General features: G+C 39.3%; 2 protein-coding genes and 1 pseudogene across 2 annotated transcripts; 1 reads left to right on the top strand and 2 right to left on the bottom strand.

Moving 5' to 3' along the window:
- The window catches only part of LOC128263709 (monocarboxylate transporter 14-like), an 18,095-nt pseudogene extending 16,912 nt beyond the window's left edge, over positions 1-1,183 (bottom strand).
- A 15,314-nt stretch (positions 1,184-16,497) lies between these two features.
- On the bottom strand, positions 16,498-41,298 carry LOC128263708 (monocarboxylate transporter 13-like). Its single transcript, XM_052998803.1, has 5 exons — positions 41,183-41,298; positions 39,616-39,704; positions 18,254-18,478; positions 18,059-18,185; positions 16,498-18,004 (listed from the first exon to the last, which is right to left on the bottom strand). Exons 1-5 carry the CDS (start codon positions 41,296-41,298, stop codon positions 16,498-16,500), a joined length of 2,064 nt encoding a protein of 687 aa, XP_052854763.1.
- Positions 41,299-62,151: 20,853 nt separating this feature from the next.
- LOC128263717 (uncharacterized) lies at positions 62,152-68,573 on the top strand. The gene is made up of 2 exons (XM_052998808.1): positions 62,152-62,281; positions 67,601-68,573. The coding sequence occupies exon 2, from the start codon at positions 67,677-67,679 to the stop codon at positions 68,337-68,339; it is 663 nt and encodes a 220-aa protein (XP_052854768.1). The 5' UTR covers positions 62,152-62,281; positions 67,601-67,676; the 3' UTR covers positions 68,340-68,573.
- Positions 68,574-72,089: the final 3,516 nt, after the last annotated feature.

The raw sequence follows: 72,089 nt of genomic DNA, 5'->3' as shown, positions 1-72,089 counted from the left end.
TTTAGATCTATCCGTTCAGTTGCTGACACTAGCCTGCTTTAAACTGACCTGAACCTCGTTAGTGCGTGGTGTGTCAATAATTTGCACCCAAAAAACTTTATTTAAATGCTATTTCGTCATGTTTAGTAATCTGACTTTTGATATTTTAAGTCCCTATTCATTGTACTAACAGCTTTTGCCACACCAATGTGAGTCTTTAGACCTCGGAGTCTTGTTTGATTGTAAATATAGTTTTTTTGAGCACCTTAACTATATTATACCCAAAGTCTATGCTATGTTTGGGTTTGTTAGGCGATATAGTATGCATATTGACCCTTATACTAAACTTACACTCTATTCAGCATTTGTGCGCTCCAAATTAGATTATGCCTCTTTCATTTGGAATCCTACGGCCACTTCGCAAGTTAATAGAATTAAGCGCATTCAAAAAAATGTCTCAAATTTGCTTTTTCCGCACTTAATTTTGCTGACATTTTGGCATCTAACTCTAGCAGATGTCGTCTTGTTCATCTCTCTAGCCTTGAAGACCGTAGGAAAATACAAGCCTCACTTATCCTGGATGACCTTTTGCTGGCAGCCTTGATTGCCCTGTGTTGCTTTCCAAAATAGACTTTTGTGTGCCATGCAGGTCTTTACGTTCTCACGAACCACTTTTTATTAAGCATTGTAGGGCTAAATATGCCCTTTATGAGCCTATTTGTCGGGCTCTTCGACTATATAATGCTTTACCACCTAGCATGCTGTTCGACTTCAGTTCCAACAAGCAATTAGTGCGTTATCCTTAAGTTGAATATTTTTTGACTTGTATTGTTTAGTTTTAAGATATATATTGATGTAGCCAGTAAACATTGTTTTGTCGAATAAATCAATAAATAAATGAATATATAAAGATTATTGACTGATATATAAAACTGTAAAATGATATATAAGAATATATAAATGGATTAATAAAATATAAAATTGCCCTGCCTAGCTTACGCTAGGCTACCCCCTTAAGTTGGTCGCCGTCCTCGGTGGTTACCAATTCGTCGATGGCCTTCTGCAATTTGAAAGTGGTTCGCTTCCGACTCCAGCGTTGTTGCAATGGGATCAAGCCGCACAATGTAAGGCTAACCGCGACTCCTATGGCGAACCAAATCTTCGGAGATCCCCCGGCCGACACGTCGTCTCTAAGCTCCTGCATAAGGCGTTCGTTCGTTCATCCGCTGCAGTAGCGGTAGGCTTAGTATATGGTCGTGCCCTGTCATATTGAGTAGGGGTGAGGCCGCGATTCCCGGACTATTATTAACCGTGTTTTTGAGGTTAAGGTAGACAGAGTCGTTTATGATCGCTTTCCTCTCAAAAGTGATGCGATGGGCCCCTTTTATTATTACCATAGTGGGCCCGTCGTCAATGGTAACCCTCGTCCGTTCTTCGTTGACGATTATTACCCCGCCATCAACGAATATAAGGGGTTCCAGGTTGCTAGGACGAGTGCGGCAGGCAGTCGCCCCGCCTGCGTGCAGTTGACGGGCGCAGGTGTCGTGGGTGGCCCCTTGCAGAAAGTGGCCAAGTTGGTGGAGGCGCAATCGGAGACCGCTAGGAACCCGTTCTCACATTCCGATACTGTGTTGTCCAACAACAATTTTGGATTTCGGAGATTAGCATTATATTTCTGGCGAGGAGTGTTTCAAACAAATGACCTGAGTCAACAAGCCGTGTTTTTTTTCCTTGAGGATCCTATTGACTGCGTCTGTAAGTAAGTTAATGTGATCTTGTGTTTCTGTGTTAATTACAACCTGTCTATTGTTAGTCTCAACAAGCGATGCCTGATTGGTATTAATTCTACTAAGATCATCCGCGTTGGGCGTACCCATCACGACCTTAAGGACTGAGCCCAAAAAATCATCACATGCCATCCTGTGGTGTATCCTGAGTTCATCCGAAATATTCTGGGCAGGTTCGATGTCGACTTCCAGCAGCCTTCTCATGTGGGATTCTGCTGCTAACCAAGCCATACTGTTCCCATACTAAAACACTCCCGTCTTACACCGGGATGTATTTCGCATGCGAGAAGTCGGTGATCCGCGCACTTGCGGTGGCCAGCAGTACGATGGATAAATTAAAGCGAGTATTGAGACGTAACATATTTTGCCACTTTCTTCCCGCAGCACATTATCGATGGCTCTTTGGAAAATACGACCTGCGTTTTTAAGGCCGGAAGTTAGTCTGCAAAATTCGTACTTCCCTCCATTAACTGAGAACGAAGTTTTTTCTCGGTCTTTTTCCGCCAGGTATATTTGATGATACCCTGATTTCAAATCTAGGGTAGTAAAGAATTTGGCTTTCCTCAAGTTCGCTAGAATCATGGGTATACTTGGCATGGAATAGCTCATTCGCTCATTCAGCTTCCTAAAGTCGATTACTAATCGCTTCTTTCTGATGCCATTATCGTCAGTCCCTTTTTTGTCAAACACTCATGTAAGGCTGTTGTATGGGGATCTGGGCGACCTAATTATACCATTATTCAGCAGTTACTTGATTTCTTTGTTAACAAAGTCTGCTGCCCAAATAGGATAGGGGTATAATTTGGAGTAGACGGGTTCGTCACTCATAGTTTGAATAGTAGCGATGATCGAGGTGTTAAAGGTTAGTGCCTCGTTAGAGGTCGAAAACACCCTTATTCTTTTCAGAATAATTTTTTTGAATTTTGCTTTCGTCGAACTTGGTACCAGTATGTCATTGATTTTGATGAAATTGACGTTTTAACAGTCAAATAATTTGAGCTTTTCGGTGGCGTTTGCGTATTTTATTACGCTGTTGCCTAAGTCCAATGCTACTCCTGCTCGCGTTAGCGAACTATAGCATCCAACCTGCCCAGTGCGTCCAACAGAAAAAATGGGACGTCTAACCCAAAAATGCGCATTATGCACTTGTTTTTGACGTCACTGGAGCCGTGAATAGAGCTCACAGTGAAGGGGGTTTCGACCGGCATTACATTTCTTAGCTCCTTTACGGGCTTTACGTAATTTTTTGCCGCCCCCGTGTCGATGAGTATTTTTAGTGTTTTGCCAGCCAACTGTCGCTCGATAAACGGCAGTCGGGAGCGCTCCCTAAAAGGAGAAGAAAAGAAGTTCATTAAGTTCGACAGTGTCACTGTCTTCCTCAATGTTGGCAACCTGCCTCCCCTTGTTGAGGTTGGGCTATATTATAAACGCGTTGGCGTCTTTGACCCGATTGACGCTGAGACGAGTTCTGCCTTTGTGGCTTTTCTCAGCTTGTTTCCTGCCTGAATTTGGCCCTCGAAGGGACTATTTTCATGGGTTGAACTTTCGGGGTCCCAGCGCTTCGGCCATAGGTTGTCCTCATGAATCTGGCCTTGGCCCTGCTTAGGGATGAAGTGCGGATTTTTATCCCACCTCTCCATTGCTTTCCCTGAACCTTATTGTAGCGTCTATTGCCCTCATTAAAAATGGACCTGTCTTGAATGGCATTTGCATAAGATGCCGCGAACGCACTTCTTTCGATGCTGTTCTTGGCCTCCCGCGCTAGCGCTAGTGCGGACGGAAGGTCTTTGGGTTGCCGTATTTAAATCCTAGACAAATATTATTTCCCCAGGATGGCTAGTATCATTCGCAAACACCTTTCTACTTGTAAATTGCACAAGTATGACAGACACCCGAATAAACCAGCATTACAACCAACCCCTGTTCCCAACTACCCTTGTGAAATCCTTCATATCGACGTTTTCTCACTGGAGAAAAATACACTTGAGCTGCATTTACAAATTTTCTAAATTCACTAAACTTTTCCCTTTACAATCGAGATCAGCAGTCCATCTTGGCGAGACTCTTCTAGTCCGCACTCCATTATGTCTGATAATGCAAGAGGCCTTTTATGCCCACCTGTCCTAAATTACCTGCAAACGCTAGGAAATGAACTTTATCATACCCCAACTTAAAAAAGTGAAGTTAACGGTCAGGAAGAAAGATTTAATGCAACTTTTACGGAAATATATCGTTGTTTGAAGGACGACTACTCCACTTTTAAGAACACCGAACTTGTCCCAATCGTGGTGGAAAGGTACAATAACTCTGTTCACTCGGTGACAAACAAAAAACCCGTAGACAATTTTCACCCGTACATTCAGAATAAGTTACTAGGAATTATCCGATTTCAAACAGCAAACCCTTGAGTATATACGGGCCCTCATCAAACATAAGCAAAGTTTATCCAGCATCGGTCATATTAAAAATAGGAGCTTACAAACAGGGTGATAAACAAATAAAAACCAAGGAAAAACAGCGGTTCAAGGCAGAAGAGATTCGAGATGACACTGTCAAAACAAGGTCGGGAAATATTGTTCATAAGTCCCACTCAAGAAATTAATTTATGGTCAGTCGAAACAAAAATAAATCAAAAAAAAACTTGTAGTTCTCATTTTTTTAAACCCACTTAGGCTGCCCCCGCCGTTAAGATAAAACAAAAATAGCAGCAAAATTCCACATCTAAAATAAAGAAGAAATGTTATTTAAACGTTTCATTAACTCTTAATTTAATTTAAACAAAAAAACATTAAAATATTACCAAATCTATTAGAAAAACAACATTAAAATACTACCAAATATAAACACATTAGAAAAACCATATTAAAATACTACCAAATATAAACACATACAAAAAACCAAACTTAAATACTACCAAATATAAACACTTAAAATTTAGGAATATAAACTTTCGAATTAAGCTAAATCTTATTTGAGGTCGAAAAAAAAACAAACATTTAAATTCAAAAATATATAAATTCAAAAAAATAAAACAATAATAATCATTTCATCATAAGAATTTACTATTTCATGTACATCTAACCTTTTTATACGGCCTTTAAAGCGTGTCCGCGCTCTACGTTGCGACAGCACTACATATTTTCAAGTATGATACACCGGTTTTTCCTTTACAGCGAACCAATGGTGTTTTTAAGCTAGCCCATGTCATCGACGTAGGCCGAATGGAACAAATCATCGAACAAGCAACCAACGAGGCTATGGTAATCACCAACCAACTGATCAACGCTTTGGTCTTCCACTATCTGCACCACGCCTCGGCAGGCATCTCACTCATTGATAACGCACCAGCACGGAGACCACGATCAATCGACTGGTAGGGATCAGCCTTGTATGTCTGGAACGCCGAAGACAACATCGCAAAGAACACCAATCAAAAGATCCGAATTAACACCAAGCTTTTTGATTGTATTGTGTATCCAACGGCAACAAAACACTCTGCCGAGAAAAGCACTTATACAAACTGGAGGCCAAGCTACATGCACCATACAATATCTACTCCAATGAAGAAGCACTACCGTGGAGGCTTACACGTCGTGCAGTTTGATAATGAAATGACCAAATTTACAGCAGTTATTCGTCAACACATTTGATGGCAATGCCAGCAGTTTTAACCCATTTCTCAACAACGGGTTACGAACTGTCATTAAAACACGTTCATGACTTCAGCATGGAAAATCCGAAAAACTATCAAACTTGTCAAGTGAGATTTTAATATCCTTCTCCGCAGAACAATTCATAGCCCAATCCATCATGACAGCAATCTACCTTGTTTGGAGGAAGGTAACATCGACCAAAGGTATCGCGAAGCTGCGAGACCCACCTGCTAACTTTCAAGCGCAGAGCACTTGCGAACCTACAAAGGCCTAAGGATCTGTGGGACACAGATCATGTGGTGGGAAGAAGTTAACACCGGCCAAGCGCACCTTCCCATTCCCCCGCTAGCCATCCACAACATCCGACGGCGCCGCATCCCTTCAACCTCTCGGTTGACGACTGACGGACGAGAGTTCGACCAACAGGCCACTCTACTATTTAAGATCCAATTCACTTGGCACCATCACCCGAACCGGACACATTCTTGTATTCTTGAACAATAATAAACCAATTTAACGTTATCAGAAACGCTTACAGTTTTTTTTTTAAGTAAACTCGTTTTATCATTTCAATCTTAAAATCCAACCAGTAAGACGACGAAGGACACTTCCACGGAGATGTAAAGTATAATTATTTATTTATTTATTTATTCGCCAATAGATGGATAAATACTTATCTGGCTATCAGCTAACTTAACTTTAAAAATAAATATTAATTAAAAAATATTCCCTAAGTAATTGCCTAAGCACATCCTTCTTGGGTCCCCAAACCAATCGAATACTTAGTGGCAAAGAGTTAAAAAGTCTTAAAGTTTTTAAGATTGGCTCATTCCGCGCATAGTTAGTCCTCGCAGCACTTTCAAAAAATGGGATGACGGTACGGAGACTCCTGGGATATTGAATTTAATTGAGCTATCTATATTACCAATTACCAATTGTAACATCGTTGATAAAGAGCAAGCTCGCTATCGAAGGCCGATCTACTAGACTGCAGGTATGCAATAGGCAACATTGGCTAGATTAAGCTGGCAAAGGTTCCGAAAAGTTTAAATGCTGAAGTGCAAATTTTAGGTATTTTTTCTGCAGCCTCTCAATTCTATTGATATGAACAAATAAAGGAAGCATATTCCACTCTTGAACGCACAAATGCTGAGAACACTGTCTGTCGTGAGTATGGGTCCTTAAAATGTATTGCGTTTCTTTTGACAAATCCGAACATTGCATATGCCTTCGGCAGAATATGTTTTATATGGTTAATAAACAAAAATGTACTGTCGAAGAGGACCCCAAGATCCATAATCTCAGTTATTAATAACATATGTAGAAAGAATATTTAAGATACATGTACTAAGCGAACAACATAACATTTATTTAGGTTGAGAGGCAAATTGTTCTGAATACACCATAAACTGATTTTGTTCAAGTCCGATCGTAGCAAATAACTGTCATTTAAGGAATTCACTGTCATGTAAATTTTAAGGTCATCTTCATAAAGAAGATACTTGGCAGATTGAATGCAGAAACAAATATCATTAATGAAAATAATAAAAAGCAAAGGACCAAAAGAACTGCCTTGAGGAAGACCAGAGGTTGCTTCATAGAAGTTAGAAACAAACCCGGCGACTTCAACATGATAAGATCGGTTTGCCAAATTATAAGGTAAGAGCGAGGAGATTATCCTCCCCTCTCCAAGTCCGGCCATTAACTTTAATAGTGTGTCGCTTGCAATATTATTATCGACTTGTTAATGATTTTAACAATGGCTCACCAAAGATATCATAAAATGCTCGCAAACGATCCGTTGTTAAGCTATCAAAAATTATACTTTCACTGCCACAAACTGAGCGTCTAGTGAATCGTTTTTGTAGGAATAAAATCAGGGCGATATGGTGGGAAGAGAATTTTCACGAAGAGACGATAACTCAAGGACACTTTGAAAACAAATAGGGCAGTTGCCATCCTTATTCCCAAAAAATAAGTTATAAAAATGCAAGACTTATATTGTAAATATTTCGCGTACATCCGCATATATAAAGCTGGGTACATAGAAGACACACTTAAAGAGGACAGTATATTTCCCGAATATGTAGCCATTAATATCACAGACAATCAAAAACTGCGATAAGTGCTAAACCCTAACCTTTATAGACAAGTGTTAATAGTTTACATATAATAAACTTTAATGTAAATTTTGTGACATTTTTGGGGTACCAGGAAAAATAGTTTGCCAAGGGGCAGAGCTTTCATCAAATCTCTTTAAAGACTTTTTAGGCAATACGATAAGGAGTTGCACAAGACCTCATTCCAGCCGTCTTCAAGATATTCCACGATAACGGAAATTTAAAGGATCATAGAAGAAAACAAGAAAGGAAGAAAGTTATACATGAAGCATGAACAAATAATACCAGACATGCTTATTTTTAGACGGCCGATCTTATACATAATAACCACATCACTTATGTACTTAGGTTTTTTTTTTTTTGAATAAAGAATCATCCACTAAATCCCAATAAGCTGTACAAGAAAAAGCAGAGATCAGGAATTTGGTTAGGATATTGAAGTTTATAAAAGGAAAATAAGAGATGGTGGTACCGAGGATAATAAAAAGGGAGGACTTACAACAGCACTCAGAGTCAGCAGCGGCCGGCCACCGTCAGCAGCTGTACAGAGGTGGTCTTTTCATAAATTAAAATTAAACAAGAACCCTAAGGATCTACGCATCAGAGAATTACCTTATCATCATACTGATAGATAACTCGCGCGTATGTCACTATTTAAGTGACATTTACCTTAAAAAGTTCGTCTATTATTTGCTAAAGCATATGTAATACACGCGCTGTTCTACGAAGTCAACAATTTTGAAAATAGCGTTTCCATAAGCAAACGAAGAATAACGGTCATCCTTAATAATATTCCAAGATATGCGTTCGATGTATAAATAAGATATTGGGGTTTCGATAACGTAACGTTTAAAAACAATAGGAGTGATCCGAAAAGTAGGAAATTGCGTGCCATATGAACGGAAGCGACGTCTTAGACGCCGTTTTTTCGACCACATGTCAGTCGGGTCGTTATATAGACCAGACATTGCTCATTCCGATTACAGTCTGTTCCGATCGATGGATCATGGCCTGGCAGACCAGTCAAAGAATGGATGGAATCGTGGATATTAGAAAAAAGATAAGACATCTTTCGACGAGAAATCCGTGATTTGCCAGAAAGATGGCGTCAAAATTGGCGGATTTCCTTTTAACAAAATCAAAGTTCCCTTTGCTTGCCAGCAGATTTCCTAGGAAAATTACTATTTGGGGGGAAATAAAACAGCTGGCTGCCTTAGTTTCTCTGTTCAACATTTGGCCCGCTGCTGTTCCTAATCTTTGTGCATTATTGGTGCACACATTTAATGTCTAAAATCAGTCAAAAATTATTTTCTACTTAACAAATAACAAATTCTACTTATTTTAAAGACAGTGATGGAAACTAACCATTCAAAAGTTTTTGCCACTTTTGGCAGAAGACAAAAACTGTTGGACATTAATCGCAATAACCTAAATTTAAGATGCAATGCTAACATTTTTCACTTGCCAGATCGCCAGTAAGTAACTATTATTTTGCAGATTTTTGCAATCTGACCGGATTGACAAAGATCTATTTATTTTTCTATTGAAAAAATTGGTCCCACTTAGGGCATCCCTGGATTGCCCATGTTACCCAGCTTGCGGCAGTCCTTCGTTTTCTGGCAACCGGGTATTTTTTGTATGTTACATTTTGTGCGTGAATCAGCTGTTTGGCACCAGTGTTTGTACAAGTAGTGTCCGGGACCAAAGTTGCCAAAGACGATGAAAAAGGTGCCAACACAACACGCATTGTACAGTAAGAACATTACATTAAGGGTTAATAAGAACAAAAAGCTTTTAAACTATTCTAAGATAATTTACACTTCTAGCCATATAAAAACAAACAGAAAAGCGCTTGCTAAGAAGAAACAAATTTTTTTTTTCCTACCATGACAACTCTTGCTTTGTTTTATCAAATTCGTTCGGAAACTAGAACAGGGGCGGGGGATTTGCAAAACTTCAGTAGGTTAAAATCAAAGCGATTCTGAGGTGCCAACAAAAAAAAAATTTTTTAAAGTCAAATACGTTATTATTTACCAAATCTGTTATGTAATTATGTTCTGAAAACATCAAAGAATAAGGTAAAAATTTAATTTGCACTTTAAGTTATCGCAAGGTGATTTAAAAGAATTAATTTCTGTTCTTGCGGATCTGAATCCGTCAGCCAAATGCTTGGCGAAAAGTTGCCGTGAGTTTTTTGCGGAAGTTAACAGAAGTCCTCAAGAACTAAAGGGATGGTTCGAAGGGAGGCTTAGCTGAGGCGGGTAGCAGGTTGCGGATAGCGAACGGCCATCTGGGAAGGTTAGTTGTGAATAAGCGCAAGCAAATAAGCAACCCCAGACAAACAGCGGGTATACCGATGGAGGTATGCCGACAAGACGCTTGTTTGGCCGTCTTAACACCGTAGCCTTACACACCCCCTCCCTCACAATTACCTACCTCCACCCTATCCCCCCACATCTCAGCTCGGTGCCGGACTAAGATGTCATTCGACCCGTGCCGATAGTCAGCCTGGCTGGGGGCCCGAGTTAACAAATAGCCCAGTCGCAAACGGAGGGTTCAGGCAAGTGGCGACCGTCTGTCCTAACTACGCCTTACCCGGGTACGGCGGATCTCTGCCCGGGCGGACTGTATATTTCTCCGCAACTCGTGGGACCCCATGATGAAGAAAACAAGAAATATAAAAATATAAAAATCCCGCAGGATATCCCTGCAACCGGTGTAGCAAGACACTTTGAGGACAGATCCCTCGACGGCGACATACCCCAGGCGGCAGCGCACCCGCCTAGGACTCCACCAGCAGCTCAGGCGAGAAGACCTGCGCCGCAGTCATTCCCAGCCAGAGAGCGTGGTGTGCCAGCAGGAGCTACCCTGCCAGCACTCCCACCTCTCGCGTCTGATAGGCCTAAATCTATCAGACAGCTGAAGAAGCAGGACGCTCTTCCAGCCCTAGGACAGCCCGGAGGACTGGACGACCCCAACAGGCGTGACCTGCCAGGGTCGAAAATAAAGTGGTACCTTATGCAGGGCATGACACCGGAGGAGGCCTTGAAAAAGGCAAAGGAGCCGAGGGAGCAGCCGGCATTGGGGGCAGCACCGGCTGGCAAACGGCTGAGCGACCAGCCTGACCTCAGAGGAACATCCGGGCTCCAGGAATCGGTCATGGACGAGATGCTCACGTCAGCGTGGAGCGGTCCGGTCGGACATTTGTTACTAGGGTACGGGAAGAGATGCTAGACATAACTCTGGCAACCAATTCATTTAAACCCCACATTAGGAACTGGCGTGTGTCACCAGAAGAATCCATGTCCGACCACAGGACAATTTTGTTTGAGGTAGCCTTCAATACAAAAAGATGTAACCCTAAAAGAAACTCCAGGAAAACAAACTGGGACAAATTCAGGTCAACTCTTTCCAACGAACCGTCGGGATACCCTAGACATCCCTTGGAATTAGATAGAGCGGTAGACAACCTAGGTCACGAAATAGTGAATGCCTTTAAAGACAGTTGTCCTCCAGGCAGACAGAAGCAGGAAACAGACGCAACATGGTGGAATGTTAGTAGTTTAGCCTGAGGAAAGGGAATAGCACCTTCACCTCCACGGATCGGGAGAAATTAGAATTGCTATTTGACACGCATTTCCTCGGAAGTACTCCCATTACGGGAAATATCAACATAGAACCCCTAGGACAGTAGCTAGTCACTGGGCAGCAGCCGCCAAGTTAATAGTTACGCCCGAGAAACTCAAATGGGCTATTAGAACTTTCCAACCATTTAAATCACCGGGACTAGACATGATCTCTCCATCTTTCTTACAGCAGGGGCAGGAACTACTCCTAACCCGCCTAATGGTGAGCATCCCTAGCCCTTGGATACATCCCAAGTGCATGATGCAGCGCTAGGGTGGTCTTCATCCCCAAGATCGGGAACAAAGATATCACCAGCCCAAAGTCCTTCAGACCTATCAGCTTAACTTCGTTTTGTCTTAAAACGTTGGAAAAACTGACTACAGTATCAGAAGAACAGCTCTCAGAAACTGTCCGCTGCAAAACACACAGCATGCATACAGAGCAGACCGTTCAACAGACACTGAACTTTATCAACTATGTCGCATTTTAGAAGGGGCAATTGACAGCAAAGAAATAGTTATCTGTGCCCTTCTAGACATAGAGGGAGCCTTCGACAACACATCACATTATGCGGTTCGAGCTGCCCTGTCCAAAAGGAACAAAGATGTTACAACGAGCAAATGGATTGGCAACCTACTTGAATCCAGGCAAGCAACATGTACACTGGGCTCGGATAGCGTGACAATTGCAACCAGCAGAGGCTGCCCGCAAGGAGGAGTACTCTCCCCTTTGCTATGGCGTCTGCAAACTTGCTGAAAAAGGAATCCAATGTCAGGGATACGCCGATGACATCGTGATAATCGCCAGGGGCAAATTTGAAGCGACACTCTGCGACATTGTCCAAATCGGACTAAAGACAACGCTAGACTGGTGCAGGGAGGTTGGACTCAACTTTAATCCTGGTAAGACAGTCATCGTTCCCTTCACAAGGAAGTACAAACTACAAAGAATGAGACAAATCTCACTGTTAGGAACTCCTTTAGAAACTAGCCGAGAGGTTAAATATCTAGGAATCACCCTGGATATCTAGGAATCACCCTGGATATCTAGGAATCACCCTGAACTTCGCTTCCCATTTCCAAAAGACATTGGAAAAGTGTTACAGAGCACTCTATTCCTGTCGGAAAATTGCTGGGAAATCCTGGGGAAGCAGGCCTCAGATAATACGATGGCTATACTTAATGATTGTGAGACCAATCCTCACTTACGGAGCACTTGCATGGGGTAAACGAGCTCACCAGCAGGCAAAACCAGTTAGGCAAGTTGCAAAGACTTGCCTGAGTATGCATGACAGGGGCAATGAGGACCTGTCCTACAACTGCCTTAGAAATTCTGATGGAGCTAACACCACTCCACTGTGTAATTGAAATTCAACGCAAAGCTACACTCCTGAGAATAAGCACTGAGGGCACAGGTAGTGGTTGCATTCTAAATAACAGGGATGCGACTAATCTGTTAGGTGATGTGCCTCTCATAATGAAATGGTAGCCGAATTAATCTTCGAGCAGAACTTCACAGCACACCTAGGCAATAGGAAAGACTGGACCACATTGTCTGAAGTGCACCCTATGGCTAAACACACCATAGCATGGTACACAGATGGATCCCTGACACAACAAGGCATGGGCCTTGAAGTGGTAGGGCCTCGCATAAAATACCACGAATCCCTTGGCCTTTATGTGTCATTGGACGTTGTGCAGAGCTCAACATACAGCATGGATACATGGAAAAGGACTTATCGATCCTTTCGGACAGCCGAGCAGCAATTACTGCTTTACATAGTAACAAAATCACCTCGAAGCTAGTCCTAGAGGTGAAGAGTAAGCTAAATATATTGGGCAGCCGAAACAGGCTGGCCCTCAGATGGATTCCGGGACATAAGGATATATCCGGAAATGAACTTGCCGATAAAATGGCAAAACTAGGAGCCGAACAGCCCCTGATAGGACCAGAGCCTTACTGTGGCATAGGGAGGCCCACTATAAAGGAATACCTTAGGAAAGAGGAAGGCGCCATGAGGCAAGAACACTTGAGGAATACCCCAGGCCTAAGGCAAGCCAAAACTCTAATAAAAAACTACAAGAAGAGGTTCAAGGATGTTATTCAACTAGGGAAAAATTCACTTAGGATCGTTACCGGATTACTAACCGGGCACTGTAGACTGAAAAGTCACCTAGGTAAGATGGGAATAACCAGCAGTAGAAATTGCAGATTCTGCGACATAGAGGACGAAACCTCTAAACACGTCATCGCAGACTGTCCGGCACAAGCAAGCATAAGAAGTAAAATCTTAGGAACCAGAACTCTTACACCTGAGCTCTTAGGAAGAATCAACTCGTTAAAACTTCTCGACTTTATTCAAGGAAGTGGGTTGATATCTGAGCTGAAGGCTCTGAATGGGGGTACAATAGATCTTAAAGGTCGCGGTACACTAAACACCCCGATACTAATAATAACAGAGAATTAACAGAGGGAACTAAGATTCTATGCAAATCTACTGGAAGTGAAAATTGGAACAGGTCTGGGGAAATTCGAATCCGTGTGAATCTTTCGGAATTGAAAACTGGAACAGGGTTGTATGTGATATTTCACTTTTAAGCACTTAACCCTAAAAAGTAAAAAAATATATATTTATCATAGCTCATTTTAAAGATAGTTAAATTGTCATCAATGTAACATAATGTGTTTTTATACCCTTGCATAGGGTATTATAATTTCAGTCAGAAGTTTGCAACGCAGTGAAGGAGACATTTCCGACCCTATAAAGTATATATATTCTTGATCAGTATCACTAGGATAGTCGATCTAACCATGTCCGTCTGTCCGTCCGTCTGTCAGTCCGCCCGTCTGTCCGTACGTCTGTCGGACAACTACAGCTCACATAGGAACAATCGGAAAAATAAAGGAAAAAAATTATAACTTTGTTGTTTTTTAATTTTTTTTTGTCGTTCTTCGACATATAGTAATGGTTAAAAAATTCAGAATTACGGTTTAAATTTCATCAAAATCGGATGACTATATCATATAGCTCCTATAAAAACAATAATATATAAACATTTTGTTTGAAATGAAACTATTCTATTTTGTAATTTTTTTTCAATTCTTTCAGACTTTGTAATAATTTGATAGTTTAGAAAAACGCTTTTAATTTTATTAAAATCGGAAAACTATATTATATAGCTGTCCGTCCGTTTCTACGCAAACTAGTCCCTCAGACTCAAACCCTATCAGCTGAAGGATTAGTTGAGCTTTTTTGTTTCGCCGGTATGCCCCCATTGCTTTCAGCAGCTCCACCTTGCCGCTCACGTTTTCTAATTTTATTATTTTTATGGGGTCTACAAATTTTGGACCTGATTGTCTCGGCCGTACAATAAAAATGGATTCGACCACAGGGGGCGGAGTAAGATGTAGCGAGAAGCAAAGCTTGTGGAACAAAGTTTTCAAATTTTCGACCTGTGGGACTCCATGCCTCCTCGGCATGCATTTGACCGCCAGTCTGGCATCCAAGTCGACAACTTGCTGCTTCAGCTCATCTACCAAGCCACTAGGAGGGCCTTTTGCTGCCAATTGGCCAGCCAATTCATTGACTATCGGTTGTAACTCGTCGACTTTTTTTACCTTATTTTCCAGGTGAGTGACACGTTGAGTGGAGGTTGCTGAGGTCGCGGGCCTAAAATTTGTGTAAGTGCGTGTGAAGTTTTCAGTTGCTTTTCACTTCTCCACTGTTGGCTTTTATTTAAAGAAAATTAAGTTTTCTTAGTTTTAATTAAGATACACTGCCTTGAGTGCACAAAAACGGAATAAAATAAAACTTGATGGAGCTATTTATTGCAATTAAAAAATTGATATGCCGGATTTTCCGTGATTTTACGCGTTTTTTCCAGAGCTCCTTATTTGACGACTTTCCCCTTTTTTTTTGCCTTAAGAAAATTAAAGATTTTGAACTTAAATTAAGGAACCAAGACCTAGCTCTTTGTCTCCGGACTGGGTCGGAATCACTTTCAGCAACCACATGTTTCAGCAAATATATGTTGGGACGGACAACTAGCTACCGCAAGCAACCTCAGCGAAGTGGTACCGTTACACACCGTTTTTTTTATAAGGATTATCTATATACACATTTTCAAGATATGGATTGAGCGAGCGTAGTTGGAAATATTTTGGATTTAATAGCTCAGTTCATGGCCTGCTAAAATGATCTTCATCCGATTTTAATCTTCTTAAATTACTATTGTGTGTTATATCAACAGTGGTCGGCACACATTCAATAACATTTTTTAAATTAATTTATAAGGGAATGCAAAGGTGGCATTTTTTTCTAAATGTTGCTGAGATGGGTGCTAAATCAACAAGATATATTATATTACCAAATTATGTAAATACATTATTTAAACATTTTTATGATTTTATTGGGTTTTGTTTGTAAAAATCAGTTAACCCATTTGTGTGGCAAAATTCAAATACATAAGGCATTTTTTGAAAATTTTATTTAAACAAGAGAGAACGCTATGGTCGAGCTGATCGACTACTAGATTCCCGTTACTCAGCTAACAAACTTCAAAATAAATATTCTCCCACAATCGGGTTATGGTCTAAAAAGTCCCTTTTTTACCTCTAAAAACGACTTTTTTCACACCTACGCCATTTAGTTAGTTCGAGTATTTCTTATTTTGTACCCTCGGCCAACACTCCATAGTACCGTTACATCTCAATATTATTGTAAAACAAAAATCTTTAAAAAAAGTTAAAAACTTACCCAATTATATGCTAAAAATTTCAAAACATTCAATTAAGTACTATCTATACAAAAAATCTACGTTTTTTCGTGGGTTAAACTGGTATAGACGCTTAAGATCGAAGTTCCCAATGCCAGAAACAAAAAACACTTATGTCATTTGTCAATTTACTTTTGTTAAGAGAATTATGTATGGTAAGATAGCGATATCGAATTAGTTATTTTTTTTTTGTTTTACTTATTTTATTTTTTGCAGATTTTTTTTGTTAATTTTGTTTTGGCATGTTTTTAGAAAAAATATTTATAAAATCATTACTTTTAATTATCTCTCATTCATTTTAATGTTGTATGCGACTTAGGCTATTCTAGTACTGGTAAACAATAATTGTTGTACTATACAATGTAATAGTTACGATTAAGCAGTAACAAAAAAAGCAGATGAAAGAAACAAATTAACAGTTTCTAAAATTGTATTGCGCTCCCATAGTTTTGGCCGTTTACCGTATGCACACTTATCTAACTGTGTTTTGTACGCATTTTATAGCCTAAAATCTAATTGATATTTTACGTCGTGTGATACGATAGTTTTTTGCCGATTAGTGGCTTTGGACAGCCTCTTCATCAATTTGTGCTTCTAGTTTCTTTTCCGTTTTGGCTTTGCGTCGATTAATCCAAGGCATAAAGCTCCAAAGACTGGCTCCGGCCAACAGCGTTAAGCCAAGAGCGTGGAAGAGAGGATTGTAATCATTGACGGCCTCGAACCAGTAGTTACATAGTGGAGGCCCAACCAACTGAAGCAAGCCATTAACGAACAGACTTATGCCATAGGATGACGTTAATCGTTCTGTGCCTAGCATGTCTGCCATGATTACGGCAGTAATTCCCACGTAAATTCCAGAAGCGAGGCCAAAAACTGCGCACCAGAAGCATACCGAACTGTAAGACCATGCAAAGGGTAGAAGCGCAAGGGAAAGACCTGATATTGACAAGCCGCCAACGAAGTACCAGGTCTTAGGTATGTATCCCATGTCCGAAAGTGCTGACCCTCCAATACGTCCAATTAGATCAGTGGCAGAGACAATTGAAAGCAGATACGCAGATAATGATTTGTTAAAGCCCCTGGCTTCTCCAAAACTGGGCAGCAAAATAATAAAGTTTGTGTAACTGATGGCATTCGTCGAATTCGACATTAATATGACCAAGTACATCGGGTCTTTTAAGAGGCTTAAATCGAAAAACTTTGACCGTGCTGAGGTTAGCGCTTTGTCCCTGGTTTCGACATCAGTCTGTGATCCATCTGGCCCGGTCGAACCGCCTGCAACGCCAGTTCCACTACTTGTGACTGACCGAAGGGAAAAGTGCGAGGAGTATTCCTTCGGCTGGAAGGACAATGTGCTACCGTGATATGGTGTGCTGACGTATAAAAAACTGCTGGTTGAGGGCGAGCGTTTAGATAGCCGCGACTTTGACAAATTCCTTAAAGTAAGCTTGTTCGAGCTTGAGTGGTCCTCGGGTACAGCGTACAAAGAAGACTGCGAATTTAATTGTCCAGGTGTAAATGTCTGATTGCGTTGGGGTAACCTCACCGGTGTACTAATCTTACGAGATCGAGGCTGAAACTCGTCTCCAGGTTTTGAGTAGCTTTGGACAATCGCTGCGGAAGCACTCCGTACAAACTGTAGCTTTTCATCATCGGGTAGGTACAGTGGCGATGGAGGGGAGTTGTAAGGTAACAACTGCTTATCCGCTTGCTCGATATTTGTTGTAGACACGTCTACATTTTCGAACTTCATCACAATGCCAATGTCTTCCTCTTCGGGAATGTCCTCTAAGGCCTGCCGTGTACGTCGCACTCGTACCATGTGCTGCTCAACAGGCTCATAGAAAAGAGCAGCTACAAATACGTTCAGGGTAATGCCGCCCATGATAAGACAGGAGCCGTGATAGCCGTAGGTCTCAAGTAGCCAGCGTAGAAGGGGCGGTAGAATTATGCTGCCCAACGCGCTGCCAGAGATGCACAGGCCGTTAGCCAAGCCGCGAAGCTTTGCAAAGTACGACGTTACGATGTAGAGCCCAGCACCAATTCCCACCAAAACGCCATAGCTGAAAAAAAAACATGAAACAATTTGGAGCACATATCTATGGCGTCATATTTACCTGACATACAAGTACTCAATTGATGATGCCCAGAAGGAGAGTATCATTCCCAACGAAGCAGAGGCCCCAACAAGAAGGGTGACCGTGCGATACGAGTACTTCACAGACAATATGCTGGAAACGGGACCTGAAATTTGCATTACATAACTATAAAGATGGGCTACTGAGCCTTTGACTAATGCTGATGAAACTTACCCAACGAACTATAAAGAAAATAGCACAGCGCCGGTATCCAGGAGGCCTTCGTGGGCGAAGAGTTGAAAGCTTCGGTAAACTCCGAAAATAGTACTCCAAAACTTTTGATGGTACCAGGGATAAGAATGTTTGTCAAGCACGAACCTAACAGCACAAGCCAGCCCCAACCGCCATCAGGCGGAACAAGGTCATATTCTCTGTCATCTTTTTTGTTGAGTAAACTTACTGTGAAAAAAAATTGATTTGTATTTTAAAGTCAGCGACCAAAAAAACAAAAACTACAACTATGGTTTTTTATTGCAAAGAAATCGGAAAAAAAACCAATAAAAGTTATACCCTTGCAACTATCTTATACACAAATTAAAAAAGTATATTCAATAATAAAATTACTAAACTCAAAATTTCAAAATATTTTTAAGCATGCAGGTTATTTTAAATTTATTAATTATTTATTAATTTATTAATTTAATTTATATGGTTATATTTTTATTTTTTTAGAACTAAAAAAAACGTAAGTTGTTTTTTAAAGCTAACTATGATCTTAATAGTTAATAATTTTACCCTTATTTTTATACCCTTGCAGACCCTATAACGTATATATTATATGTTTTTGATCAGCATCACTAGGAGAGTTGATCTAGCCATGATCGTTTGTCCTTCCGTTTTCTTCAAGAAATAGTAATAGTTAGATATTCGGGATTACGGTTTTAATTTTATTAAAATAGGACGACTATATCATATATCTTCCATTGGAACAATCAAAAATAAAAAAAAAAAAAGAAGGGAAAGTTTCTTTCAAAATAAATATTCCTCCAAAAAATGTGGGTTATATCTGGCGTTATTTGCCGAACTGCATTGACAACACTACAAGCAAGGAGTAGCAGCCCACCCCCCGCTACAGCGACCCTATCTTATGCGTATCAGCGGCAGAGCACACATTAACAGTATAAATCCACATTGACAAGCTTCCCCGAGCAAATTACTCAAACAAATTAAGTGCGAGCATTTATTAGTATGTGTGCTCTCCGTTGCTCTCCGCTGCTTGTTACGCAGGAACTCCGTTTTTCTAATATGCAGTGTCGTCATAACAGAACATAACTGCAAAAAATATTCTAAAATAATAGCTCGATTTGGAATTTTGTGTCTACCGATAGATATGACTAACAAATAAGGTCTAACATGTCTCAAAGTGACTTCAATTTGAGGGTGTTAGAGTGGGCGTGGCTCCGTTTTGAAATAAACTTGCACTGCTTAGGAATTACTAGAGTCTGCAAATTAATTCTGTTGTTGTTTGCTGTTTAAAAAAAAATAATTTTTTTGTTTAATTTTTTTGGTGTTAAACCTTTGTTTACTTGACTTAAGAGTCTTAACTTGAAACTTATACTTTTTTATGGAATGTTATGTTTTTGTGGGATAATTTTGTTTACAGTTTGACAGCACAGCTCGGGACTTTTTTTTATTGTCTTCGAGCGGCGAAACAGGAGATGTTTAACTAAAGTGGGGTTTTTTTTTTTTACAAACTAAATTTGGAATGGGATTCAATTCGCTAAGCAAAGTAGTTAAAAATTAAAATCGAAAACTCGTTTATAAACAAAAACACGTGCAGACGTGTTTTCGATCGCTTAAACTTAAGTAAAAATAAAACAAAAATAAAACTACAACTTTTCAGTTCCTGAACGAAAATCACATCGACGTTATGTTGCTAGAGGAAATGTACCTTACAAGCTATTATAACTTTGAAATACACGTTCTACGGATCCGATCATCTAGATGGCAAAGCCCACGGCGGAACCGGCATCTTAGTAAGGCTTGCACAAGAATTTTTGCAAGCTAAAGCGATAAAGCTACAACTGGGCAACAGCAATCTTGCCGCTGTCTATTGCTTAACTCGCTTTACAGTCTCTGAAGGCCAATTAATTGATTTCAACAATTCTATATCACCGCTCTAATAAAAAATGTAAAATGACTTCTTAAATTTTAAATTAAGGGGTGGTTCCAATTCAAATTTATTAGAAATTCTTTATTTATTTAAAAAAAAGTTAACAGGCCATTTTTCAAAGCGGCGTCCTGGCCCCTATGGAACGCCTTTACCCTTTAAACGCGTTTATCTCAAACCCAGATTTTTTGATACTGCGAAAAATCTCATTTAACAAGAAAGGAAGCAAGCTTAGGCAATTCGAAGTTTTTATATTCTTGCAGATATTGCAAAAAAAAATAAGTCTTCCTAAGTCAATCGTTGCTATAGCAGCTAATAATATAATTTAAATAAATTTAAAAGCGTAATTCTGAATTATTAAATCAAACCTAATACCTAAAAAATTAAAAAAAAAGTTAAAAATAGAGAAGTTACATTTTTATTTTCATTTATTTTTCTATAATATTCTGGTTATTCTCATGGGAGCTATTTGATAAAATAGTCAGATTTAAATAAAATTTTAATCGTAATTCTGAATTAACAAACCATTACAGTATCTCGCGACAATAAAATTTAAAAACAGTAAAGTTATATTTTTGTCCCCTTTTTACGCCGATTGCTGGGAGCTATATGCTTAAGCTGTCCGATCCGGCTCGTTCCGACTTATATACTACCTGCAACAGGAAGAAATTTTTTGGGAAAGTTTCATGCAGATAGCTTCAAAGCTGAGAGACTTGTTTGCGAAGATCGACTTTCCTAGTGATGCTGATCAAGAATATATATACTTTATAGTGTCGGAAATGTCTCCTTCACTGCGATGCAATCTACTGACTAAAATTATAGTACCCTCTGCAAGAGTATAAAAACGGTTCATCTTGTTTTTTTGTCTTGCAAACATTTTTTAATGAAGACGTATATAAAATTTTTGTATCCTAAAACCGATTTTTTCTATGTTCGTTCATTGGCCCACAAATAAATTCCGAATTTCGCTTACTTTTTGGTCGTTTTTGGTAAAAATAATAGCTTCGGGGAAATAGGGTTTAAAATTTATACGTTTTAGGAATTGTAACCTGACTACTCGTCGCAGTTCAGTCGCGTTTTTCGCGAAACTTTTTAACTTGAAACCGCCATATTCTGTGTTTATAATTGCAAAACCTTTTTTTTTGTTGTAAGTGTTCTTTTAAAATTCATTTTTTAATTTGTACAATTTGTAACACCCAGTGGACAGAAATACGATAGTAAATATATATCGTAAAATGATATAAATCAACGAGCGTAGACGGAAGGCTCGCTTAATGTTCTCAAACAGACTTAGAAAAGAGCGTTTAGTGAACTAATAGCAATCCATAATATTTCACCTTTATGTGCTTTTACTCACTTTTAAGCTCGTTTGCGATAATTATGCGAGATTTTAAGCAACGCTCTTGATAGCCCACAGTGTAAATGTCTTTAAACAATACACATTGGGAAGCTAAAGAGTGCTGAGTTCAAATCCCAGCGTAGAAGAAAGAAGAGTTTTTTTAGCCCTTTAGTGTTTTTTTTAATGATATGTTTTTTAATTTAATTTATGATCAAGCTGACTTTAAATTATTAGTTAATAAAAGCCACGTTGTTTTAAATATTTTTATCCTTATACGGCTTTAGCGCAACCTGCTAAAACGTCTACAAATCCAAACGTCTTATGTTCAAAACGGGTTGGGTCTACTTGGTCCGTAAATATGTTGTTTTCCTTTAAATTTATTTATAATTACAGAGAGTTTTATGAGATGCATAGAGAAGGTGTCCTCCGAGGCCGTCAAATGAACAAACAAAATCCAGTCGTCAAAAAATATTACTTTTTAATTATATTTAATATTAAAGTTAACACCGGCCAAGCGCTCTCTTCCCTTCACCCCCTCTCGTCTTCCACAACACTCGACGGCGTTCCTTCCCTTTAACCTCTTAACAACGCACCGACGGCCACACAGCGACAACCTTAAATTCAAGTGGGCGCACCACGACAACATTGCACTGAAGTGGCCGCTGAGCCAGAGGACCGACATCGCCAGCGACAGCAACAGCAACAGCAGGGATGCAGCGACAGAGTCGGAACGTCAGCGGCGTCAAAACAACAGCGGCAGCGACGGAACGACAGCGGCAGAATTGCAACGGCAGCAACGTATCAGCGGAAAAGAGCTGCCCGCCCGTTATCTGCCGCAGCTATAGCCGCCGCTACCTCTACTCCTCGCTGGGCCCTGGCAGAAGTGTAGCGCGTGCATCTGGAGCGCAGCAACACTTTGGGCGGAGAAACCAAAACCTCTGCCGTCGGCTTTGGTATTAACGCTGCAATACGCTGATGACGAGGCCACTCCGACTTCTATTTAAGAGCCAATTCACTTGGCACCATCACCCGAACCGGGCGCATTCTTGTATTTTTGAACCATAATCAATTGATTTAAGCTCGCGAAAGTGGGACCCGGAAATTTTGGGATACCCCCAAAAAGAAAAAAAAAGATAAGTAAATGCTAAAAATAGCAAATACATAAAATAACTAAAAAGGTGAATATAATAAACGAAAAATTATTTTCCATAAAGGAATTGAAAAAGAAAATTAAATAAAATGTGGCGTTGTGTACGAAATAAGAAATGTGCGAAATACAAATACCCGCCCCGGTGGGGATGCTGCCTTTCAGTGCTGGCATTCCCCACGGGCGTAAAAAGTTGTAATAAATAAAAAAAGTCAGTGAACCTGCCGCAGCGATATGTCCACGCACTTTGCGGTGTGTCGTATTCGCGGACCCAAAGTGCTGCGATTAATAAAACGAATCAATAAATTCTTCATTTAAATGAATCACCGATAAGAACGCCCAACACAAACTTTTGTAGTACATCAAAACACACAACCCGATTAAATTTAAATTAATTTAAATTAAAGAAAAAATTTTACTTTCGCCTAAATTAACTAAGTCCGAAAATATAAATATGGAAGAGGTGAAGAAAGTTTTAAAACGGTCCTGACTACCCAGTTGGTAGAAATGATGGATGAGGTTAAAAAGGTGGGAAAGAGAGTAGGTACCCTTAAGTCCGAATATGAAAAAGTAACACAGTGGCAATTACCATTACCGCACCCACGCACTGGGTGCGAGCTAAGCTAATCGTCGGCCGTATCAGATTGGGTAAAAGAGTTACTAACGTTCGAAGAGGATTCCGAGAAATACGTTTCTTGGATAAATAAGGCACAGTCCATTGTGAATGACTACGAAGCCTTTATATATTTCCGTCCTTATCTTAATTAGACAGAAAATTAGGGGTAACGCAGATTTGGCGCTCATCACGTACGGAAATTACAAATGCTTTCCTTGCTGGTCAAAGACACAAGGCACTGAATGCATTTGTAAGGGCTTTAGCCCCGACCGAATATTACCAAGAATCACGCGATGACCCCTACCACAAACATAATGATAATGGAAAAGAGGTAGAAAAACTGGAGGACGACTCATTTTAGGGGGTAGATTCAGATTCTCATTTGGAAAAAGTAAGACCCATCAGCGGAGAAGGTCAACCGATGCCTCTCTAGCGTACCATACACAGAGTATGGGACCAAAAATGGGGCTAAATGACATTTTCTAATAGACACTGGCGCTAAGAATAATTTGATTAGCCCCACAAATTCCGCCGGCTCAAAAACATTATCCACGCCATGTTTTGTCCAATCCGCTGGGGGTAATAATTTTCTAAACCAATGGGGAACAACACTGTTCTCACCTTTTTTGTACTTCCGGGACTAAAGTCTTTCAACGGCATTTTAGGAGACAACACGCTGAGAGCCTTAAAGCCCGGATCAAAAGGAAAAACGACCTGTTGACAATAACACCCAGTATTAAAATACGCTACCTGGCAAAAAAAAATCATTAAATTTATATCCAATGCTAGAAACATCTAAGCTTGCTAAGGAAGCGTTAAGTGCACTTATTTACGAATATTCTAGGATCTTTGAGCCACTTTAGCTCGGAGAGGCCGTGGACACGAGCGTTAGGGCTGAGATTCGCACAAGAAACTCAGACCTTGTATACACAAAGAGCTATCCCTACCCTATCAACATGAGGGAGGAAGTTGATAGACAAAATGAAGAACTCTTGCGGGATGGAATCATCAAACCATCAAAAAGTCCCTATAACTAACCGGTTTGGACAGTTCCAAAAAAACCTAAACCGAACGGAAAGAAACAATACCGCATGGTCATCGATATAAAGCGCTTAAACGCCGTCACAATCGCAGACTTTTGTCCGATACCGGACATGAACTCCATATTGGCAAGCCTAGGAAAAGCCAAATATTTTACGACCCTCGACTTGACATCGGGATTCCACCAACTTTACATGTTAGAATCAGATACCCCGAAAACTGCATTTTAAATTTTAAACGGCATGTATTAGTTTCTTAGTCTTCTGCTTGGTTTAAAAAACGCCCCAGCAGAAATTCAGAGAATGATCGATGATGTATTAAGGGAACACATTGGCAAAATATGATACGTGTATATCAACGATATAATGGTCTTCAGTGAGGACTATGACAGCCACTGTATTTGACAACCTGGAAAAAGCCAAACTCCAGGTCAACTTTAAAAAAAAAACTAATTTTCTTCAACACATGTTGAATTTTGGGTAGAGTAGTAGAGGGTGTCATAGAAAAGTGACATTAGACAACCTTCGATCGTATTTGTATGGTGCTGGTTCTATTACGATTTACACCGATCACCAGTCATTAACATTTGCACTGGACAGTGAAAATTTTAACGCCAAATTAAAACGCTATACACACCTGGGAAGTCCTATTTAGTGCCCGATTCTCTTTCACGTGTCACAACATATGTAAATCACATGGGCTCTGACACAGCCTCCGAGACAGATTTCATAGCAACAATTCATAGCCATTTAATTCACCATTTCGAAGCCCCGATTAATGCCTACCGAAATCAGTAAATTTCTATTCAGATGTGTCCGATTATTTATGCGAACACCCACATCCTGGATATGTGCGCAACACTATACCAATTAACGACCACACCCCATTAAACCTGGTAGATTCCCTTAAGACACTACTTACAACTCCGTCAAACCTGCTGATACCAAAATTTCAAATTATAAAAGATCCGCATATCGCAACGCTTAATAGCAGATATGTTATGTGATTTGTGGGTCGGCTGGCTATAATTCCGTGACGTGGGGTCGGTAGATCGTGGTTGCCGCTAATGGTCCTAGCCGCAATTGATATAGATGGAGTCGGTAGGCCTCTGACATCAACTGTAGAAATACGTTGATTAGGTTGAGAGGGTAACTGCCCTCTTTCACCGGCTGGCCTTAAGACTCAGTCGGGGTATAAAATTAATAAGTCGATAACGGCGATCACCGGAGTTTCAGTTGAAGAGCTTTGGCTCTTTATTTATTGGAATACAAACGTGAACCAAAATTAAGTTAAAAAAAGTAACACGTATGGCCGGATGCTCGTGGCATCTTTGTTGACCAAACACAAAACTGCTAAAGTCATACGATCGCTGGCCACCAATAGCATAAAGGCACGGCCCATAGCGTAGTACTTTGCTGGCTCAGAACTTGGAGACCATAAGGGTGGTACAATATTTGGGTGCCATACGTGACATATATTGGTATAATAATCAGTCTTCAGTCAGCTCTCATTGCGATCGGACGTGCTTTCTTCTTAGCTATGTCAATCTGTTCCGAATGCAATTTTGAAGTAACAGCCGCACAGTCTCGCTGTTTCGATGCGATTCGGTGTTCTTCTCTTTGCCGCCGCGCTTTTCACATTGCTTGTGTCGAATTGCAGCCGGATGCAATTAAATTGCTAACGAACCTGCCAAACCTACTCTGGCAGTGTGATGGCTGTGTTGTCCATAATGACTCTCACTCCAAAGTTGACGAAATCAACAATAGAGTTATTAAACTGGAAAGGCAATATATGGATTTAAATACCAGATTTCTTAATGCCCTGCCGAACTTGTCTAATCATGTCGATACTATGCCGCGGAACCAGACGGCCATTACCACTGCAGCTCCAATTGCAGCGTTTCCCATTCCATTCAACTAGTTCCGAAATTTCTAACTTAGAGTTTCCTGATGTGAGCTCTGTTCCGGTGCGTAGGATGAAAAAGAAAATTCATAAAACCAAAAAGAAACGCCAAGTTGGACTGTCCCCTAGCTGTGATGCATTTCAAGCTCTGCCAAGCAGAAATTATCTTCACATTGGAAAAAGCCGGAGGCGTTGTGCAAATATGTGTCCGATAAGCTGCATATCCAAGTTAATACCATATCTTGCAACAGCCTGGTAAAAAAAGGATGTGGACATTTTGTCGCTTAAATTCATAAACTTTAAGTTGGGAGTTTCTGGGCAGCATTTTTCCACTGTTTTAAGTGGCGAATTTTGGCCTCAATTGGTCAAGGTAGGCCGTTTTATTCATAGGGACAGACCAGTTCAAGTAACTGTTGTGGATAACCCACTTATTGGAGGACCTCAGCGTACATCAACACCTACGGCAGCTTCAAAAAACCCCCAGTAATTGGCGCTGATTTTGTTACGGGACAATTTTTACAGCCAACTCTTCATCTGCCTACTCTTCCCTTGCAACAACAACAGCTGTCTGCTATGACTTCGGCTTGCAGTGCATTTCTCAGAGAGACGTTTTCCTCTCGTTCCGATGTCCTCCAGCTGGACCAACAAGAACATCTGCATTTTTCTCCGCCCGCTTTGTGCGATGATTACCAAACTTCTCGATGCTCAGATCGCGCTCTTCAAACGTACCAACAACAACATTTGGATACGCATTTGTTGTCCGTTTTGTGCACTTCGCGACAAATATCTGGTTCGGCTTTGACAATCATGCTGAACGCGCTCTTCGTTGCTTTTTGCTCCGATGCAACAACAGTTTCGCTGGATATGATGCGTGTTCTCTTTGTAGTTGGCCTTTCTTCAGTTTTCGCCGCTCTCCCGACCTGAAACTTTTCTTCGCATGCTGGATTTGATGACATCGACCTCTTAAGGCGCATTCTCGTATCATTCTCATTGTTGCCGGGCGTTGACGATGTTCTTCGGATATCTGACGTTTGGGAGCTCTTGGGGTCATCTCTTCAGTTGCTCAAACTGTTCTCAGATCACTATCTGCATAAGCAAGTATCTACAAGGCTGCTTTCTTACTCTATTGATTATAGCTCATACGTGCCTGAGTTATTATACACCATATCATTGGAACAGTTCTTTGATTCGAACCAGTTCCTGATTTATCGTAAAGATAGGGATGCTGACAAAACGCACTTTCAAGAGGTTGAGGAGTTATTGTGGCAGTCCGACGCACTCTTCTTTACGAAAATATTATTCTTTCAAATGAGGATTCATTGCTGGACCAGATTTGCGTTTCAGTTCTTGGGCCATCTGAAAAAGTTGTATTTATTGCATCATACATACCACCTAACATCGACTACAGCCTCTATGAGGCACATTTGGATAACATTTCATGCGTTCATCAAGACTACTGGATACCGATCATATCTGCGTATTGGGTGACTTTAACCTAGGTTCCCTGTTGTGGGTGCAGGATCCCCACTCTTCTAATTTAATTCCCAGCAACGTTCACTTACCACATGAGATCCTATTAATTGATGACTTGTTCACTATAGCTTAACCCAGATAAACCCAATCTTTAACTGATTAAATAGATTATTAGATCTAGTTTTTGTTAATTCAGAAATCAATTATTCTATAAGCCTATGCGAATGTCCTATTTCGAAATGCGATGTTCATCATATGCCATTGCTTTTTAATTATCAATTTTATACTTTTGAGCATGAATTACCTCAAGTTTCATTTTACACATTTAATGAAAATAATCTACTTGCTGTTCGTAATAATATAATAACTGTTAATTGGTCTTCAGTTTTTTCGCATGCTAGTGTTGATGATTGCTATTTAAAATTTCTTAATATTATTTTTGATATTCTCAAAAGGAATTGTCCTCTGAAGGCACGGAGTCCTTATAGGATGCCATGGTACACAAGTGGTCTAAAAAAATATAAAAACCTTCGTAATAAGTTTTTCAAACGATATCTGGCAACTCGTAACTCTCTTGACTGGGAACGATACAGGGAGCAAAAGCGGGAGTTTGAATTTTTAAATAAATTTCTGTACAACCAGTACATTGTCAATGTTGAGAATGGTCTTAAACAAAATCCTAAAACTTTCTGGAGGTTTGTAAATACAAAAAAGAAGTTGTCTTCTATACCTTCTACTATGAATATGGATAACATTATTGTTTCCTCTGAGCTGGATGTGGCAAATCTTTTTGCAACATTTTTTAATTCTAACTTCGAACCTCTTAGTGATTGCAACCATCTAAAAACATAGAATAATATTCCGTTTCTTCGTAATATTCAAATTTTTTCAGTGTCCTTCGATGATATTCATCAAGCGGTGGACGTTTTTGATGATAATAATACGCCTGACCTGGATGGGATTTCTCCCTGTTTCTTTAAAAATTGTGTCTCAGCACTTTGTCAGCCTCTGAAATTAATCTTCGACTTGTCACTTTCCAAGGGGACAAATGGAAAGAAGCCACGGTTACACCAATTCATAAATCGGGTAGTAAATGCCTGATCATTAACTATCGACCCATTGCCAAATTGAGTAACACTTGTGAACTCACCAAGCATCTTTTCTTTCTTGTGAAGCCCTACATTTCGCCCAATCAGCATGGGTTTATGTCCGGTAGGTCTACTACCTCAAATTTAGCTGTTTTTAGTAATTGTTGCCTCAATAAATTTCAACGTCAGTGTCAGGTAGATGGTATATACTTGGATTCTGCAAAAGCATTTGATAAAAAAGCATAAAAAGCATAAAAAAGAGATAAAAAAGCATTTATCAAATGCCCCCATCAACGAATATAAGGGGTTCCAGGTTGCTAGGACGAGTGCGGCAGACAGTCGCCCCGCCTGCGTGCAGTTGACGGGCGCAGGTGTCGAGGGTGGCCCTCTTGCAGAAAGTGGCCAAGTTGGTGGAGGCGCAATCGGAGACCGCTAGGAACCCGTTATCACATTCCGATACTGTGTTGTCCAACATCAATTTTGGATTTCGGAGATTAGCATTATATTTCTGGCGAGGAGTGTTTCAAACAAATGACCTGAGTCAACAAGCCGTGTTTTTTTTCCTTGAGGATCCTATTGACTGCGTCTGTAAGTAAGTTAATGTGATCTTGTGTTTCTGTGTTAATTACAACCTGTCTATTGTTAGTCTCAACAAGCGATGCCTGATTGGTATTAATTCTACTAAGATCATCCGCGTTGGGCGTACCCATCACGACCTTAAGGACTGAGCCCAAAAAATCATCACATGCCATCCTGTGGTGTATCCTGAGTTCATCCGAAATATTCTGGGCAGGTTCGATGTCGACTTCCAGCAGCCTTCTCATGTGGGATTCTGCTGCTAACCAAGCCATACTGTTCCCATACTAAAACACTCCCGTCTTACACCGGGATGTATTTCGCATGCGAGAAGTCGGTGATCCGCGCACTTGCGGTGGCCAGCAGTACGATGGATAAATTAAAGCGAGTATTGAGACGTAACATATTTTGCCACTTTCTTCCCGCAGCACATTATCGATGGCTCTTTGGAAAATACGACCTGCGTTTTTAAGGCCGGAAGTTAGTCTGCAAAATTCGTACTTCCCTCCATTAACTGACTGTTTCTCGGTCTTTTTCCGCCAGGTATATTTGATGATACCCTGATTTCAAGTCTAGGGTAGTAAAGAATTTGGCTTTCCTCAAGTTCGCTAGAATCATGGGTATACTTGGCATGGAATAGCTCATTCGCTCATTCGGCTTCCTAAAGTCGATTACTAATCGCTTCTTTCTGATGCCATTATCGTCAGTCCCTTTTTTGTCAAACACTCATGTAAGGCTGTTGTATGGGGATCTGGGCGACCTAATTATACCATTATTCAGCAGTTACTTGATTTCTTTGTTAACAAAGTCTGCTGCCCAAATAGTGAATAGAGCTCACAGTGAAGGGGGTTTCGACCGGCATTACATTTCTTAGCTCCTTTACGGGCTTTACGTAATTTTTTGCCGCCCCCGTGTCGATGAGTATTTTTAGTGTTTTGCCAGCCAACTGTCGCTCGATGAACGGCAGTCGGGAGCGCTCCCTAAAAGGAGAAGAAAAGAAGGTCATTAAGTTCGACAGTGTCACTGTCTTCCTTAATGTTGGCAACCTGCCTCCCCTTGTTGAGGTTGGGCTATATTATAAACGCGTTGGCGTCTGAGACGAGTTCTGCCTTTGTGGCTTTTCTCAGCTTGTTTCCTGCCTGAATTTGGCCCTCGAGGGGACTATTTGGGTTTCATGGGTTGAACTTTCGGGATCCCAGCGCTTCGGCCATAGGTTGTCCTCATGAATCTGGCCTTGGCCCTGCTTAGGGATGAAGTGCGGATTTTTTTCCCACCCCTCCATTGCTTTCCCTGAACCTTATTGTTGCGTCTATTGCCCTCATTAAAAAGGGACCTGTCTTGAATGGCATTTGCATAAGATGCCGCGAACGCACTTCTTTCGATGCTGTTCTTGGCCTCCCGCGCTAGCGCTAGTGCGGACGGAAGGTCTTTGAGTTGCCGTATTTAAATCCTAGACAAATATTATTTCCCCAGGATGGCTAGTATCATTCGCAAACATCTTTCTACTTGTAAATTGCACAAGTATGACAGACACCCGAATAAACCAGCATTACAACCAACCCCTGTTCCCAACTACCCTTGTGAAATCCTTCATATCGACGTTTTCTCACTGGAGAAAAATACACTTGAGCTGCATTTACAAATTTTCTAAATTCACTAAACTTTTCCCTTTACAATCGAGATCAGCAGTCCATCTTGGCGAGACTCTTCTAGTCCGCACTCCATTATTTCACGGCAACTAAAATGATGGTGTCTGATAATGCAAGAGGCCTTTTATGCCCACCTGTCCTAAATTACCTGCAAACGCTAGGAAATGAACTTTATCATACCCCAACTTAAAAAAGTGAAGTTAACGGTCAGGAAGAAAGATTTAATGCAACTTTTACGGAAATATATCGTTGTTTGAAGGACGACTACTCCACCTTTAAGAACACCGAACTTGTCCCAATCGTGGTAGACAGGTACAATAACTCTGTTCACTCGGTGACAAACAAAAAACCCGTAGACAATTTTCACCCGTACATTCAGAATAAGTTACTAGGAATTATCCGATTTCAAACAGTCGAAACAAAAATAAATCAAAAAAAAAACTTGTATTCTCATTTTTTTAAACCCACTTAGGCTGCCCCCGCCGTTAAGATAAAACAAAAATAACAGCAAAATTCCACATCTAAAATTTAAACGTTTCATTAACTCTTAATTTAATTTAAACAAAAAAACATTAAAATATTACCAAATCTATTAGAAAAACAACATTAAAATACTACCAAATATAAACACATACAAAAAACCAAACTTAAATACTACCAAATATAAACACTTAAAATTTAGGAATATAAACTTTCGAATTAAGCTGAATCTTATTTGAGGTCGAAAAAAAAACAAACATTTAAATTCAAAAATATATAAATTCAAAAAAATAAAACAATAATAATCATTTCATCATAAGAATTTACTATTTCATGTACATCTAACCTTTTTTTACGGCCCTTAAAGCGTGTTCGCGCTCTACGTAGCGACAGCACTACATATTTTCAAGTATGATACACCGGTTTTTCCTTTACAGCGAACCAATGGTGTTTTTAAGCTAGCCCATGTCATCGACGTAGGCCGAATGGAACAAATCATCGAACAAGCAACCAACGAGGCTATGGTAATCACCGACCAACTGATCAACGCTTTGGTCTTCCACTATCTGCACCACGCCTCGGCAGGCATCTCACGCATTGATAACGTACCAGCACGGAGACCACGATCAATCGACTGGTAGGGATCAGCCTTGTACGTCTGGAACGCCGAAGACAACATCGCATCGCATTGATTCAACGCACGAATTGCTCCTGCAACTAATCGACGTCATCGGAAGAGTGATGTTGTTTTACCCAACGGTATCCGACGGCAAGCAATTGGTACTGAAGTACAAATTGGAAACTTACGCCCTTCTCGGAAATTGTGTATCCAACGGCAGCACAACACTCTGCCGAGAAAAGCACTTATACAAACTGGAGGCCAAGCTACATGCACCATGCAATATCTACTCCAATGAAGAAGCACCACCGTGGAGGCTTACACGTCGTGCAGTTTGATAATGAAATGACCAAAATTACAGCAGTTATTCGTCAACACATTTGATGGCAATGCCAGCAGTTTTATCCCATTTAACAACAACAAGTTACGAACTGTCATTAAAACACCTTCATGACTTCAGCATGGAAAATCCGAAAAACTATCAAACTTGTCAAGTGAGATTTTAATATCCTTCTCCGCAGAACAATTCATAGCCCAATTCATCATGACAGCAATCTACCTTGTTTGGAGGAAGGTAACATCGACCAAAGATATCGCGAAGCTGCGGGACCCACCTGCTAACTTTCAAGCGCAGAGCACTTGCACTTCTAGCCATATAAAAACAAACCGAAAAGCGCTTGCTAAGAAGAAAATAATTTTTTTTCGTACTATGACAACTCTTGCTCTTGGCGGCGGATTTGCAAAACTTCGAGGTTAGAATCAAAGCGATTCTGAGGTGCCAACAAAAAAAAAAAAAAATTTTAAAAAGTCAAATATGTTATTATTTACCAAGTCTGTTATGTAATTATGTTTTGAAAACATCAAAGATTAAGGTAAAAATTTAATTTGCACTTTAAGTTAACGCAAGGTGATTTAAAAGAATTAATTTCTGTTCTTGCGGATCTGAATCCGTCAGCCAAATGCTTGGCGAAAAGTTGCCGGAAATTTTTTTGCGGAAGTTAACAGAAGTCCTCAAGAACTAAAGGGATGGTTCAAAGGGAGGCTTAGCTGAGGCGGGTCGTTTGTTTGGCCGTCGTAACACCGTAGCCTTACACACCCCCTCCCTCACAATTACCTACCTCTATCCTATCCCCTCACATCTCACCTCGGTGCCGGACTAAGATGTCATTCGACCCGTGCCGATAGTCAGCCTGGCTGGGGGCCCGAGTTAACAAATAGCCCAGTCGCAAACGGAGGGTTCAGGCAAGTGGCGACCGTCTGTCCTAACTACGCCTTACCCGGGTACGGCGGATCTCTGCCCGGGCGGAATGTATACTTCTCCGCAACTCGTGGGACCCCATTATGAAGAAAACAAGCATTATAAAAATATAAAAATCCCGCAGGATATCCCTGCAACCGGTGTCGCAAGACACTTTGAGGACAGATCCCTCGACGACGACATACCCCAGGCGGCAGCGCACCCGCCTAGGACTCCACAAGCAGCTCAGGCGAGAAGACCTGCGCCGCAGGCATTCCCAGCCAGAGAGCGTGGTGTGCCAGCAGGAGCTACCCTGCCAGCACGCCCACCTCTCGCGTCTGATAGGCCTAAATCTATCAGACAGCTGAAGAAGCAGGACGCTCTTCCAGCCCTAGGACAGCCCGGAGGACTGGACGACCCCAACAGGCGTGACCTGCCAGGGTCGAAAATAAAGTGGTACCTTATGCAGGGCGTGACACCGGAGGAGGCGTTGAAGAAGGCAAAGGAGCCGAGGGAGCAGCCGGCATTGGGGGCAGCACCGGCTGGCAAACGGCTGAGCGACCAGCCTGACCTCAGAGGAACATCCGGGCTCCAGGAATCGGTCATGGACGAGATGCTCACGTCAGCGTGGAGCGGTCCGGTCGGACATTTGTTACTAGGGTACGGGAAGAGATGCTAGACATAACTCTGGCAACCAATTCATTTAAACCCCACATTAGGAACTGGCGTGTGTCACCAGAAGAATCCATGTCCGACCACAGGACAATTTTGTTTGAGGTAGCCTTCAATACAAAAAGATGTAACCCTAAAAGAAACCCCAGGAAAACAAACTGGGACAAATTCAGGTCAACTCTCTCCAACGAACCGTCAGGATACCCTAGACATCCCTTGGAATTAGATAGAGCGGTAGACAACCTAGGTCACGAAATAGTGAATGCCTTTGAAGACAGTTGTCCTCCAGGCAGACAGAAGCGGGAAACAGACGCAACATGGTGGAATGCTAGTCTTGAACGACTACGAGTAGCCACTCGGAAGCTCTTCAACAAACTGATTGAAACTGGGAACTGTACAGACAAAGCTCGACGCTCTACAACAAAGAGATCAGGAAAGCCAAACGGGAAAACTATAGGAACTTCTGTGAGGCAATAAGTAACGTCAACGAGGGTGCGAGACTGCACAAGGCAATAGCTAAAAGTGTAACGGATAGTAATTTAGCCCTGAGGAAAGGGAATAACACCTTCACCTCCACGGATCGGGAGAAATTAGAATTGCTATTTGACACGCATTTCCCCGGAAGTATTCCCATTACGGGATTTGTCTTAAAACGTTGGAAAAACTGACTACAGTATCAGAAGTACAGCTCTAAGAGACTGTCCGCTGCAAAACACACAGCATGCATACAGAGCAGGCCGTTCAACAGACACTGCACTTTATCAACTATGTCGCATTTTAGAAGGGGCAATTGACAGGAAAAAAATAGTTATCTGTGCCTTTCTAGACATAGAGGGAGCCTTCGACAACACATCACATTATGCGGTTCGAGCTGCCCTGTCCAAAAGGAACAAAGATGTTACAACGAGCAAATGGATTGGCAACCTACTTGAATCCAGGCAAGCAACATGTAAATTATAAAACCGTTGGGTATTTATTTTATATTCTATTTATTTCCATACGCCCGTAAGGGCATAGGTATTTTATACAGAGTTAGTTCTCTGGAGTACAATTTTTGACTAAACTAAAGAACTTATCCAACTGCAGCTTGAGACCTTTGCCTGACTGCAGCGATGTCGCCAAGGTGCCAGGTCAGCGTTTTTTCCCTGCCCGTGGCGATCACTCGCTCCGCGAGTGCTCTGTTCTGACTCCGGGTACTTGCACCCGGAACGCGCGGTCAGCGATTTCTTCGCTGCGCGTGCAGGCCACCGGATATGGTCTGCAACTCGGCAGTTTGCTCTCTTGGGAACTGCCTGTGTTAACTTCTCCCCCCTTCAAGTGGTCGACGTCCCGGGGACCCGCTCGTTCCACATCGTTGTCAGTTCTTGGTTTGGTGTGACTTCTGGCCCTTAGATAGCGATAGCCGAGCCAAATGGTGGAACACAGGAAGAAGGTAGCAAGTAGGGCAAAGGAGTTGCTGAGGAAGGACCCCAGTGTAAGTTCTTCTCTGAGGGTCCCGATGTGGTGGAGATTGCTCAAACTCAGCTCGTGAAGAAATGGGAGACTCAGCCGGTTCTGGTGGGCCGTGATGTTGACTATGGCCATGGCCGACACAGCAGGTTTTCTCATTGAACTTCCCAATTGATTTACGAACCAAGTTCCGTTGAGGGCTAACTTGTCAGAATAGGTTACCAGGTAGGTTCCGGATATTTTTGTCTCTCGCCCTTGGTTATCGGTTATGGTCACGTTGGCATCGTTCACGATAAGGGTGCCATGATCCACAATGGTAACCGGATCCAGGTGACCTGGGAGTGTGGAGCAGTGCGCAATAGCCCCAGAAACAATTTGCTGTGCGCAGGTGCCATTTTGCAGCTCCCTGCAGAAGGTGGCGCCGACCATCGTTTTGCAATGACCGATGTTAAGGTTTCGCGCTGGGCTTTCGGCGACAAGGTTCCCATCTTCAAAGTCCAGGATTTTTTTCTGGTGCTGAACTGAATAGACTGTTATCTTACATATTAATTTAGTGCAAGGGAGTTTAATGAGAAAATGTAGAATTTTGAAAAACACTAATACTAGATACCTCTAATAATTCTATCAAACTAACGTCTGTCCTTGAATTCGCCAATATCGGAACTATCCAAAATTTCTGGACTTACGATGTTTAATTTTGCCAGGGTTAAGCTCATTAAAATGTTTTCTAGATCCGTGATTACAATTCTATTTTTTGCTAGAATAATTTCCAAAAGGTGGGTTTCTTTGTCTGTTTCGAATTTATGGATTTGATTCATTGAGTTTGTGAGTTCATTTAGACGTTTCTGAAATTTGATATTTAATTCTGTTTGTCCTTCATCTGTTCTAATTAATTGTTCTTGATTGCATTTTATTTGCTCCCAATCGTTAAAGTCGGATGTGCCGGCAATAACTTTTAGTGCTGTCCCGAGTAAGTTAATACTCCTAGCGGCTCTATGGTGGATTTTTAAGGTAGTCACCAACTTGCAAATATTTGTAAGGTCCGTCATTATGACTGGTGTCCTGTGATCGTCTGTAAATGTCTTCGTCATTGTTTCCGTCTGGTCGGCGTAGTCTTCATAAGTCGTCACGTTCGTTGAGTGCTGTAGGAATCCGTAGGACTCCCAGATGACAATTTCGTTGTCTTCTATCGGGATGTAGTCTGCGTTCGTGTATTCATTAAGTTTTACTGTCGCGTCCGACTTGACAGCCGTAAGTACAAAAACTAAAACGAATTTTCCTAACCTATAAAAATATAAAAATAATAGAAAAAGGGGTTCAGTAATCTCGCGAAGATGGTTAGCGTAGATTGTCCTTGTGGACCACCCTCCCCTCAATTTGGACCGTGGTCCCCAGGTCTGCTTCAATGATTTTTTCCGAACATAGTGGCGAGAGCTTGTTTCCTATGCGTTTGTTTGCCTTTAAGAAAACTTTTTCACCAGCTTGATAGCCCTTTTGGGTCCTATTCGCCCTATTCGTCCTATTCCTTCCCGGAGGACATCTTCGATGGCCCTCTGGAAAATGCTCGGGGCATTTTTAAGTCCAAATGGCAGTCTACAGAATTCGTATTTGCCGTTGTTGATTGAAAAGGCTGTCTTTTCCCTGTCCTTTTCTGCCAGCTCTATCTGATGAAAGCCTGACTTGAGGTCGAGTGTCGTAAAAAATATTCGACAGTATTGTCGAGATGGTAGGGATAGGGTATCTATCGTCTACGGTTTTTTGGTTGAGTTTTCTAAAGTCGATAACCAATCGCTTCTTTTTAACCCCATTTTGGTCAGTTCCTTTTTTGTCCACAACCCAGGTAGGGTTATTATATGGGGACTTGGATGGCCTTATTACGCCGTCCGCAAGAAGTTGTTTAACCTCTGCATTGACGAATTCGGTTACACCCATGGGGTGCGGGTATGACTTAGAGTATAATGGTTCCCCATCTGTTTTAATCGTTGCCAATGTGTTTATGTTGAAAGGCAGCGCTTCGTCCGGATCGGCGAAGGCTTTATGATTTTTTACAATCATTTTATCGAAGGTGGCTTTATTTGCCAGAGGAACGTCCGCGTCATCGATTTTTATGAAGTTAACGTTTTCCGCTTTAGCAAACTGGATCTTTTCAGTTCCATTGCTAGTGTGCAGAACATTTTTAGTAAAATCGAGCTTCGCATTCACTTGTTTAAGTAAGTCGAGTCCGATAATGCCGTTAAAATCCTTAAGGTCGTTAAGAATGAAAAAGGGTGTTTTTACGTTGAACACTGAAACTAGAAATTTTTTATCTATTTTAGTAAAGCCATGGATCGACTTTACTGTGAAGGGTTTATCCGCTGCCACGATGCCTTTTAGCCCCGGGAGTGGAGTAATGTAATTTTTAGAGGTGCCTGTGTCGTTTTCTGCTGGTGTTTATTTCTTTTCCTGCTACCGTACGTGTAATGTAAGGAAGCAGGGATTTTATTCTAAAAAATTGCAGGAGTCTTCTCCAGCTAACTCGTCCTCTATCTCCGTGGTGCTTGCTTGCGCAACGAAGTCAAATTCCTCATCGTCGGTTTTTTCTTCCGGCATGAAGTTTATTTTTTGTTGGGATCGTGTCGACCCCCTTTGCCACGCCGTGGGCTGCTTCAACCTGGAGGAGGTGTCGACCTCCATTGGTTCTGGTGCTGGTTGGCTTGGACCTGCGCTATTATATGGTTTTTGTTTAAAGGAACCGCTCTGATTAGTTGCTCCCTTTTGGGTCCTGACAAAGTGAGGGTTATTTTTTATCGCCCCCTGGCTTTGGTTCTGTTCATAGTTTTTCCACCCTGTTTGTCGCTGGTTGCTCGGCCTAAATATCTTTTCCTCGCTATGGCGGGCGAAGGTGGCTGCGAAAGCGCTTCTGTCATTACTTGCCTCAGCTTATTGAGCTAATGCCAATGCTGATGGTAAGTCTCTTGGTTGCGCCGGAAAAACGGCTATTTTCAATGACTTTTTTAAGCCAGATATGAACGCATGTAAAGCGTCATCTCTGTGCTGTTCATTTAGGACTGCCGCCGCGGTGGCGTCGTGAGTCATGATTGTCTTGTTGGTAAGAAGCGTAAGCTTCCGTTCGATCTCGTCATAGAATTTAAGAAGGGGCAGTTCCCCTGTCTTGATAAACTTAACTCTTGTTTAATTACGTGTGCCGGAGTTTTGTCCGCATACGTAAAATCCAACCTTGCCAGTATGACATGAAAGTTAAACACTGTGTTAAATGAGGCTAATACAGCCGCTGCCGCGCCCCGTACCTTATTTTTAAGTATTCCTACAGCCTGGTAATGTCGGCTGCTGCCTTTGTATGGCTCAAATACCCTATATGCTGCAGTAGCAGCCTGCCTCCAGGAAACCTAGTTTTCCTGCTTCCCGTCGAACTCCGGGACAGATTTTACCATGTCCAGGGGTTCGTTACATTCTTTTCCCGGTTCTATTTCTATTTCCAGAAAAGTCTGAATTTTCGGAGTTTTATCCTTTAATGAGCATAACTCCCCCATAATTTTGGATAATTTTTCATCGAATAACTCTTGTTGCCTTTGGAGCGCCAGGCTATGGCAGCTTCCATGCTCGCAATTTGTTCAGCCTGCATTTCTTCTGTGTTCTGGGTTCGTGCGTTTTTAAAGTCAAGAACACTGTCTCGGATGTGTGGTACCCTGCTGGTCGAGGGTGACAATCTCTTTCAGATTGATTCTGTTCTGACTTCTGCCTTTCTACTCTTGTCTTCAAAAGTTTTTTGTATTCTTCTAGAACTTCTTCGTCCGATGAGACGTTGTCGCTATTTCTATACATGAGTCAGAAAAAAAATATCGTGGGTGCCACAAAATTCAATCAAGGGTTTGTTAAAAAAATATTTTTGCAACTATTATTTTTTGCAACAAAATTTAAATATCAAAAAGAACGTTTTATTAAAAAAATGTTTTGTATTTTTTTGTGACGGAAATCAGGCATCAAAAATATAAATTTTTATTACTAAAAATTCTCCAAAAAATATAACTGGTTTATTTTATTATATAAAAATTTGAAATTTATTCGTTTTTAAGTGTCAATGAGATTTATTTTTGAAATATTTGCATTAGCGAACACTTAGGACAAAAAGCCTACTCACATGTTCTTATATTTATTTCGTCTTCGAATTCTATGTTTTGCCGACGGCTTTTGCCGCCACTGGTACTGCCGCAGTCGTTGTCGCTGCCGCTGCTGTTGTCGCTGCTGTTGTCACTGCTGCTGCCGTTATCGCTGCCGCTGCTGTTGTCTTCTTAGGGAGTAATTTCTTGAACTTCCCGTTGCAGACGGTTTTTTTTCACTTGTTAAGAGGAATTTTTTCCAGTTTTCCCTCACTTTGTTAAAAGTTTTGGGAAATATTATGGTTTGATTTTCGTATTTAGTTTTTTAGTGCCAGTTCTTGACCGCACTTTATATTTTCACTTGCACTTATTGCACTGGATCGCATGTGTCGTTGATTTTACTTTTTACTTTCACTTGCAATTTCTTGCACTTGGATCGCGTGAGTATCGTTGAGTTGGGCGACAATTATAAAACCGTTGGGTATTTATTTTATATTCTATTTATTTCCATACGCCCGTAAGGGCATAGGTATTTTATACAGAGTTAGTTCTCTGGAGTACAATTTTTGACTAAACTAAAGAACCTATCCAACTGCAGCTTGAGACCTTTGCCTGACTGCAGCGCTGTCGCCAAGGTGCCAGGTCAGCGTTTTGTCCCTGCCCGTGGCGATCACTCGCTCCGCGAGTGCTCTGTTCTGACTCCGGGTACTTGCACCCGGAGAACGCGCGTGCAGGCCACCGGATATGGTCTGCAACTCGGCAGTTTGCTCTCTTGGGAACTGCCTGTGTTAACTTGTACACTGGGCTCGGATAGCGTGACAATTGCAACCAGCAGAGGCTGCCTGCAAGGAGGAGTACTCTCCCCTTTGCTATGGCGTCTGCAAACTTGCTGAAAAAGGAATCCAATGTCAGGGATACTCCGATGAAATCGTGATAATCGCCAGGGTTAAATTTGAAGCGACACTCTGCGACATTGTCCAACTCGGACTAAAGACAACGCTAGACTGGTGCAGGGAGGTTGGACTTGACTTTAATCCTGGTAAGACAGTCATCGTTCCCTCCACAAGGAAGTACAAACTACAGAGAATGAGACAAATCTCACTGTTAGGAACTCCTATAGAAACTAGCCGAGAGGTTAAATATCTAGGAATCACCCTGGATATTTAGGAATCACCCTGGATATCTAGGAATCACCCTGAACTTCGCTTCCCATTTCCAAAAGACATTGGAAAAGTGTTACAGAGCACTCTATACCTGTCAAAAAATTGCTGGGAAATCCTGGGGAAGCAGGCCTCAGATAATACGATGGCTATACTTAATGATTAATCCTCACTTACGGAGCACTTGCATGGGGTAAACGAGCTCACCAGCATGCAAAACCAGCTAGGCAAGTTGCAAAGACTTGCCTGCGTATGCATGACAGGGGCAATGAGGACCTGTCCTACAATTGCCTTAGAAATTCTGATGGAGCTAACACCACTCCACTGTGTAATTGAAATTCAACGCAAAGCTACACTCCTGAGAATAAGCACTGAGGGCACAGGTAGTGGTTGCATTCTAAATAACAGGGATGCGACTAATCTGTTAGGTGTGCCTCTAATAATCCACCCTAGGGATGAAATGGCAGCCGAATTAAACTTCGAGCAGAACTTCACAGCACACCTAGGCAATAGGAAAGTCTGGACCACATTGTCTGAAGCGCACCCTATGGCCAAACACACCATAGCATGGTACACAGATGGATCCCTGACACAACAAGGCACGGGCCTTGGAGTGGTTGGGCCTCGCATAAAATACCACGAATCCCTTGGCCTTTATGTGTCATTGGACGTTGTGCAGAGCTCAACATACAGCGTGGATACATGGAAAAGGACATAACGATCCTTTCGGACAGCCGAGCAGCAATTACTGCTTTACATAGTAGCAAAGTCACCTCGAAGCTAGTCCAAGAGGTAAAGAGTAAGCTAAATATATTGGGCAGCCGAAACAAGCTGGCCATCAGATGGATTCCGGGACATAAGGATATATCCGGAAATGAACTTGCCGATAAAATGGCAAAACTAGGAGCCGAACAGCCCCTGATAGGACCAGAGCCTTACTGTGGCATAGGGAGGCACACTGTAAAGGAATACCTTAGGAAAGAGGAAGGCGCCATGAGGCAAGAACACTGGAGGAATACCCCAGGCCTAAGGCAAGCCAAAACTCAAATAAATAACTACAACAAGAAGAGGTTCAAGGAACTTATTCAACTAGGGAAAAATTCACGTAGGATCGTTACCGGATTACTAACCGGGCACTGTAGACTGAAAAGTCACCTAGGTAAGATGGGAATAACCAGCAGTAGAACTTGCAGATTCTGCGACATATAGGACGAAACCCTAAACACATCATCGCAGACTGTCCGGCACTAGCAAGCATAAGAAGTAAAATCTTAGGAACCAGAACTCTTACACCTGAGCTCTTGGAAGAATCAACCCGTTAAAACTCCTCGACTTTATTCAAGGAAGTGGGTTGATATCTGAGCTGAAGGCTCTGAATGGGGGTACAATAGATCTTAAAGGTCGCGGTACACTAAACACCCCGATACTAATAATAACAGAGAATTAACAGAGGGAACTAAGATTCTATGCAAATCTACTGGAAGTGAAAATTTTAAGCACTTAACCCTAAAAAGTAAAAAAATATATATTTATCATAGCTCATTTTAAAGATAGTTAAATTGTCTTCAATGTAACATAAAGTGTTTTTATACCCTTGCAGAGGGTATTATAATTTCAGTCAGAAGTTTGCAACGCAGTGAAGGAGACATTTCCGACCCTTTAAGGTATATATATTCTTGATCAGTATCACTAGGAGAGTCGATCTAACCATGTCCGTCTGTCCGTCCGTCTGTCAGTCCGTCTGTCAGTCCGTCCGTCTGTCCGTACGTCTGTCGGACAACTACAGCTCACATAGGAACAATCGGACAAATAAAGGAAAAAAAATTATAACTTTGTTGTTTTTTAATTATTTTTTGTAGTTCTTCGAAAAATAGTAATGTTTAAATAATTCAGAATTACGGTTTAAATTTCATCAAAATCGGATGACTATATCATATAGCTCCTATAAAAACAATAATATATAAAAACATTTTGTTTGAAATGAAACTTTTCTATTTTGTAATTTTTTTTCAATTCTTTTAGACTTTGTAATAATTTGATAGTTTAGAAAAACGCTTTTAATTTTATTAAAATCGGAAAACTATATTATATAGCTGCCATAGAAATTATCGATTAATTAATCATCATATTAAATCATCATAGCTTCAAGTTTCTAAACATATACGCAAGTAAATCATAATTTTAAGAATATTTAGTTTTTGCAATAGCTGCAAGGGTATATGAACTTTGGCCTGCCGAAGTTGCTTCCTTTCTTGTTGGAAATATTTTTAATGAAATTGTGGTTCCATGGACACAGTGTATTCGAATCCGTGTGAAAACTGGAACAGGGCTGTATGTGGTATTTCACTTATAAGCACTTAACCCTAAAAAGTAAATATATATATAAATATCATAGCTCATTTTAAAGATAGTTAAAATGTCTTCAATGTAACAAATTGTGTTTTTAGATATATTTATACCCTTGCAGATGGTATTATAATTTCAGTCAGAAGTTTGCAACGCAGTGAAGGAGACATTTCCGACCCAATAAATTATATATATTCTTGATCAGCATCACTAGGCGAGTCGATCTAGCCATGTCCGTCTGTCCGTCCGTTTCCTCGCAAACTTGTCTCTCAGTTTAAAAACTATCTGCCTGAAACTTTCCCAAAAGTTGTCTTTCTATTGCACGTAGTATATAAGCATAGCATATAGCTCCCATGGGAACAATCGAAAAAATAAATAAAAAAATCTTATAACTTTGTTGTTTTTTAATTTTTTGTTTAGTTCTTCGACATATAGATATGGTTAAATATTTCAGAATTACGGTTTAAATTCCATCAAAATCGGACGACTATATCATATAGCTCCCATAGGAACAATCGGAAAAAAAATACAAAAAAAAATTATATCTTTGCTGTTTTTTAATTTCTTTTTTTAGTTCTTCGACATATAGTAATGGTTAAATATTTTAGAATTACGGTTTAAATTTCATCAATAATAAAAATATATAAAATAACTATCTAATAATTGAGCTGCAAATCATTATAGCTTCAATGTTTTTAAAAATATACGCAAGTAAATCATAATTTTAATGTTTAAAATACATTTAATTCTTGCAATAGCTGCAAGGGTATATGAACTTAGGCTTGCCGAAGTTTGCTTTTTTTCTTGTTTTAAATGAAATTGAGGCTACATGGACACAGTGTACAATACAATACTAAAGTGTTTTTTTGGTCTGGAAGAATGTTTGTAAACTGTTAAAACATGTATTGAGCTACCCTATAAACTACAAAACGATTAAAGTTTTTCATCCGAGAAAAAATCCCAAAACTGGTGCTTTTTCGGAGGTCTTAATGAGGGTCCCCCCTTAAGACCAAACCGCAACTTAGATTCCATGCAAATCTTTCGGAAGTAAAAATTGGAATAGGTATGGGGAAATTCGAATCCGTGTGAATCTTTCGGAAGTGAAAATTGGAACAGGGCTGTATGTGATATTTCACTTATAAGCTCTTAAACTCTAAAAAGTAAAAATATATTTATTTATCATAGCTCATTTTAAAGATAGTTAAATTGTCTTCAATGTAACAAAGTGTTTTTATACCCTTGCAGAGGGTATTATAATTTCAGTCAGAAGTTTGCAACGCAGTGAAGGAGACGTTTCCGACCCTATAAAGTATATATATTCTTGATCAGCATCACTAGGAGAGTCGATCTAGCCATGTCCGTCTGTCCGTCTGTCCGTCTGTCCGTCCGTTTATATGCAAACTAGTCTCTCAGTTTTAAAGCTATCTGCATGAAACTTTCCCAAAAGTTGTCTTTCTATTGCAGGTAGTATATAAGTCGGAACGAGCCGGATCGGACGACTATAGCATATAGCTCCCATAGGAACAATCGGAAAAATAAATGAAAAAAAATTATAACTTTGCTGTTTTTTAATTTTTTGTTTAGTTCTTCGACATATAGTAATGGTAAATATTTCCGATTTACGGTTTAAATTTCATCAAAATCGGACGACTATAGCATATAGCTCCCATAGGAACAATCGGAAAAATAAATGAAAAAAATTATAACTTTTCTGTTTTTTAATTTTTTGTTTAGTTCTTCGACATATAGCAATGTTTAATTATTTCAGAATTATGGTATAAATTTTATCAAAATCGGACGTCTATAGCATATAGCTCCCATAGAAATAATAAAAATATATAAAATAACTATCTAATAATTGAGCTGCAAATAATCATAGTTTCAATGTTTTTTTTTAGCACATACTCAAGTAAATCATAATTTAAATGTTTTCAAAAGTATTTAATTAATGCAATAGCTGCAAGGGTATATGAACTTCGGCTTGCCGAAGTTTGCTTTCCTTCTTGTTTGATATATTTTTAAATGAAATTGAGGTTCAATGGACACAGTGTACAATCCAATATTTAAAATGTTTTTTTTTTCTGGAATAATGTTTGTAAACTGTTTAAACATGTATTGAGCTACCCTATAAACTACAAAACGATTAAAGTTTTTCATCCGAGAAAAAATCCCAAAATTGGTGCTTTTTCGGAGGTCTTAATGAGGGTCCCCCCCTTAAGTCCAAACCGCAATTCTCGAGAGCTAAATCAAAATCACGCGCAGTCGGCAGGTTGTTTTGGTAGTTAACTTATCAAGGAATTAATTTTTAAAGGAATCACATCATGTTGCGGATCTGAATCCGTCAGCCAGATGCTTGGCGAAAAGTTCCCGTGAGTTTTTTGCGGAAGTTAACAGAGAATTAACAGAGGGAACTTAGATTCCGTGCAAATCTTTCACAAGTGAAAACTGGAGCAGGGTTGTATGTGATATTTCACTTTTAAGCACTTAACCCTAAAAAGTAAAAAAATATATATTTATCATAGCTCATTTTAAAGATAGTTAAATTGTCTTCAATGTAAAATAAAGTGTTTTTATACCCTTGCAGAGGGTATTATAACTTCAGTCAGAAGTTTGCAACGCAGTGAAGGAGACATTTCCGACCCTATAAAGTATATATTCTTGATCAGTATCACTAGGAGAGTCGATCTAACCATGTCCGTCTGTCCGTCCGTCTGTCAGTCCGTCCGTCTGTCAGTCCGTCCGTCTGTCCGTACGTCTGTCGGACAACTACAGCTCACATAGAAACAATCGGAAAAATAAAGGAAAAAAATTATAACTTTGTTGTTTTTTAATTTTTTTTTGTCGTTCTTCGACATATAGTAATGGTTAAAAATTCAGAATTACGGTTTAAATTTCATCAAAATCGGATGACTTGTTCTTTTTGTTTAGTTCTTCGACATATAGATATGGTTAAATATTTCAGAATTACGTTTTAAATTCCATCAAAATCGGACGACTATATCATATAGCTCCCATAGGAACAATCGGAAAAAAATACAAAAAAAAATTATATCTTTGCTGTTTTTTAATTTCTTTTTTTAGTTCTTCGACATATAGTAATGGTTAAATATTTTAGAATTACGGTTTAAATTTCATCAATAATAAAAATATATAAATTAACTATCTAATAATTGAGCTGCAAATCATCATAGCTTCAATGTTTTTAAAAATATACGCAAGTAAATCATAATTTTAATGTTTAAAATACATTTAATTCTTGGAATAGCTGCAAGGGTATATGAACTTAGGCTTGCCGAAGTTTGCTTTTTTTCTTGTTTTAAATGAAATTGAGGCTACATGGACACAGTGTACAATACAATACTAAAGTGTTTTTTTGGTCTGGAAGAATGTTTGTAAACTGTTAAAACATGTATTGAGCTACCCTATAAACTACAAAACGATTAAAGTTTTTCATCCGAGAAAAAATCCCAAATCTGGTGCTTTTTCGGAGGTCTTAATGAGGGTCCCCCCCCATAAGACCAAACCGCAACTTAGATTTCATGCAAATCTTTCGGAAGTAAAAATTGGAATAGGTATGGGGAAATTCAAATCCGTGTGAATCTTTCGGAAGTGAAAATTGGAACAGGGCTGTATGTGATATTTTACTTTTAAGCTCTTAAACTCTAAAAAGTAAAAATATATTTATTTATCATAGCTCATTTTAAAGATAGTTAAATTGTCTTCAATGTAACAAAGTGTTTTTTGATATATTTTTAAATGAAATTGAGGTTCAATGGACACAGTGTACAATCCAATATTTAAAATGTTTTTTTTTTCTGGAATAATGTTTGTAAACTGTTTAAACATGTATTGAGCTACCCTATAAACTACAAAACGATTAAAGTTTTTCATCCGAGAAAAAATCCCAAAATTGGTGCTTTTTCGGAGGTCTTAATGAGGGTCCCCCCCTTAAGTCCAAACCGCAATTCTCGAGAGCTAAATCAAAATCACGCGCAGTCGGCAGGTTGTTTTGGTAGTTAACTTATCAAGGAATTAATTTTTAAAGGAATCACATCATGTTGCGGATCTGAATCCGTCAGCCAGATGCTTGGCGAAAAGTTCCCGTGAGTTTTTTGCGGAAGTTAACAGAGAATTAACAGAGGGAACTTAGATTCCGTGCAAATCTTTCACAAGTGAAAACTGGAGCAGGGTTGTATGTGATATTTCACTTTTAAGCACTTAACCCTAAAAAGTAAAAAAATATATATTTATCATAGCTCATTTTAAAGATAGTTAAATTGTCTTCAATGTAAAATAAATTGTTTTTATACCCTTGCAGAGGGTATTATAACTTCAGTCAGAAGTTTGCAACGCAGTGAAGGAGACATTTCCGACCCTATAAAGTATATATATTCTTGATCAGTATCACTAGGAGAGTCGATCTAACCATGTCCGTCTGTCCGTCCGTCTGTCAGTCCGTCCGTCTGTCAGTCCGTCCGTCTGTCCGTACGTCTGTCGGACAACTACAGCTCACATAGAAACAATCGGAAAAATAAAGGAAAAAAATTATAACTTAGTTGTTTTTTAATTTTTTTTTGTCGTTCTTCGACATATAGTAATGGTTAAAAATTCAGAATTACGGTTTAAATTTCATCAAAATCGGATGACTTGTTCTTTTTGTTTAGTTCTTCGACATATAGATATGGTTAAATATTTCAGAATTACGTTTTAAATTCCATCAAAATCGGACGACTATATCATATAGCTCCCATAGGAACAATCGGAAAAAAATACAAAAAAAAATTATATCTTTGCTGTTTTTTAATTTCTTTTTTTAGTTCTTCGACATATAGTAATGGTTAAATATTTTAGAATTACGGTTTAAATTTCATCAATAATAAAAATATATAAATTAACTATCTAATAATTGAGCTGCAAATCATCATAGCTTCAATGTTTTTAAAAATATACGCAAGTAAATCATAATTTTAATGTTTAAAATACATTTAATTCTTGGAATAGCTGCAAGGGTATATGAACTTAGGCTTGCCGAAGTTTGCTTTTTTTCTTGTTTTAAATGAAATTGAGGCTACATGGACACAGTGTACAATACAATACTAAAGTGTTTTTTTGGTCTGGAAGAATGTTTGTAAACTGTTAAAACATGTATTGAGCTACCCTATAAACTACAAAACGATTAAAGTTTTTCATCCGAGAAAAAATCCCAAATCTGGTGCTTTTTCGGAGGTCTTAATGAGGGTCCCCCCCCATAAGACCAAACCGCAACTTAGATTTCATGCAAATCTTTCGGAAGTAAAAATTGGAATAGGTATGGGGAAATTCAAATCCGTGTGAATCTTTCGGAAGTGAAAATTGGAACAGGGCTGTATGTGATATTTTACTTTTAAGCTCTTAAACTCTAAAAAGTAAAAATATATTTATTTATCATAGCTCATTTTAAAGATAGTTAAATTGTCTTCAATGTAACAAAGTGTTTTTTGATATATTTTTAAATGAAATTGAGGTTCAATGGACACAGTGTACAATCCAATATTTAAAATGTTTCTTTTTTCTGGAATAATGTTTGTAAACTGTTTAAACATGTATTGAGCTACCCTATAAACTACAAAACGATTAAAGTTTTTCATCCGAGAAAAAATCCCAAAATTGGTGCTTTTTCGGAGGTCTTAATGAGGGTCCCCCCCTTAAGTCCAAACCGCAATTCTCGAGAGCTAAATCAAAATCACGCGCAGTCGGCAGGTTGTTTTGGTAGTTAACTTATCAAGGAATTAATTTTTAAAGGAATCACATCATGTTGCGGATCTGAATCCGTCAGCCAGATGCTTGGCGAAAAGTTCCCGTGAGTTTTTTGCGGAAGTTAACAGAGAATTAACAGAGGGAACTTAGATTCCGTGCAAATCTTTCACAAGTGAAAACTGGAGCAGGGTTGTATGTGATATTTCACTTTTAAGCACTTAACCCTAAAAAGTAAAAAAATATATATTTATCATAGCTCATTTTAAAGATAGTTAAATTGTCTTCAATGTAAAATAAATTGTTTTTATACCCTTGCAGAGGGTATTATAACTTCAGTCAGAAGTTTGCAACGCAGTGAAGGAGACATTTCCGACCCTATAAAGTATATATATTCTTGATCAGTATCACTAGGAGAGTCGATCTAACCATGTCCGTCTGTCCGTCCGTCTGTCAGTCCGTCCGTCTGTCAGTCCGTCCGTCTGTCCGTACGTCTGTCGGACAACTACAGCTCACATAGAAACAATCGGAAAAATAAAGGAAAAAAATTATAACTTTGTTGTTTTTTAATTTTTTTTTGTCGTTCTTCGACATATAGTAATGGTTAAAAATTCAGAATTACGGTTTAAATTTCATCAAAATCGGATGACTATATCATATAGCTCCTATAAAAACAATAATATATAAAAACATTTTGTTTGAAATGAAACTTTTCTATTTTGAAATTTTTTTTCAATTCTTTTAGACTTTGTAATTATTTGATAGTTTAGAAAAACGCTTTTAATGTTATTAAAATCGGAAAACTATAGTATATAGCTGCCAAAGGAATTATCGATTAATTAATCATCATATTAAATCATCATAGCTTCAAAGTTTCTAAACATATACGCAAGTAAATCATAATTTTAAGAATATTTAGTTTTTGCAATAGCTGCAAGGGTATATGAACTTTGGCCTGCCGAAGTTGCTTCCTTTCTTGTTGGAAATATTTTTAATGAAATTGTGGTTCCATGGACACAGTGTATTCGAATCCGTGTGAAAACTGGAACAGGGCTGTATGTGGTATTTCACTTATAAGCACTTAACCCTAAAAAGTAAATATATATATAAATATCATAGCTCATTTTAAAGATAGTTAAAATGTCTTCAATGTAACAAATTGTGTTTTTAGATATATTTATACCCTTGCAGATGGTATTATAATTTCAGTCAGAAGTTTGCAACGCAGTGAAGGAGACATTTCCGACCCAATAAATTATATATATTCTTGATCAGCATCACTAGGCGAGTCGATCTAGCCATGTCCGTCTGTCCGTCCGTTTCCTCGCAAACTTGTCTCTCAGTTTAAAAACTATCTGCCTGAAACTTTCCCAAAAGTTGTCTTTCTATTGCACGTAGTATATAAGCATAGCATATAGCTCCCATGGGAACAATCGAAAAAATAAATAAAAAAATCTTATAACTTTGTTGTTTTTTAATTTTTTGTTTAGTTCTTCGACATATAGATATGGTTAAATATTTCAGAATTACGGTTTAAATTCCATCAAAATCGGACGACTATATCATATAGCTCCCATAGGAACAATCGGAAAAAAAATACAAAAAAAAATTATATCTTTGCTGTTTTTTAATTTCTTTTTTTAGTTCTTCGACATATAGTAATGGTTAAATATTTTAGAATTACGGTTTAAATTTCATCAATAATAAAAATATATAAATTAACTATCTAATAATTGAGCTGCAAATCATCATAGCTTCAATGTTTTTAAAAATATACGCAAGTAAATCATAATTTTAATGTTTAAAATACATTTAATTCTTGGAATAGCTGCAAGGGTATATGAACTTAGGCTTGCCGAAGTTTGCTTTTTTTCTTGTTTTAAATGAAATTGAGGCTACATGGACACAGTGTACAATACAATACTAAAGTGTTTTTTTGGTCTGGAAGAATGTTTGTAAACTGTTAAAACATGTATTGAGCTACCCTATAAACTACAAAACGATTAAAGTTTTTCATCCGAGAAAAAATCCCAAAACTGGTGCTTTTTCGGAGGTCTTAATGAGGGTCCCCCCCCATAAGACCAAACCGCAACTTAGATTTCATGCAAATCTTTCGGAAGTAAAAATTGGAATAGGTATGGGGAAATTCAAATCCGTGTGAATCTTTCGGAAGTGAAAATTGGAACAGGGCTGTATGTGATATTTTACTTATAAGCTCTTAAACTCTAAAAAGTAAAAATATATTTATTTATCATAGCTCATTTTAAAGAAAGTTAAATTGTCTTCAATGTAACAAAGTGTTTTTTGATATATTTTTAAATGAAATTGAGGTTCCATGGACACAGTGTACAATCCAATATTAAAAATGTTTTTTTTTTTGTAATAATGTTTGTAAACTGTTTAAACATGTATTGAGCTACCCTATAAACTACAAAACGATTAAAGTTTTTCATCCGAGAAAAAATCCCAAAATTGGTGCTTTTTCGGAGGTCTTATGAGGGTCGCCCCCTTAAGTCCAAACCGCAATTCTCGAGAGCTAAATCAAAATCACGCGCAGTCGGCAGGTTGTTTTGGTAGTTAACTTATCAAGGAATTAATTTTTAAAGGAATCACATCATGTTGCGGATCTGAATCCGTCAGCCAGATGCTTGTCGAAAAGTTCCCGTGAGTTTTTTGCGGAATTTAACAGAGAATTAACAGAGGGAACTTAGATTCCGTGCAAATCTTTCACAAGTGAAAACTGGAGCAGGGTTGTATGTGATATTTCACTTTTAAGCACTTAACCCTAAAAAGTAAAAAAATATATATTTATCATAGCTCATTTTAAAGATAGTTAAATTGTCTTCAATGTAAAATAAAGTGTTTTTATACCCTTGCAGAGGGTATTTTAATTTCAGTCAGAAGTTTGCAAATAAATTATATGTATTCTTGATCAGCATCACTAGGCGAGTCGATCTAGCCATGTCCGTCTGTCCGTCCGTTTCTTCGCAAACTTGTCTCTCAGTTTGAAAGCTATCTGCCTGAAACTTTCCCAAAAGTTGTCTTTCTATTGCACGTAGTATATAGGCATAGCATATAGCTCCCATGGGAACAATCGAAAAAATAAATAAAAAATCTTATAACTTTGTTGTTTTTTAATTTTTTGTTTAGTTCTTCGACATATAGTTATGGTTAAATATTTTAGAATTACGGTTTAAATTCCATCAAAATCGGACGACTATATCATATAGCTCCCATAGGAACAATCGGAAAAATATACGCAAGTAAATCATAATTTTAATGTTTAAAATACATTTAATTCTTGGAATAGCTGCAAGGGTATATGAACTTATGTAGTATGCTCATATATAGGGTACACACTGTACCGCTTATATCACTGTAACATTGTAGCATTTGTTTATGTCCGAATATTCCCAGCACTTCAAGTGCAAAGCAATTCGACCCACACAACAATGTTATGCACATCCTAAATGCTGAGTCGGCATGTCTGCATGCGCGGCCGACCATTCGGTTACCATGTGAGCATAACACTCTCTCTCTCATGCGCGGCTGCTGCTTGCGCCGCCTAAATACACTTACGTATACATTAACATATATATTGAGATACATAAGCGTTGGCCGCGGCGCTGCTCGTGCAGCTATATGAATTGTAAGCCAAGCCAACATTAGTCTTAGGTGTGAGCATTCTAAAAATGAGTCCCGATCTAAACGGACGAAATAATAAAGCCCAATATATATATTAACATTACAGTGCTCTCTTTTCTTGTGTTTATAAAATCAAGTCTAACATACATACAACCAACGTTACATGGCGACCGTGACATGTGCGCGAGTAGGAAGTGAGACTGTTTAATTTTTGTCTCCGCGCGCTGTGTAATTTTCGTTATTTTGGCCCCAAAATGCGTAAATCGGCGAGTTTGGCTAATTAGGACCAGTGCTTAAAAAGTGTGGCCGTCCAATGTGGACGATGCAAGCCGATTCCTAATCCTCGGCTGTCCGACATTCTCCAGAGCCGCCCTCGAAAATCGTCAATTGAAATCTCCAGCCAAAATGACTAAAAAAAAAAAAAAAAAAAAAAAGGAAAATAGCCTGTGCGATGACCAGCACCGGCGCCGCCTGAGCCCAAAAGGCCCGGACTACAGAAACAATAAAAAAAAAAAAAACAAATAACAAAATGAACACAAAAAAAAAAGGAAAGGAAAAAATTGACCAGGACATGTGTGGAAGGAATGGCAAATCCTTCTGCACCAACGATGGAAACTGAAGTGTGGTAGGCAGACCGCCGGCTACACCAACGAAGGAAGCATATGAGTGCGGAAGGCAGTCCGCCCTCTGCACCGTCGTGGGAGACACCTGCTCCTGCTGAGCAAAGGGACGCACCAACATTACAAGAGGCCCTCGAATTGTGTCCCAACGATGGACCTCGCCCCCTCACAATAGCTGAGTACAGGGCACGACAGGAGTCCAGCAAACCCATCCACAAAAGAAAAAGGAGTGGAAAAAGGGTAAAACTCCTGCAACAGAGACGATTATTGAAGGACTACAGGAAAATAGCAACAACCCCACAGGAGAAGGAAACACATGAACAAAATATCAAAGAACTGGACAGAGTACTTTGTAAACGAGCAAAGTAACGCAACAAGGGCTGCATTTATACCAATGCCTAAGTTGTCTTTAATTATAAACTTCTAAACCCGAGCCGATGCGCGAAAGCGCTGCTCGAAAAACACTAACCACTGTTAGGCTATATACTAACAACATATAACTGATATTGGTTTATATAGAGCAAAATATTGTAAATCAGTTATATGAATATTAACACAAAATTTTTTTTTCTTCCAATTTTCAATATTAATAAAATGAAATTTATGCGATTATGCCACAAGACAATAATTTAATCAATCAGATTTGAATAACTAAATTCCTATATTTTTGTTTAATGACGCTATTTTTCTGCGTGCTCCTCAGACCTTAAAAGCTAGACAGAAATATTTACGTATATCCACATAAAATCTCTTTATATGAATGAATAACAATAGAATAGATTAATTCTCTGATGAATATCATATTAATTATAATAATACCGATATAGTAGAAGTGCATCTACCCAAAATGGGAATCGTAGACGTTAAGTCAGTGGACTCCACTGCTAACGTTATTAATAAAGTAGAACAAAACAATATTGACCTATATTGGGTACATGTACTCTTAATATCTTGAGTGCAAATTTTATTACCAAAATATACAAATTGCACAATAAACGTTTAAAGAAGAAGTATTTAAGTAGAGCACACGATCTAGATAAGATATAAAAAAAAAAAAGAAAATTTTCTTTTTCAAAAGATTAGAGTGTTCAATTTAATACCCCCCTTTAAAAAAAAAATTTTTTTTAATTATTTTTGTTTAAATTATGGCATTTAACACGATAGAATTGGATAGCTGTCTTGAGGAAATAACTACTAAATATCCAGAATTTAGAATGCGTGCATTAAATATTCTCCATTGCCATAAAAACTTCATTACAATCACTGAATTCGAATATATTTAAAGGGAAAAGACAATTACGTAGCTGATGCGTTATCAAGAATAACCATCAAAGAACTACAAAATATAACCGGAAATATACATAAAGTCACTACAAGAAATCAAAGTAGACAGAAATCCTGCGCAGGAGAAAAAGAAATAGACTTGCCTAGGCAATCTATGGAAAAAGCTTCAAAGCCCAACGTATACGGAGTCATAAACAATGACGAAGTACGTAAAGTAGTGACCTTGCATGTAAAAAATATGCTATGTTTATTTAAACATGGGAAAAAAAGTTACTGCAAGATATGATGTTAGCGATTTATATACCAATGGAGTCCTTGACTTAGGTCAGTTTTTCCAAAGGCTTGAGAAGCAAGCCGGTATACATCAAATCAGCCAACTCAAAGTGGCACCGTGGGAAAATATCTTTGAATACGTTTCAATAGATAATTTCAAGGAAATGGGCAATAAAACATTAAAATCATTGAGAGTAGCGCTACTCAACCCGGTGACCCTAATAAATTCTGAAAAAGAAAAAGAAGCAATTATGTCTACATACCATGATGAACCAATTCAAGGAGGTCATACTGGCATTTCTAAAACCTTGGCCAAGGTCAAAAGACAATACTTTTGGAAAGGAATGACTCGATATATTACAGAGTACGTACGAAAATGTCTAAAATGTCAAAAAGCGAAAATAATCACGCATACGAAGACCCCATTAACAATTACGGAAACACCACAAACAGCTTTTGACAGGGTAATCGTGGACACGATCGGTCCACTACCTAAGTCTGAACAAGGGAATGAATACGCAGTTACTTTAATCTGCGATTTAACAAAATACCTTGTAGCAATACCAATTCAAAATAAAAGTGCAAAAGCAATAGCAAAAGCTATATTCGAAGATTTTATTCTGAAGTACGGTCCAATGAAGACGTTCATTACGGACATGGGAACGGAATATAAAAATTCAATAATTGAAGATTTATGTAAAAATTTAAATATCAAAAACATAAATTCTACTGCACACCATCACCAGACTGTCGGAACAGTGGAGCGAAGCCACAGAACACTTAACGAGTTCATACGCTCATACATCTCAGTTGATAAAACAGATTGGGAAGGGTACACACTGTACCGCTTATATCACTGTAACATTGTAGCATTTGTTTATGTCCGAATATTCCCAGAACTTCAAGTGCAAAGCAATTCGACCCACACAACAATGTTATGCACATCCTAAATGCTGAGTCGGCATGTCTGCATGCGCGGCCGACCATTCGGTTACCATGTGAGCATAACACTCTCTCTCTCATGCGCGGCCGCTGCTTGCGCCGCCTAAATACACTTACGTATACATTAACATATATATTGAGATACATAAGCGTTGGCCGCGGCGCTGCTGTGCAGCTATATGAATTGTAAGCCAAGCCAACATTAGTCTTAAGTGTGAGCATTCTAAAAATGAGTCCCGATCTAAACGGACGAAATAATAAAGCCCAATATATATATTAACATTACAGTGCACTCTTTTCTTGTGTTTATAAAATCAAGTCTAACATACATACATCCAACTTTACACTTAGGCTTGCCGAAGTTTACTTTTTTTCTTGTTTTAAATGAAATTGAGGCTACATGGACACAGTGTACAATACAATACTAAAGTGTTTTTTTGGTCTGGAAGAATGTTTGTAAACTGTTAAAACATGTATTGAGCTACCCTATAAACTACAAAACGATTAAAGTTTTTCATCCGAGAAAAAATCCCAAAACTGGTGCTTTTTCGGAGGTCTTAATGAGGGTCCCCCCCTTGCGACCAAACTGCAACTTAGATTCCGTGCAAATCTTTCGGAAGTAAAAATTGGAATAGGTATGGGGAAATTCGAATCCGTGTGAATCTTTCGGAAGTGAAAATTGGAACAGGGCTGTATGTGATATTTTACTTTTAAGCTCTTAAACTCTAAAAAGTAAAAATATATTTATTTATCATAGCTCATTTTAAAGATAGTTAAATTGTCTTCAATGTAACAAAGTGTTTTTTGATATATTTTTAAATGAAATTGAGGTTCAATGGACACAGTGTACAATCCAATATTTAAAATGTTTTTTTTTTCTGGAATAATGTTTGTAAACTGTTAAAACATGTATTGAGCTACCCTATAAACTACAAAACGATTAAAGTTTTTCATCCGAGAAAAAATCCCAAAACTGGTGCTTTTTCGGAGGTCTTAATGAGGGTCCCCCCCCATAAGACCAAACCGCAACTTAGATTTCATGCAAATCTTTCGGAAGTAAAAATTGGAATAGGTATGGGGAAATTCAAATCCGTGTGAATCTTTCGGAAGTGAAAATTGGAACAGGGCTGTATGTGATATTTTACTTTTAAGCTCTTAAACTCTAAAAAGTAAAAATATATTTATTTATCATAGCTCATTTTAAAGATAGTTAAATTGTCTTCAATGTAACAAAGTGTTTTTTGATATATTTTTAAATGAAATTGAGGTTCAATGGACACAGTGTACAATCCAATATTTAAAATGTTTTTTTTTTCTGGAATAATGTTTGTAAACTGTTTAAACATGTATTGAGCTACCCTATAAACTACAAAACGATTAAAGTTTTTCATCCGAGAAAAAATCCCAAAATTGGTGCTTTTTCGGAGGTCTTAATGAGGGCCCCCCCCTTAAGTCCAAACCGCAATTCTCGAGAGCTAAATCAAAATCACGCGCAGTCGGCAGGTTGTTTTGGTAGTTAACTTATCAAGGAATTAATTTTTAAAGGAATCACATCATGTTGCGGATCTGAATCCGTCAGCCAGATGCTTGGCGAAAAGTTCCCGTGAGTTTTTTGCGGAAGTTAACAGAGAATTAACAGAGGGAACTTAGATTCCGTGCAAATCTTTCACAAGTGAAAACTGGAGCAGGGTTGTATGTGATATTTCACTTTTAAGCACTTAACCCTAAAAAGTAAAAAAATATATATTTATCATAGCTCATTTTAAAGATAGTTAAATTGTCTTCAATGTAAAATAAAGTGTTTTTATACCCTTGCAGAGGGTATTATAACTTCAGTCAGAAGTTTGCAACGCAGTGAAGGAGACATTTCCGACCCTATAAAGTATATATATTCTTGATCAGTATCACTAGGAGAGTCGATCTAACCATGTCCGTCTGTCCGTCCGTCTGTCAGTCCGTCCGTCTGTCAGTCCGTCCGTCTGTCAGTCCGTCCGTCTGTCCGTACGTCTGTCGGACAACTACAGCTCACATAGAAACAATCGGAAAAATAAAGGAAAAAAATTATAACTTTGTTGTTTTTTAATTTTTTTTTGTCGTTCTTCGACATATAGTAATGGTTAAAAATTCAGAATTACGGTTTAAATTTCATCAAAATCGGATGACTATATCATATAGCTCCTATAAAAACAATAATATATAAAAACATTTTGTTTGAAATGAAACTTTTCTATTTTGTAATTTTTTTTTCAATTCTTTTAGACTTTGTAATTATTTGATAGTTTAGAAAAACGCTTTTAATTTTATTAAAATCGGAAAACTATATTATATAGCTGCCAAAGGAATTATCGATTAATTAATCATCATATTAAATCATCATAGCTTCAAAGTTTCTAAACATATACGCAAGTAAATCATAATTTTAAGAATATTTAGTTTTTGCAATAGCTGCAAGGGTATATGAACTTTGGCCTGCCGAAGTTGCTTCCTTTCTTGTTGGAAATATTTTTAATGAAATTGTGGTTCCATGGACACAGTGTATTCGAATCCGTGTGAAAACTGGAACAGGGCTGTATGTGGTATTTCACTTATAAGCACTTAACCCTAAAAAGTAAATATATATATAAATATCATAGCTCATTTTAAAGATAGTTAAAATGTCTTCAATGTAACAAATTGTGTTTTTAGATATATTTATACCCTTGCAGATGGTATTATAATTTCAGTCAGAAGTTTGCAACGCAGTGAAGGAGACATTTCCGACCCAATAAATTATATATATTCTTGATCAGCATCACTAGGCGAGTCGATCTAGCCATGTCCGTCTGTCCGTCCGTTTCCTCGCAAACTTGTCTCTCAGTTTAAAAACTATCTGCCTGAAACTTTCCCAAAAGTTGTCTTTCTATTGCACGTAGTATATAAGCATAGCATATAGCTCCCATGGGAACAATCGAAAAAATAAATAAAAAAATCTTATAACTTTGTTGTTTTTTAATTTTTTGTTTAGTTCTTCGACATATAGATATGGTTAAATATTTCAGAATTACGGTTTAAATTCCATCAAAATCGGACGACTATATCATATAGCTCCCATAGGAACAATCGGAAAAAAAATACAAAAAAAAATTATATCTTTGCTGTTTTTTAATTTCTTTTTTTAGTTCTTCGACATATAGTAATGGTTAAATATTTTAGAATTACGGTTTAAATTTCATCAATAATAAAAATATATAAATTAACTATCTAATAATTGAGCTGCAAATCATCATAGCTTCAATGTTTTTAAAAATATACGCAAGTAAATCATAATTTTAATGTTTAAAATACATTTAATTCTTGGAATAGCTGCAAGGGTATATGAACTTAGGCTTGCCGAAGTTTGCTTTTTTTCTTGTTTTAAATGAAATTGAGGCTACATGGACACAGTGTACAATACAATACTAAAGTGTTTTTTTGGTCTGGAAGAATGTTTGTAAACTGTTAAAACATGTATTGAGCTACCCTATAAACTACAAAACGATTAAAGTTTTTCATCCGAGAAAAAATCCCAAAACTGGTGCTTTTTCGGAGGTCTTAATGAGGGTCCCCCCCCATAAGACCAAACCGCAACTTAGATTTCATGCAAATCTTTCGGAAGTAAAAATTGGAATAGGTATGGGGAAATTCAAATCCGTGTGAATCTTTCGGAAGTGAAAATTGGAACAGGGCTGTATGTGATATTTTACTTATAAGCTCTTAAACTCTAAAAAGTAAAAATATATTTATTTATCATAGCTCATTTTAAAGAAAGTTAAATTGTCTTCAATGTAACAAAGTGTTTTTTGATATATTTTTAAATGAAATTGAGGTTCCATGGACACAGTGTACAATCCAATATTAAAAATGTTTTTTTTTTTTGTAATAATGTTTGTAAACTGTTTAAACATGTATTGAGCTACCCTATAAACTACAAAACGATTAAAGTTTTTCATCCGAGAAAAAATCCCAAAATTGGTGCTTTTTCGGAGGTCTTAATGAGGGTCGCCCCCTTAAGTCCAAACCGCAATTCTCGAGAGCTAAATCAAAATCACGCGCAGTCGGCAGGTTGTTTTGGTAGTTAACTTATCAAGGAATTAATTTTTAAAGGAATCACATCATGTTGCGGATCTGAATCCGTCAGCCAGATGCTTGTCGAAAAGTTCCCGTGAGTTTTTTGCGGAATTTAACAGAGAATTAACAGAGGGAACTTAGATTCCGTGCAAATCTTTCACAAGTGAAAACTGGAGCAGGGTTGTATGTGATATTTCACTTTTAAGCACTTAACCCTAAAAAGTAAAAAAATATATATTTATCATAGCTCATTTTAAAGATAGTTAAATTGTCTTCAATGTAAAATAAAGTGTTTTTATACCCTTGCAGAGGGTATTTTAATTTCAGTCAGAAGTTTGCAAATAAATTATATGTATTCTTGATCAGCATCACTAGGCGAGTCGATCTAGCCATGTCCGTCTGTCCGTCCGTTTCTTCGCAAACTTGTCTCTCAGTTTGAAAGCTATCTGCCTGAAACTTTCCCAAAAGTTGTCTTTCTATTGCACGTAGTATATAAGCATAGCATATAGCTCCCATGGGAACAATCGAAAAAATAAATAAAAAATCTTATAACTTTGTTGTTTTTTAATTTTTTGTTTAGTTCTTCGACATATAGTTATGGTTAAATATTTTAGAATTACGGTTTAAATTCCATCAAAATCGGACGACTATATCATATAGCTCCCATAGGAACAATCGGAAAAATATACGCAAGTAAATCATAATTTTAATGTTTAAAATACATTTAATTCTTGGAATAGCTGCAAGGGTATATGAACTTATGTAGTATGCTCATATATAGGGTACACACTGTACCGCTTATATCACTGTAACATTGTAGCATTTGTTTACCATGTGAGCATAACACTCTCTCTCTCATGCGCGGCCGCTGCTTGCGCCGCCTAAATACACTTACGTATACATTAACATATATATTGAGATACATAAGCGTTGGCCGCGGCGCTGCTGTGCAGCTATATGAATTGTAAGCCAAGCCAACATTAGTCTTAAGTGTGAGCATTCTAAAAATGAGTCCCGATCTAAACGGACGAAATAATAAAGCCCAATATATATTAACATTACAGTGCACTCTTTTCTTGTGTTTATAAAATCAAGTCTAACATACATACATCCAACTTTACACTTAGGCTTGCCGAAGTTTACTTTTTTTCTTGTTTTAAATGAAATTGAGGCTACATGGACACAGTGTACAATACAATACTAAAGTGTTTTTTTGGTCTGGAAGAATGTTTGTAAACTGTTAAAACATGTATTGAGCTACCCTATAAACTACAAAACGATTAAAGTTTTTCATCCGAGAAAAAATCCCAAAACTGGTGCTTTTTCGGAGGTCTTAATGAGGGTCCCCCCCTTGCGACCAAACCGCAACTTAGATTCCGTGCAAATCTTTCGGAAGTAAAAATTGGAATAGGTATGGGGAAATTCGAATCCGTGTGAATCTTTCGGAAGTGAAAATTGGAACAGGGCTGTATGTGATATTTCACTTATAAGCTCTTAAACTCAAAAAAGTAAAAATATATTTATTTATCATAGCTCATTTTAAAGATAGTTAAATTGTCTTCAATGTAACAAAGTGTTTTTTGATATATTTTTAAATGAAATTGAGGTTCCATGGACACAGTGTACAATCCAATATTAAAATGTTTTTTTTTTTCTGGAATAATGTTTGTAAACTGTTTAAACATGTATTGAGCTACCCTATAAACTACAAAACGATTAAAGTTTTTCATCCGAGAAAAAATCCCAAAATTGGTGCTTTTTCGGAGGTCTTAATGAGGGTCCCCCCCTTAAGTCCAAACCGCAATTCTCGAGAGCTGAATCAAAATCACGCGCAGTCGGCAGGTTATTTTGGTAGTTAACTGATCAAGGAATTAATTTTTAAAGGAATCACATCATGTTGCGGATCTGAATCCGTCAGCCAGATGCTTGGCGAAAAGTTCCCGTGAGTTTTTTGCGGAAGTTAACAGAGAATTAACAGAGGGAACTTAGATTCCGTGCAAATCTTTCACAAGTGAAAACTGGAGCAGGGTTGTATGTGATATTTCACTTTTAAGCACTTGTTTGCGCACTCAGCGCTTGTATTTAAATCACTAGTTGTAGGGCGAGAGCGGGAGCCAATAAAGCTTTCGTCTGTTCGCTCTTGCGAATTCGCCCCGTCTCTCGCCACCGTAGCATAAGTTAGGTTCTAAGAGAAATTATTGAAATATAATTGTTAGTGATCCATCGAACATCATCGTAGCCACTCCTTTTCGTCGCGCTTTCGACATAGTTTCACAATTTTTCGCAAATTAAAATCGTCTCGAACTACTGCGTTCACAAAGTTTTCGCGTTGTTAATACAAAATAGTATTAAATTTTCATGGTGACCCCGACGTGATCAGCAGTAGAGTTCGCGAGTTTTAATATTTTTTGTCGGTGAAAACTATAAACAATACCAACAAAAACCAATTTATTCGTGTCGGTTCGGCCAACAAATTAAATTCAATAATTTCGTCGCTGGAAATTTTCTGCCGTTCTTGAAGTTGCGCCTGACGTTTCGGCAATTTTAATTGCTCAATTTGCTGCTGCCGCCAAATGGAAGACAAAAAGGAAGTTGCAATTATCAAGTCGGCCATCCAGGTATAGAGTGCCAAAAGTTGAAAGTTAATCTGTGGCGTTTTGTCAATTGTGTTTTGGCCCATCTTTCAACTTTTTGCATTCGTGTAAAAATCGGTAGATAGTGAGCATTCTAACCAAGAAATAAAAATTTGCATGTACTAACAACCAAAATTCTACAATAAACATAATCTATTTCGAATTATATGTGAATCGCTTTGGCCAAAGAACAAGCAATAAAATACTCGTCGTCGACCCAATTAGTGCGAACTTAATTCCCCCAACTTTCGTCGTAGTGAGCACCAATTTAGGGTATAAATAAAAATAGCTGGAAAAAAAAAAAGTGCAAATTGTAAAAATTGAAGCTCTCAGAAAATTAGCGGCAATAACTTTCGCTGCAGTTTGTACGAACATTTCCCGCGCTTTTCAGAATTTTCCCGCGCTTTTCCAATTTTCCGCGCTTTTCATAATTTTGCGCGCATTTTGGCATCAGGCTTATATATTCGTTGCCCTTAGTTATCGGTCAGTGTATCATTCTCCGTTAGCATCTGCATAGGAAGAACCGCTAGCCGCGTACACATACACACGCACACCGACACCGCTGCCGCTATTTCGAGTTATCTTTTGTCGTTTTCGTTCTCGATCGCTGCAGCAGTGCAATTTTCGGTCTGCCTAAACGTTTGTTCGTTTTGTCGGTACGCTTGAGCTTGAGCGGTAACTCCCCTACAGTGCGTGCGTGCGGCATATACTGTCGCAGGGTTTATATAAAAAAAAAATATAAAAACCCTATTTAGATTTTTCGCTGTAATTCTCTCGGCACTTAGCTCCCTTACACCGTGTGCGATCGTTGATTTTATTTTATTATTTAACAAAAAAAAAAAAAAAAATAATTTAATAAAAATAAATATTTAACACCTCTTCGATACCAACTAAATAAATACAAATAAACGCAATGGCAACTAAGGATATCGAAGAGCTTAAACATCAACGAGATGTTTGCATGAAAAGTATTAACCGAACTTATCGCCACTTAAAAGAAGCTAAATTATCTATAAATCCAGTCGAGCTTGAGTGTCGATTAGAGATTCTAAATACGCACATTGAAAATGCTTCACTTTTGCAAAACCAAATAGAAGTGAAAGATACAAAAGATGTATACCGCGAAGAGTTGGAAGAGAGGGCCGTAATGACAAAGTCATTGCTGATTTCAATTTTAAATAAGTCCAAACAAAATAATATCGAGAAATCCGCTCCGCCAGCAAATCGCCCGCCTCAATGCCGTCTGCCGAGCGTTGCACTCCCAACTTTTAGCGGAAAACACTCCGAATTTAAAAATTTTATAAGCCTTTTCGAAACTTTCGTTGACAAAGATGACACTTTACACGATATTGAAAAATTCAATCATTTAATTTCGTGTTTAGCTGGAGACGCTTTAGGAACAGTTAGGGCCTTCCAAGTCACTGCGGAAAATTATCCCAAAGCCCTTGCTAGCCTGAAGCGGGTGTACGATAATGATTGTCTTATTTTTTTTGACAACATATCGACACTTTTTAATTTGCAAAAAATTTCCCAGCCTTCAGCTACAGCCTTGAGAACCCTCATCGACACGGTCACAGCCTTGTATGACTCCTTGCTGTCTATTGGGGATGATAGACGCATTACTAATGCCATTTTAATACATCTGGTAATGAGCAAGGTCGATGCAGGAACTAAAAGAAAATGGGAAGAACAGTTAGATTATACTTCGCTTCCACTTTGGAGCGAATGTGAGGCGGCCCTCAACAGGCGATACCAACACATGGTAGCAGAAGAGGCTTCCAAGCCCAAAACTGTTCAGCAGGCCCAATCTAACCCTAAGAAGAATGGAAATAGGAGTTTTTCGTTTGTCGCTGCCAGGAACGACTCTGTTCAATGCATGTATTGCAACTCAGCTGAACATCAGATTGGAAACTGCGCTTCCTTCGCAGCCCTGACAGTTCAGCAAAGATTCGATTTCGCTAAAAGAGCACCCTTATGCATTAACTGTTTAAGAAAGGGTCACACGGTCAAAAAATGCAAATCGAACAGATGTAGAGTGTGCAATTCCTCACATCACACTTTGCTACATATATATGCCCCAAACACAAATCTCGCGTTGCCACCTCCTTCTCAGCCCACGCTCATGCAGGAGTCTCCATCCACTTCGCATGTTTTGCATGCGAATGCATCGGATCGAGTCATTCTTGCAACTGCTGTTGTGAGCGTCCAAACAAAAAGCGGCGAGTTTGTATTAGCTCGAGCGTTGCTCGACTCTGGTTCACAATTAAACTTTGTAACCGACGAGCTCGCTCAGAGGCTCAAAATTACAAGAGAGGACGTGTGCATGAGCTTGCGAGGCATTGGTGGAACTAATGCCCAAGCCACAAAAAAAATACACACGATTGTGAAGTCGCGAATAGGGAACAGCCAATTGTCGTCCGATTTTTGGATTATGAAAAATATTTCTGGTTATCATCCGGATCAAGCGGTGAACACCAGCGGGTGGAGGATGCCTGAAAATATTCAGTTGGCAGATCCATTCTTCTTCAAGCCCCAAAAAATAGATATGCTTATCGGCGCTGAAACATTCTTTGAACTTTTATCTATTGGCCAGATAAAGCAGGGGCCTGAATTCCCCATCCTACAAAAGACAGTTCTCGGCTGGATAGTGTCAGGCAGATGTGCCTCTGAAAATAATAAAAACGCTGAAAAAATGGTACATCTCAGCTGCCAGGAGGAAGCGTTGGAGTCAATTGACACAACCCTGCAGAAATTTTGGTCTGTGGAGGACTTGCCGCCCAAGGCTAAAGTCCATGCTCCTGAGCAACAACTCTGTCAACAACACTTTGAGAAAAATACTCAAAGATTGTCGTCCGGTAGATTTTCGGTTCGTTTGCCGTTTAAATCTGACCCAAATACTCTTGGTTCGTCATACGAAGTTGCGAAACGTAGATTTTTGTCGCTAGAAAGGAAATTGTCAAAGGACCCTTCGCTGAAGAAGATGTATATTGAATTCATGGAGGAATATGTTTCACTGGGCCACATGTCTTCCACCAATGACAAAATTCCGAATACTCCGCACTATTTCATTCCGCACCAATGCGTTTTACGGCCACAAAGTACTTCAACTAAGTTGAGAGTAGTTTTCGATGCATCGAGCCGTACTTCTACGCAGGTAGCGTTGAATGACATCTTGATGGTAAGCCCAACTATTCAAGAGGAGCTGTACTCGACTCTGCTTCGGTTTAGATTGCATAAGTTTGCCCTTGCGGCCGACGTCAAAAAGATGTATCGCCAAGTGATGGTGGACGAAGCTGATCGTAACTTCCAGCTCATAGTATGGAGACGAGATCCTTCTGAGTCCCTGAAAATCTTTAAGTTGAACACCGTTACATATGGAACTTCGCCAGCACCCTTTTTGGCGATTCGGTGTTTAATGCGGCTAGGAGAGATGGCGCAAGCAACTCATCCAAAAGCCGCAAAGGTTATTCAGCATGATTTTTATGTTGACGATTTGTTGACTGGCGCCGGATGCGTTGAGGACCTGCAAAGCCTTCGAGACGAAGTTTCTCAGGTCTTGCAAGAGGCAGGCTTTGAATTGGCAAAGTGGTTTTCAAACTGCCCAGAGTTATCCGCATCTGATAGCGCTGTAATGCCACTTATGGCAGACTCAGACGTAACCAAGACCCTTGGCGTGGTTTGGTTACCGGTTAAAGATTACTTTCAATTTCGGTTGGATGACTCTTTCCTGGATCTTCGCGCGACAAAACGAAATATTTTGTCGGTGACTGCTCGACTTTTCGACCCACTTGGCCTCTTGTGTCCTTTGGTCACAAAGGCAAAGATGTTGTTGCAGGAACTGTGGCTTCGAAAATTAGATTGGGACGAGTCGCTACCGATGCAGTTGCTCACGTCGTGGGAGACGTTTAAAGCGACGCTTCTGCAGCTGCCTAAAATTAAGGTATCGCGATTCGTCAACACAGATCCACAAGTCCCGATTCAAATACATGGTTTCGCTGACGCTTCCATGCGAGCGTATGGAGCGTGCATCTACATTCGGACTCAAACTGCTGAAGGTTTGAAAGTGTATTTATTGACCGCCAAATCGAAAGTAGCTCCCCTCAAGACGAAAACTTTGCCTCGCCTTGAGCTGTGTGCAGCTCACCTTTTAGCAGATCTCTATAATCGTGTCAGGCCATTGCTAAATTCTCCCATTGAGAATGTTTTCCTGTGGACAGACTCCGAGATCACTTGACACTGGATTAAAACCCATCCCTCGTCGTTGTCGGTTTTTGTTTCGAACCGGGTTGCAGAAATTCAGGAGTGGTCGGAGAAAGCAATTTGGAGACACGTTCCCACGAAAGTCAACCCAGCAGATATAGTGTCCCGAGGATGTGACGTAGAGGAGCTTACAACGTCCATTTGGTTCGGTGGGCCTTCGTTCTTGCTAGACTCAGAAAATAATTGGCCTGTAAATAAACATTTCGAACTGCCGGCTGATGTAATGTCGATGGAGCTACGCAAATCGGCAATAGCTCTCGTAGTCAGCCCAGAGCCAAATTATGTGCTTCAGAAAATAGAGTCTTTTTCGTCGCACCTGAAGCTTCTGAGAGTTTTCGTGTGGGTTTTTCGTTTTATTCAAAGGTGCAGAAAGGTGTCGAAGCCCTTTGAAAAAAGTATTTCGCCAAGAGAACTGGATTTCGCTTTTGATAAAATTGTCGAAGTTGTCCAATTTCACGAGTTCAGGGACGACATAAGTAAAATTCGGCAGAATAAACCGGTAGCAACGAATATTCAAAAGTTAAACCCTTTTCTTCAGGAAAACAAATCGGATTGGTGCTCCTCGACATTGCTACGAGTTGGGGGTCGGTTATTGAATGCTCCTATCCCGTACGAAGCCAAATTCCCGTTGTTGCTGTCTAAAAGCTCACAGTTCGTCAGATCCTATGTGTCATACCTGCACGTTACGAACTGTCACGCTGGCCCACGAGCTCTCGTAAGTCGTCTGCGCGAGAAAATCTGGCTAGTTAATGCTCAAGAAGTCTGCCGACGAACAGTTCGGTCGTGCATGCGCTGCTTTCGCTGTAAGCCGCAACTTTTGACGCAAATTATGGGAAACTTGCCAGCAGATAGACTTCGAGCTCTCCGCCCGTTCAATATTTGTGGCGTTGATTTTTGTGGTCCCTTCAGCACAACGTATCGTATCCGTGGTAAGCCACCGTACAAGTCGTACGTGGCCTTGTTCGTCTGTTTTGCGTCCAAAGCGGTCCACTTAGAATTAGTGTCTGACCTAACCACTGATGCGTTCTTGTTGGCATTTCAAAGGTTCGTGAGTCGTCGCGGGATTCCGGAAAAGGTGTGGTGCGACAACGCCACCAATTTCGTCGGCGCAGATCGCCACATGAGAGAGTTCCGAGCCCGTCTGGAGGAGCAGGGGGGCGGTATCGAAACATTCGCATCAAAAAAAGGATGCGAGTTTGCGTTCATACCGCCCAGAGCACCGCACTTCGGCGGACTATGGGAGGCAGGTGTGAAGTCTGCAAAGCACCTGTTCCTTCGGACGGTAGGCCAAGACCTCTTGACCGCGGAGGAGCTCGGAACTCTGCTCACCAGCGTGGAGGCCGTGCTCAACTCCAGGCCCCTCGGCGCTCTAAGCAGCGACCCGAACGACGGCGAGGCCCTGACCCCCGGGCATCTGCTCATCGGCGGCCCTCTTCTGGCCCCACCATCAGCGGCGCTCCCGGACCAGATCAGCCTGACCTGCTTGCGACGATGGCGAGGTGTCTCGTCTCTCAGGCACAGGTTCTGGCAGCGATGGTCCCGGGAGTACATCTCCAGCCTCCAGCAGCGGTCCAAGTGGCACCAGGGGGAGCCCAACCTCGTCGTGGGAGCGCTCGTCGTCGTCGCAGAAGACAATCTTCCGCCCCAGCAGTGGAGGATCGGACGAGTGGTAGCGGTGCACGCCGGCGCCGATAGCAAGGTTCGAGTGGCGGACGTCAGGACGCAGGACGGCGAATATCGGCGAGCTGTCCACCGACTGGCCCTGTTGCCCGTTCTGGGCTGAAGGACGTCGTCCCTTCAGAGGGGGCGGTGTTTGCGCACTCAGCGCTTGTATTTAAATCACTAGTTGTAGGGCGAGAGCGGGAGCCAATAAAGCTTTCGTCTGTTCGCTCTTGCGAATTCGCCCCGTCTCTCGCCACCGTAGCATAAGTTAGGTTCTAAGAGAAATTATTGAAATATAATTGTTAGTGATCCATCGAACATCATCGTAGCCACTCCTTTTCGTCGCGCTTTCGACATAGTTTCACAATTTTTCGCAAATTAAAATCGTCTCGAACTACTGCGTTCACAAAGTTTTCGCGTTGTTAATACAAAATAGTATTAAATTTTTCAGCACTTAACCCTAAAAAGTAAAAAAATATATATTTATCATAGCTCATTTTAAAGATAGTTAAATTGTCTTCAATGTAAAATAAAGTGTTTTTATACCCTTGCAGAGGGTATTATAATTTCAGTCAGAAGTTTGCAACGCAGTGAAGGAGACATTTCCGACCCAATAAATTATATATATTCTTGATCAGTATCACTAGGATAGTCGATCTAACCATGTCCGTCTGTCCGTCTGTCTGTCAGTCCGCCCGTCTGTCCGTACGTCTGTCGGACAACTACAGCTCACATAGGAACAATCGGAAAAATAAAGGAAAAAATTATAACTTTGTTGTTTTTTAATTTTTTTTTGTCGTTCTTCGACATATAGTAATGGTTAAAAAATTCAGAATTACGGTTTAAATTTCATCAAAATCGGATGACTATATCATATAGCTCCTATAAAAACAATAATATATAAACATTTTGTAATTTTTTTTCAATTCTTTCAGACTTTGTAATAATTTGATAGTTTAGAAAAACGCTTTTAATTTTATTAAAATCGGAAAACTATATTATATAGCTGTCCGTCCGTTTCTACGCAAACTAGTCCCTCAGACTCAAACCCTATCAGCTGAAGGATTAGTTGAGCTTTTTTGTTTCGCCGGTATGCCCCCATTGCTTTCAGCAGCTCCACCTTGCCGCTCACGTTTTCTAATTTTATTATTTGTATGGGGTCTACAAATTTTGGACCTGATTGTCTCGGCCGTACAATAAAAATGGATTCGACCACAGGGGGCGGAGTAAGATGTAGCGAGAAGCAAAGCTTGTGGAACAAAGTTTTCAAACTTTCGACCTGTGGGACTCCATGCCGCCAGTCTGGCATCCAAGTCGACAACTTGCTGCTTCAGCTCATCTACCAAGCCACTAGGAGGGCCTTTTGCTGCCAATTGGCCAGCCAATTCATTGACTATCGGTTGTAACTCGTCGACTTTTTTTACCTTATTCTCCAGGTGAGTGACACGTTGAGTGGAGGTTGCTGAGGTCGCGGGCCTAACATTTGTGTAAGTGCGTGTGAAGTTTTCAGTTGCTTTTCACTTCTCCACTGTTGGCTTTTATTTAAAGAAAATTAAGTTTTCTTAGTTTTAATTAAGATACACTGCCTTTAGTGCACAAAAACGGAATAAAATAAAACTTGATGGAGCTATTTATTGCAATTAAAAAATTGATATGCCGGATTTTCCGTGATTTTACGCGTTTTTTCCAGAGCTCCTTATTTGACGACTTTCCCCTTTCTTTTTGCCTTAAGAAAATTAAAGATTTTGAACTTAAATGAAGGAACCAAGACCTAGCTCTTTGTCTCCGGACTGGGTCGGAATCACTTTCAGCAACCACATGTTTCAGCAAATATATGTTGGGACGGACAACTAGCTACCGCAAGCAACCTCAGCGAAGTGGTACCGTTACACACCGTTTTTTTTATAAGGATTATCTATATACACATTTTCAAGATATGGATCGAGCGAGCGTAGTTGGAAATATTTTGGATTTAATAGCTCAGTTCATGGCCTGCTAAAATGATCTTCATCCGATTTTAATCTTCTTAAATTACTATTGTGTGTTATATCAACAGTGGTCGGCACACATTCAATAACATTTTTAAATTAATTTATAAGGGAATGCAAAGGTGGCATTTTTTTCTAAATATTGCTGAGATGGGTGCTAAATCAACAAGATATATTATATTACCAAATTATGTAAATACATTATTTAAACATTTTTATGATTTTATTGGGTTTTGTTTGTAAAAATCAGTTAACCCATTTGTGTGGCAAAATTCAAATACATAAGGCATTTTTTGAAAATTTTATTTAAACAAGAGAGAACGCTATGGTCGAGCTGATCGACTACTAGATTCCCGTTACTCAGCTAACAAACTTCAAAATAAATATTCTCCCACAATCGGGTTATGGTCTAAAAAGTCCTTTTTTACCTCTAAAAACGACTTTTTTCAAACCTACGCCATTTAGTTAGTTCGAGTATTTCTTATTTTGTAGCCTCGACCAACACTCCATAGTACCGTTACATCTCAATATTATTGTAAAACAAAAATCTTTAAAAAAAGTTAAAAACTTACCCAATTATATGCTAAAAATTTCAAAACATTCAATTAAGTACTATCTATACAAAAAATCTACGTTTTTTCGTGGGTTAAACTGGTATAGACGCTTAAGATCGAAGTTCCCAATGCCAGAAACAAAAAACACTTATGTCATTTGTCAATTTACTTTTGTTAAGAGAATTATGTATGGTAAGATAGCGATATCGAATTAGTTATTTTTTTTTTGTTTTACTTATTTTATTTTTTGCAGATTTTTTTTGTTCATTTTGTTTTGGCATGTTTTTAGAAAAAATAGTTATAAAATCATTACTTTTAATTATCTCTCATTCATTTTAATGTTGTATGCGACTTAGGCTATTCTAGTACTGGTAAACAATAATTGTTGTACTATACAATGTAATAGTTACGATTAAACAGTAACAAAAAAAGCAGATGAAAGAAACAAATTAACAGTTTCTAAAATTGTATTGCGCTCCCATAGTTTTGGCCGTTTACCGTATGCACACTTATCTAACTGTGTTTTGTACGCATTTTATAGCCTAAAATCTAATTGATATTTTACGTCGTGTGATACGATAGTTTTTTGCCGATTAGTGGCTTTGGACAGCCTCTTCATCAATTTGTGCTTCTAGTCTCTTTTCCGTTTTGGCTTTGCGTCGATTTATCCAAGGCATAAAGCTCCAAAGACTGGCTCCGGCCAACAGCGTTAAGCCAAGAGCGTGGAAGAGAGGATTGTAATCATTGACGGCCTCGAACCAGTAGTTACATAGTGGAGGCCCAACCAACTGAAGCAAGCCATTAACGAACAGACTTATGCCATAGGATGACGTTAATCGTTCTGTGCCTAGCATGTCTGCCATGATAACGGCAGTAATTCCCACGTAAATTCCAGAAGCGAGGCCAAAAACTGCGCACCAGAAGCATACCGAACTGTAAGACCATGCAAAGGGTAGAAGCGCAAGGGAAAGACCTGATATTGACAAGCCGCCAACGAAGTACCAGGTCTTAGGTATGTATCCCATGTCCGAAAGTGCTGACCCTCCAATACGTCCAATTAGATCAGTGGCAGAGACAATTGAAAGCAGATACGCAGATAATGATTTGTTAAAGCCCCTGGCTTCTCCAAAACTGGGCAGCAAAATAATAAAGTTTGTGTAACTGATGGCATTCGTCGAATTCGACATTAATATGACCAAGTACATCGGGTCTTTTAAGAGGCTTAAATCGAAAAACTTTGACCGTGCTGAGGTTAGCGCTTTGCCCCTGGTTTCGACATCAGTCTGTGATCCATCTGGCCCGGTCGAACCGCCTGCAACGCCAGTTCCA

This window comes from Drosophila gunungcola, unplaced genomic scaffold, assembly GCF_025200985.1.
Source record: "Drosophila gunungcola strain Sukarami unplaced genomic scaffold, Dgunungcola_SK_2 000016F, whole genome shotgun sequence".
Lineage (NCBI taxonomy): Eukaryota > Metazoa > Arthropoda > Insecta > Diptera > Drosophilidae > Drosophila > Drosophila gunungcola.
Note: the sequence above shows the minus strand (reverse complement) of the source record. Positions and strands in the feature narration are given on the sequence as shown.

Bases quoted from the DNA above. Each gene is read 5' to 3' on its own strand.
- LOC128263717 (XM_052998808.1), top strand. From the start codon at position 67,677: ATGAGAGAGTTCCGAGCCCGTCTGGAGGAGCAGGGGGGCGGTATCGAA.
- LOC128263708 (XM_052998803.1), bottom strand. From the start codon at position 41,298: ATGGTGTGTTTGGCCATAGGGTGCGCTTCAGACAATGTGGTCCAGACT. The intron at 18,479-39,615 runs GTGAGTAGGCTT...TTTTTTTCACAG, and splicing joins CGAAATAAATATAAGAACAT to TAAGTTTACTCAACAAAAAA. The intron at 18,186-18,253 runs GTAAGTTTCATC...TGCAAATTTCAG, and splicing joins TTTTCTTTATAGTTCGTTGG to GTCCCGTTTCCAGCATATTG.